The sequence below is a fragment of the Mchenga conophoros genome, linkage group LG18 (assembly GCF_057382185.1).
Source record: "Mchenga conophoros isolate Kocher_MC1m ecotype Shallow Benthic linkage group LG18, M_conophoros_male_GT1.1, whole genome shotgun sequence".
Classification (NCBI taxonomy): domain Eukaryota; kingdom Metazoa; phylum Chordata; class Actinopteri; order Cichliformes; family Cichlidae; genus Mchenga; species Mchenga conophoros.
This window is the reverse complement of record NC_140543.1, coordinates 10,098,072-10,167,919: the sequence shown is the minus strand read 5'-3', so window position 1 is coordinate 10,167,919 and position 69,848 is coordinate 10,098,072. Positions and strand designations below refer to the sequence as shown.

Sequence of the window (69,848 nt, the reverse complement as noted above, 5' to 3'; positions counted from 1 at the left end):
TCGTCAGGCACCTCGAGGAGATTTTCGCACGCCTTAAAGTTGAAGATATGGAGCACGAGTGTGTCCTGCTCACTGGGGACAATGACAAGAAAACCATAGCCAAAGGTAACAGTCCCCCCCCCTCCCACTCTCACATAAAACTTCAGCTTTACAGTCCATAAAGGCCACGTCGTTTTATTTACACGAAGATGCTTGTAAATTCCTGTGAGGGGAGGTGAAAGGAGGGGAAACTGTAAGCAAACAAGGCAACAGAAATTTCCCTCACCTCACCCTTGCCACTTACAACAGTACAGACTCTGCTTGTCTTATCTTCTCAGCCTGTCAACTATTTCACCATTTATCCAATGTCCAATCCAACTCTTCTTTTTCCTCCTAACACCACAGTGCTTCTCATCTCAAATTTCCCACGTGTGGGACTAATAAAGGTTATCTTATCTTATCTTATCTCAAAGCAAACGGTCACTTACAAAGGTGCTGTTTACACTGCCCTCACCCTAAACATACAGCCAGGCTTGCTCAGGCCAGATTTTGCTCCTTCCAAACAGCTTCAGCCATGTAATAGCCCTTATTTCACTGACGTCTGTATTCACTATTATCGCACTCAAGCGAGCTATTTAAAGTGCATCATGTTAACATTTATCTGAGTGTCCCTATCACTGACCCAGAGCTCTAACCGTGAATCACTTTGATTCCTGAAAATATAAACTTCATCCACGGTAGAAGAGGAAATTTGGTCAGAGATCAACATTCCTGCTTGAGACACTTAATCCATGCAGGCCCAGGTTTCACTTCTAATTTGGTCCCGCGTAGAGCCGCCTGCATGTCTGACACATCATGGAGTCACGAGGAGCCAGTAATGATTTTGTTTGGGCAAGCCCCAGAGCTTCACCCCCCCCCCCCCCCCACTACATGTTATGTCACAGCTGTGACATAAAACATTTATACAGCTGTCAAGATTATTGTTTTCTTTTTATCCGATGAAGGTGGCAGAACATATAAAACGCAGTCTTAGCCTGCTGGCATGAGGGTGATCCCTCATGTAGCTGTTACTGTGTGGAAAACAGGGCCTGACTGTGACACCTCTCATCAGCTGTTGGTTGTTACATCATAAACTTCCTTTTCGCCATTCCTCCTCCCCTCTATGTACCCATCATCCTCCTCCACCTCCTCCATCTCCCTCTCTCTGCTGATAACATCAATGTTTCCCGAGACCAGGATCGCCCTGACAGTAGGAAATGTTTCTGTTGCATAACGAAAACGTAAAAGCTAAATATTTTTCCAAAGGAGCCTTTTTTTAGTCCACATGAGTAAAAAGAGTTTCCTGGAATAAAGGAGACACCTGGGGGTCCACTACAAGCTTTGAGAGGAGCTCGTATTTTTAGATATATTTATGCTATGCTTGGAACCGTCTCAGTACTTAACTTTAAAAAATATTTATACGAGTAAACCCTTTGTTTTTGAACAATGTTTAACAACCACCGGCGAGACGGTTTCTTAATCCTGCCATGATTCCAGCGCTGCGAGAATTAAACCCGACCACACCACTGAAAACGTCTGTTTAAATAATCTCATGCAGCGCCTTGGGAAACTGTTAACATACATTTAGCCTATTCTGCCATCTAGTGGTTTTAAAATATTCCTGCTTCACCTTCTGTATGGCTATGTCAAAAAAAACCCTGAAATACACTTCTGTATTTTCTGTAGATTTTATGTAAGATGATCACAGAAAGCTCTTGTTCTCTTCATTTAAGGGGAGAAGATCCAAGGCTTCAAGCGAGGGAATCCTCTTGGTTTCCAGAACGATAAAATCCCTCCTAAATCACCCCGCCCCAGACGAAACATCTGGCTCAGCCGCAGCCAATCGGACGTCTTCTCCTGCAAGCCAGGAAGAAAAGTCAATGTCCAGGACCCTTACTATAACCCCCCTACTGCCAAGAGAGCCTCCAAAGCCCGCAAGATCAACCCTTTTACAGCCCGAGAAGATCTGTGCGGGGGGAAGATTAAGTTTTACGATGTGCCCAGCAAGTCTGTCTTCTCCCTGGTGTTTGACCTCCACTCGCCACCTGGAAGTGTGTTCAGTAACCAACCATGTGCTCTCGGGCCCGGAAGAGCCCAACAAGAGGCGTCTTATTACTGGCAGCAGCTGCCAGGAAGACAGTGTCACTCCTTACCGGTATCGCCCCAGCTTCCTCGCTCTGAGATCTTCCACCTCGCCGCTGCTGTTAGCACCAACAACGGTTCTGTTAACTGTAACTCCAGTCAGCTGTCCACAACTCTTCTAGGTGAGCTCAGCGAATGTTTGTGGAAAGATAAAAGATGAGCTTCAAGTAGAAAACAATCAACTAAAATTAGATTTTAGTTTAGTTTAGTGGCTAATGGTCCCTCTTTGAAGTGACATGTCAGGGACATTTGTGATTAACCAAGCAGTTTGCATGTAGCATGCAGCAAGCATTGTAAATAAATAACATTTTTAATTGCTGAGTGTGTAAGTAACTCTTTGCTTTGCGGTTTAAATTCTAAGCTAGAGGATTGTGAACTCATAATATGCTTCTTTTCAGCTAAGAGTGCACCATACATGAGGCGAGTAAGGTGATGATAACCAGAAATAAGGAACTCATGTTCAGTGCTGCTTTTGAGCAGGTTTTAAATAAGAGGATAACACGTTATCTTCTGTCAGTGATGACCACAGTAACGACCAAACCATATGTGTCATATTATTACATTACCTGTTCACTTTTAGGTTACTGTAACAGACATGAGTCATCATCTGTGAAGTCAGTTTCATTCCGTCTGTTTCATATAAATGAAACGGTGTGGGCCATCTCATTCTGCAGGAGCAGGAACAGAACAGTCTGTAATTATTAGGGCGAGTTTCCTCGTTCATCAGTTTTTGCTCCTTTAGTGTAGGTTGACAAGTTAATGCGATTATTTAAGTGTACATCTTTTGGGATGCATAAGAAAACTATTTGAGTTCCAGTGCAAAGAACACTGGAACAAGGACCATTACCATATCGCTATGGTAATGGTCCCACATAATTAGTAGCTAAAGTTTGGAAACTTGCATGGTTTAAATGATAAGCATGAGGGTGATGAATAACTGGCAATATTTGTCTGCAGACGCCGTGTGTGACCTTATTAAAGTCGTCCTTTATGATCTCAAAATAATAATGCACTTTGAATGTCGGACAGGAAATTCCAGTGGCAGTCAAATAGAGCAGCCATGTAATTGATAGTAGCTTTCCATGACTTAGTGTCACCGATTTACCCTATTTACACAAGTTTAAGTTTAGCCATAGATCAACACGTGTGTCCTACTCATAGTGTGAGAAATCTGTGTTCATCTGATCAACAACACTGCATCCAAACTACTTCAGATTTGGTTTGATGAATTATCAGGAGCCCGAGTTAAGTGCACTGCTGAGTTTGATGCTGCTTGGATGAAGGATGTGACAGACACACACACACAGACTATTTTTGTTGCTGTCCTTTTTACAAAACAGTAACTTTATGATTACCTATATATGATACATTAATGGACATCTGTAAATTGTAGCTACAAAGAGTTAAATTCAACATAATTTACAAGTACAGCAGTCTTTTTGTTGTAACCTTTTATCCTTACTCTTTCGGCTTTTTTTTTCTTTTTTCTCACAGGTACTAACTCACGGTCTGATGCAGGCCAAATGGGAAATGACATCCGGCAAAAGGTGGCGCTGAGCAGCTGGACGAAGAAATATGTCGTGGTTGAAATCCCACCCTACTGCGGGCAGAGAAGAGGGGAGGACGACGGGGAGGTAGAGGGAAGTAAGGAGGACTCGTTAAGGGAGAGCTGGTCTCCGATGATCCCCAGCAGTGAGAGAGACAGTGGAGAGGCCATGGACTGCTCGAGCAGCCCGGAGGACGAGCAGGAATGGGAACGGGGGACAAACACATGCCCAATGTAATGCACCCGCGCAAAATGCGTCAACACACTGAGGTGGTGGAAAAGAAAGCGGGGAGGACTCTGACTCCACAGAGGCAGCCGAAAACGGCTTTTAAAAGTAGACTGGACACATTTCAAATTTTTTTGGAGAATAAAAGATAAAAGGAAAAATCACTTGATTGTGATCTTTCAAGTGAATGTATCACCTGTTGACTCAATCAAGCACACTTGATTTGGATAAATAATTATTGTTCAAAGTTTCCACCCAGGTGTGAAAGTCAGCAATAGCACAAAAAGCTTTTTATCAACACAACGGACCCTCTGCATAGAGATTATTTTTCTGAAAAGGTTGTTTGTATTTAATATTGTGAGATGTAGATTTTTTTCTTTTTCCTCTAGTCAGTGTTTTGTCTATGAGGAGAGGTATTGAAGAGCCATTGTGTTGTGTTTAGGTTTTGATACTTTTTGTGTTCATTGAGAAACAAATGCTTATACTGAATCAAAAACCCCCGCATCAGATTTACAAGACCGTACGCTGATATTCAGATGAGAACGTGCCTAAAAGCACTCACGAGACCGATGTTTAATCTCTCCCCCAGGAGAAAAAGGGTGACAGAGTTAAGGGTTTGTCAGTGATTTCTCTGTGAAATTGGGAAAAGGGTGGTTCCTCACTGCTCATTCCTGCCAATTTAAAAAAACAACCTGGTGTCAGGCGACTGAAATCTTTCAGGAACATTTCTTGTTCTTTTGACATTTTTTAGCCCGCTAACTTTAAAGTACAGAAAAAAGAGGAGAGATAAACTAGTCAAACGAAAGCCAGCCAGTCTAAGCATTTTTTATTTCTACCCTCTGTAGGCAAACATAGATATTGTAATAAATGTCTTGTACATCTGTCAGGCCAGATTTCCAAAACAGTCCCTCCAAAAAAGAAGCAAGCCAAAACACAGGTTATTTACTTGGATGTGTTCCAACTCAAGACAAGTTTAAAGCCACACGATGCAAATTTTAAAGAGCAAAACTTAAATAAAAAGCCAAATCTGAGATCATACCACGACAAAGGCTGAAAATCCTTCCACGCTATGCACTGAATTATCCCTGGATTCAGAAGGATATCTGGATCTAGCTTCATATACATCTCAAAAATATATCACAACTCTGTCTCCCAGTTTTGATCATGTAAAGTTTTGATGCAAAGTTTCCAGTTTTTCGCCATCTCTCGCTGGTGATAAATCCTTCCAAAAATTCCCGCATCTAGATTTGTACGTACTCCAAAAATTTATCACTTCTGAGTTTGCCAAGTCTCACCACTGATTTAAAAAAAAAAAAAAGAAAAAAGAAGATAAAATAATAATATTAAATAATCCGTCCATAATATTTGAGTGCTTCTACTAGCAGACGAACCATCCAGTGTGTGATGGGTTTGAAGTAACAACCTGCTTCCCACTTTACTCTTCTGATTAAGTATTACAGGATGAAGCTACTGAAGCATAATTAAATCCACTTTAAGGTTGATAATTGTAGCAAATGTTGGTAAACTATAGAAAGACGGGTCTTACGTCAGACTTATAAAAAAAAAACAGGATTACTGTAAGTCATACAAACAGTGTTATCAAACAGTCCTTACAGATTTGTGCGTTGTCAGAAACTTTTCATGGTGGTATTGTTTTAACATTGCTGATACTGAAATCACTTTACTTAAAGGACTCAGTTGATGATTGGGTGTAAATATGTTTTCCAGTTTAACATCATAACCTGGAGTTTCAAAGTCTTTCATGGTGACTTTCTGCTCTAGTGGAGGGAAAACATTTAGGCAACAGGAAGTGCCGCAAATAAATGCAGTTGTTATTTGGTAAAACTGAATAATTACAGCGTACAGTACAGATTTTTTTTAAAGCTGCTAACATTTGGTTCGCTTTGTTTAATGAACTATGAGACCCTGTGACTTGTTGTACTTTACACTCCACTGAATGTCTGATTTGAATCAGTCGTCTTTAGTTTTTCCATCTCCACCTTAATGAGTATTAAAATCCTTGTAAATGTCTATCCGAACAGCTCTGTGTACAAACTAAATGGCTCATAAAGATTAGATTCATAGTGTTGAACATCAACGCCGATATTTTTTCCTTTGTGTGGCTTTTGTTGCGTTCTGCTGATCTCAGTCTGATCCCTCTAATAAGAACTAAAATGCACACATAGAGTGATATATAGAGTCCTGTCCTATCACTACTCCTCTATGCAACTTTTATCACAGTTTTACAGGATAAAAGATCTAATTTCATATTTATATTGAAAAAAGTAATGTCTTACCTTTGTATATTTGTGTAAAATGTTTGTGGTACTTGCCTTGTTGAATACAGATTAAGATGTTTTTTGTTTTTCTGATTGAATAACAAGTTTGCCTGAGTTTTTCTTGTCTTACTTCAGGATGACTCCCGTCACCCTCAGAACTCACACTTCAGATTCCAGAGCCTATTTTAGCTTTCAGAAAAGGTCAACCAGTCAGTCTTTAATCGGTTTATAATCACCAATAACCCTAACAAGCATCACTGAGTTGGAGGAGGAAGCTAGAGTACCTGAAGCTACACGGGCAGCATGGGAACATTGAAACTCTAGACAGATTCAAACCCAGGAACCTTCTTGTTGTGAGACATTCGTGCTGACCACTGCACCATCCTAAGCGAGATCTGTTTCTAAAATAAATGAAACTTCCCAATTTGATTTCCATGCCCGGAGACTGAAGACAAGCGATGCCAAAAGATGGTTAGTTTAATTCTCATGAGTCATATATTTAAATAAAGCAGTTCTGACACTTTCCAAAATCCTTCAAGTCTAATCTGGTTACATTTCTTTCAGTTTACTGAAATGTATTTATTGTAACAGCCGTCCATCTGCAGGTTATCCAGTTCAGGGTCATAGGCCGAGAGACTTATCCCAGCTTCACAGGGTGGGAGGCGGGGTACGGCCTGCAGAGGTCGCCTTTCTGTTTTATGACCAGTAACATTCAATAAAATTCAAATCAAACTTAATCCTCGATTGACTGTTTGTAAAAATGTAACCTAGAGGTTTAAACATACCACAGTTCCTACTTTAGTTTGCAGTTGTAAGAAGTTATTTAAAACATACCTAATTTATAATCAAATGATTTCCAGCTTATAAAAACACTGACATTGTGCTTGAAAATGTAAAAACAACAAAATGGGAGGGGAGGGGGGTGCAGGGATTACTGCTTTTGTTAGAGCCAGACAATCTCTTCTTCTACCCTCTGACGGCCCATCAGTTTTTTGGTACTTCTTTGATTTACCTCCAGCACAAGTAACTTTGATGTTTAATGGAAACACCAGACACCGATCTAATCTCTGATAGGGCTGAGATGTGTTCAAAGATGTGTTCAAGGACCAAGTTCAAATGCAGAGCAACTTTATTTACTTTTCAAATTTGCAGTTTGGGCTCCGCAGGGAAAAACTTATCAGGATTAAATTAACATAAGTTACATGTAATAACAAAGGCAATGAATATGAAATTGGTAATTTAGGAACAACAACACGGTTGAAGATGAAGAGAGAAGAATGGCAGGTAGAAAGCCTCTTTAGCTTTTCATTAGCCTCTCATTAAGGCTGATGGATTAACACATAAAGCTACGTTTCATGAGTCTTTAAGGTGATTTGAAACCAGTGATTAAAAGGACTGAAGCTAGCATTAGTTCTGCAGTCTGATCACAGACTGTATATGAAAGATTGACATATGCTTCAGGTCTGAATTTTAAGCCATTGGAGAAGTGCTTTAAACCTGCATTCTTTTTAAAAGCCAGTAGAGGGCGACTATAAAAAAAAGAACTCAGTTTTACTCGGTTTGTGACCTCAATAAACATTTCATAAACACTGAGTTTATGTCTCACTGAATAAATTTGTTCCTAGTTGGAGTAAAACAGATGTGTTATACGGGGCATGTTTGAGGAGTTGATGAGTTTATTTCCACCCTTTACTCACCACAGCTGGCTAAAAAAAAAAAAAAAAAACATAAAAAGATAAAACACTTAATAACAACTTTCCACAATCCATCTTTTCCATGCAGCCTGTGTGGCGCCTGATGGAAACACATTAGCCGGGCCATAAACTTGACTGTAGTTTTATAATTCTGTACCACTCAGTCTAAAATTATGTGTATATGTAACATCACAAAAACAAAACCAATTATTAAGTTCTCCACATGGGCAGCGGTTGTATAAAATAAACATTATAAGTGTGCTGTTTTCTGATGAGACTTGAGGCTAGAGCGCTGGGTGAAGCACTTCCCGCACAGCGAGCACTCGTAGGGCTTCTCCCCGCTGTGGACCACCGCGTGTCTGATGAGGTTGCACTGTTTGGTGAAGCTCCGGCCGCACTGCATGCAGCTGAACGGCTTCTCGCCCGTGTGACTCCTCAGGTGCTCTTTGAGCTGGCTGAACCTGGTGAAGCTTTTGTCGCAGTACGTGCAGTTGAACCGCTTCTCGCCGAGCCCGGACCTCCAGGGCGTCCTCATCCTCCTCGCCAGGCTCAAACTGCCTCCAACTCTGTGTGTGGCGAAGGGGCCTGCGGGGTTCGGCCCAGTCCGGCCCTCGTCTGGATTACTCGTTTGAGTACAGCTCTGTAACTGTTGAGGAATCAAGGTGGGATCTGTGGAGTTAATCTGAGATGCAGAGTTTTGTCCTTCCTCTGACTGTGGCCTCTTACATCCCAAACTTCTGCCTCGTCTTTTCACTCGTGCGGAACTCAGCACAACAGAATTAAATTTCCCAACAGAGTGAACTCTGGGTGCCACATCCTCCAAATGCAACAGGGCTGAAGATGCAAATGCAGCAGGAATCTGCTCAAACTGCTGCCCGGTGTACGGGACACCTGGGTCCCCCGTGTCTCTGCACACGCTGGATGGCCACAGCTGCCCCTCAGCTGTCTCTGTCACAAACGTGTGGGCTGAACCGAGTGGAGCTGCGTCCTCATCCGCCTCTTCCTCTTTCTCGTGTTTCACTACGAGTTCGATATCATTTTGGCCGCTGTTCAGCTGCTGTTCTGGGAAAATGCTGTAGCCGTCTACTTGGGAAACCAGATCTTCAGAGAGGGCCGGGTTTTCAGCCGAGTGGTAAAGCTCCGCAAAGCTGTCGCCTTGGGCAGGTTTTGTTGTGTCGAAATACGGCTGATGCTCGGCTCCAGAGACTAAAGAGAGCACATTACCAGAGAGATGCCTTTAATAAAACCTTTAATCGTTTAGAGCAAAGGTGTCAAACATAAGGCCAAGTCTCCAGAGTCACCCCACTGGACAGCTTTGGAAAATGTAAAGGAGGGTGTAAATTTTTCATATTTATTTTCATATATTTCTGTATTTTCATAAATTTGACAGCTTGCCCTACTATTAAAGCTCTTCCCTGTGGCTATCCATATTACACCAATGTAATTAAGTAATAATTAAACTATTAAATTAGAGAAAATCTCCTGTTTTTTTTCCACAGTAAAACACATAAATGTGGACAAAAACTTTCTGCTTTATAACTACAGGACAGTCTGAACAATGATAATTTTACACATTTATTTCTTGCAACTCAATCCCAGAGTCAAGCTGATAGATTTATTTTATTAAGCAGAGCAGCATTTCTTTATCATATATTGAAAGTAAAGGTAAAGTTGTGCTTCATTTTCCTCATATTGTGATATCTCAGGGATTAAATGGGCAGTTAAACCTCTTTGCACCAATAGAAAGGGAAGTTTCACTGGTCTGACCCACTTGGCCTCTGAGTTTGACATCCCTGATTTATAGTCGGCAAATAACAATTTGGCTCATTTGAAATTAATTTATAGTTGTAATTCTTATCAGATCATATCCTGGGCTTTGAATTCAGTGCAATGCTGTTAAACTGCAAACCTAGACAATAATTTGTCTGTAAACTGAACCATGTGTGTAGCATCAGCTCTGGTGCACATTAGCACACATACATATTAATTTGTACTCAGACTCAGGCTTCTCATCTTATGACCTGTATATAAACAGTGCATTTATTTACCTTTACAGCTTATCTGAGTAAAGTGAAGTATTCCTTGTGCTTGAACGAAAAGTCCCTCTTAAACATCACATTGTTTTATTTCTTCACTATTAAAGGTGTGGACTCACTCGGTCTGTCCTCTGCATCATTTTTCCACATATCCTCTTCTGCACACTCCTCTTTGATCCGTATGTGATCAGGCCCATTAGCAAGCTCCACGGCCTCAGCACACTGCAACAGCAGGCTCAGGGTTAGTGCTTAAATAAGATGACACATGCACTGCGTGGTCAAGCAAATGCATCAGTGCTTATATGCAAGTTGTGCTAGTAGAGCTCTAGCCCATCTACAATGAGGTTAAATAAGGTTAACATCACAAAGTTATAAAGTTTTGTACTTACGAGTCAATATAAAATAATTATTACATATATTCTAATTTACTTTCCCGTGTTTCTATCTTAAGGATATAGGTTTAAAAAAAAAAAACTCCCTTAAAGCAACTGGTTCCTCGCTGAGCCTGGTTCTGCCAGAGGTTTCTTCCTGTTAAAATTGAGTTTTTCCTTCCCACTGTTGCCATTCATAGGGGGTCATATGCTTGTTGGGTTTTTCTCTGTATATATTATTGTAGGGTCTACCTTATAATATAAAGCGCATTGAGGCAACGGTTGTTGTGATTTGGCGCTGTATAAATAAAACTGAATTGAATTGAATTGAACTGAACCCAGTCTGGGAGCTGGTTCCACAAGGGGATTGGGCTCTTCTAGTTAAAGGCTCTGTCTCTCACTCTCACTTCTGGAACTTCTATGAATGGGATAATATGGTGCACTGGTATAATAGCCGTATCCTACCTGCTGGGGTTGATCTGGAGCCTGAGCTTCCACCGGCGTGTCCCAATGTGAGCTCTGAGTTTCTTTGTTGAGAACTACTTTGACCAGAGGAGAGAATCTCCCCGCTGATGGATTGTTAAACACTAAGAGAGAAGATCACACAAAACTGTCAGTTATAAACAACAAAGACGTGACTCCTCAGCATCTCTCAGGCAGGTGTCCCCACCTTTTCTCCTGGCCCTCATCCGGCTCTTCCTCAGCTCTGCCTCCATCACCTCACACTTGCTCTTCAGCAGGTCGATGTCCCGCCGGCTCTGGCTCACCTCCAGCCTGAGCACCGTGCAGCTCTGGTCCACACGCCGGTTTATCTCAGCTACAGCCGCCTTGGCCAGGACTTCCATGACGGACAGCAGCTGACTCTGGAAGTCGCAGCTCTCCATCTCGCACTGGTTTCGGCTCCTTGTTACAGCACAAATAAACGTTTTAAGCTGCACACGTCTACGCGTGCTGTGTGTGAATCTGTGTGAAAGTATTAGAGCAGTGCATCCATCACCGAAGCACAGCGGCAGAAGTATCTGCAGGTTCTTCCGCGTATGCTAGAGGGACGCTTGTTTTTAGTACCTCTGTGATCCAGACAGAAGGTCACGACTGAATCCTCCTAGAAAATTCATGCAAAAAACAACAAGCTGATAAATGCGTCTGTGCGTGTTTAAAAATGTAGTTTCCACCATTACAGGAAGTACTTAAACGACACACCAAACTCACTTGCAGCCACAAGTGACGTTGTGCTATTACCGTAATTATTACATACAAGCGCACTGCGCGTGTAGCAGGTGTGATTGCGGGTGACTGATTATTATTTGTTTTAATAATAATCATTTATTATGATTATTTATTATTTATGTTTAACTCCAATTACAATATGCTGTAACCTAGCTACTACCTTTATAAACAGCCAGATATGGACTTAACTGTACGTACAACAACTGACTTTTTTGCGAGATACAGATGTCTGACATATTACATGTGTAATATGACTTTTACATTTTGGAGGGTTCGTTTTTAGGCATGGTTTAGGTTGTCATGCCCATTTTGTGCAAAGATTAAAGTGATTGGGCCGCAAAAGCCACAAGGAAAGAAGCTCCTCCTTTCTCTGTAGTTTCAGTGTGCGTAGCATGGCTGATATGGCCAAAGGAGCATTTTTCTGCTGTTTCAATACTATTATTCTAAGAAGAGACTTAACCTTCCTGTAGCATTTATGAACACATCTGAAAAGAAAGAAAGAAAGAAAGCCATAAGAAATGTAACAGACAATTTAAGCAGTGAAAAAATTATGATAACAAAAAAATAGAGAAAGAAAAACATCATTAACACTGGGTTACAGTTACTAATATAAACCACTCTCTGTCCAGGTTTTATCCCTAAGTTTTCGTCCAAACTTCGAGACACTCCACCTTAGATGAAACAGCTCACTGCAAATAAGCATTAAGTTGTTATGAGTGATCGGCTTCACCCTGTAATCAACTCTTATAGGATGGTGAGGATTATACTGGTCTTTATATACTATCTTTTGGAAGAATGGTGATTGTCCAGTAGAGTTCATGAGACTTGTACAGTCAATCAGTGGGCATGCGGGGGCCCAGCACCTTACTAACACACTTTTCCTTGTTTTTCCTTTAATTTGTCCTGTATGCTGGTTTTTCTCTATAGTCTAATCATCACATAAAATTATTCTGAAAAAAGTTATGCAATTAAGGTAAAAATAAATAAATAAATAAAAACTATCATGGCGTGAATGATGCAGGAACACACAAAGGCAGGCTAACAGAGACAAAGGAGGGGTTATGTAAACCCACATGAGTAGGTATAATAGAAACACCAGGGTAAACAAGATGCAACTGAAACTAATTAGAACAAAAACAAAACAAGTTTAACTAATGACTAAGAAAACAAAACAAAACAGAAAGTAACTAAATGGGGAATTCCACGACGAAGACAAAATCTTGAGGAGGCAAGAAGAAAAGAAACATAAGAAATCAAATTTAGATAATATTAATAGATTGTTTTTTAAATAAAACACACAGTCTTAAACTGAGGCTAAACCAGCAAATATACACTAACCCCCCCCCATAAAAATGACCAAGTTGCAAGAAAACAAAAAGCAAAAAGAAATAACAATCCATCCATTTTCTTCTGGTTATCAAGTTCAGGGTGGCAGTGGGGTTGGAGCCTGTCCCAGCTCTGATGGGTGAATCCAGGTCCTTCTTGTACTCCACCACTTTGTAATTTCTTAGTTACAGCCTTCATAAATTTTGGGAATGCCTTGCAGAGTACTGGCTCAATAACCTACTGGCAAATACAAAACCTTAAAATCCACAAGACTAACTAAAAGATTTTCCAACAATTACATGTGCAATATTAATCAAGTGCACAACCTGGCAAATTTAAGGTTATTGTTAAAACACTGCATAAAGCACTGATATAAAACCCATTACTTATGACCTAAGAGTGAATTATAAGTGGTGACTATGTTGTGCCAATTTGTTAGAGATGATACAACAAGAAAATTGCACGATAACAGCTGAAGAAGCAATGGAGCATATTAAAATACAGGAAGTTACAAAACTGTAGCTCAGAGATGCAAATAAGTAAAGGAAGGTAAACCATCTATAGAGAAAAACAGTCGGAGAACAATCAGGTGTGATAAGTATTCCACACTTATCTGCTTTAACAGGGATTCTTACAACTAAACCTTTTACAGTAGAAACCATCTGTGATGAACTGTAAAAGGGAAAAAGTCCAGCAGGTCCACAGAAACTCATCATAAACATAATGTTTTGAGGGCTTTATTTCAAATAACAGGATACTGCAAGAATAGCATCAACACAGTGTGTAATGTAGACACACACACACACACACACACACACACACACACACAAACAACTAGACTTTTTATGTTTCTCTGCAGTGCTTTGTGACTCTTTTGTTACTTTGTGGTGCATTCGTGTTCTTTGTGGCTCAAGAGTTGGGAGTTCGCCTTGTAATCGGAAGGTTGCCGGTTCGAGCCCCAGCTTGGACAGTCTCGGTCGTTGTGTTCTTGGGCAAGACACTTCACCCGTTGCCTACTGGTGGTGGTCAGAGGGCCCGGTGGCGCCAGTGTCCGGCAGCCTCGCCTCTGTCAGTGCGCCCCAGGGTGGCTGTGGCTACAATGTAGCTGCCATTACCAGTGTGTGAATGTGTGTGTGAATGGGTGGATGACTGGATATGTAAAGTGCTTTGGGGTCCTTAGGGACTAGTAAAGCGCTATATAAATACAGGCCATTTACCATTTCTGAACTACTTTTCTTGCTCATGTGTTTGTCTTCTCCTTCATTGGCACAGTGTGACTAGCTTTAGTTTATCTTATGATTTCACTGACATACTGAATCTATTTATATTTATATGTAGCAATGATGTAAAACTGTTAAAATGGAAGAAAATGTAATCAGATTTCATCCCTCATCTTTAAGGTACGTTCAGATCTACTTATTTCAGTCAGGGTGATGGAGGTCGGCCCACAGAGAGACAAATGCAGCGCATGTGAGGGAAATAGATGAACTGTACAGATACTATGAACTGATTTCCCTACTCAGCAGAGGCGGAGAAACAGAGGGCCAAATACAGAGAGAAAGCACAAGAGAAGGAGAGACACTCAGGAAGTTAAACAGGGGAAGTTTAGTGGTTTGTTGCGTCATCGTTTTATGCTGCTACTTGTGTGCCGATGCAGAGTGAAGGTAGGAACACTTGTGTTCGCTTTTTAATTTGTTTGTTTCCTCACATTTAAAGTCTTTCCAAAAACGTGGACCGATTGGGAGGGTGGTGGATGATAGGAGAGTAGCGGCAGGTGTCAGGAAGATGGAGAGAGTGGGGAGAGAGTTTGAACGTCTCTGTGAATCTATATGTTCAGTGCTCGACTTCCGCTGAAATGAGAACAGGGCCGCGATGGCCCTGACATGAGGGCAGGGAGGACAGACCGGGCTCTGTAGTGAGCGTAGTCCTCAGGCAGGAGCGGAGATTAGAAGCTTAAGTTGGTCCACCACCTCAGAGAAACCTTATAGCATGATTGGAGCGAAACGTTCAGGGGCTCTTTTCAGTGAATACGAGAAGTACAGATGCAAGGGTGTGGCCTTTCATTCGAAAATAAATTGAGTGCATCAGGGGGAAGTGAAGGCGTCATATGCAAGGCGAGCGTTCAGTGCAGTTTGTTTGATTTTAACTGTGAGATTGTTCATTGTTAAAAAGTGAAACTGCTATATCCACAACGAAACCGTTATCATTTCTGCTTTTGCAGGGAGGAAGACACAACAAAGTATGTCCTAACGCTCGATTTTACGTGACAGCCCCAATGCAGCGCAGCTCACAGAGGAAACAAGCTGCACCTAACAACATGCACTGAAGCAAAGGAAACAGAAGCAACAGCAGCACAGTCAAACCTCTGAAATGTGCAACGTTTTATCAGAGTCATCGTCACTTTAACCATTTTGGTCAACGCATCCAGAACAGACAGTCAGTGAACCTGACCGTCACCAGCAGGGTAGAGGGGACCAGTCTGAATGTGAGGTGAAAAGAGAAGACAGGAAGAGATGAGGAGAGTTCGAAGAAAAGGGGGCAACAAAGAGAAGGTGTTTGGATGTGATCTGTTGGAGCATCTAAATACCTCTGGTCAAGAGGGTAAGTGAGCAACCCTGACTAGAAAACATGTCCTGCTCTTATTGTTGTTTTCTCCACTTGTCATAGTTTTCTTCATTGCATTAAACACAATCCTGCAGAGATAAATCATTTACACATGGGTGTCAGACATCAGCAGAAGTACCGTTTATACCATGTAAATGAAACATGTCATAGAAGTGTTACTAAACTGAAGCAACCTGCTATTAAGCACATTTCATGGGATATTTCTCATGTTTCTCAACTCTTTAGCATCTCACTCTGCAGTAAAGTGCTTGCCTATGCTTTTTTTAAAAGCATAGGCAAGTCGTGAAGGCCAACGTTCAGATTATGACTTTGCTTGTCAAACCACACCAGGCTGAGTCAAACATTTGAAAAAGTCTTAATCATTTTATAATGTGACCCCGACTGACTCATTGTGGGCAAAGCGTGGGACATCGCAGGGCAAATTACTTTGGGGGTAAGTAAAAAAAAAAAAGGTAAAGACTTTTGGGAAAGTATTCTGGCACTGATGAGACAAAGGTTGACTTTTTTGGAAGAACATCAGACCAGCAGTCATAAGTGGGCATAGTGTGATGGTCTGGGGCTGCTTTGCTGCTTCAGCACGACGTTCTGTAACTGATGGAACCATCTCTTTACCAGAAATGCTCAAGGAGAACGTCTGGCCAACAGTTCATGCCCTAAACCTCAAACAGAGTTGAGCTGAAAAGAAGGACAGTGATCCAAAACACCAGCAAGTCCACCTCTGATTGGTTTAAAAAACTCCAAAATAATGGTGTTGGAGTGTCATAGTGAAATAATCTTTAGCATGACCTTAAACTGGCCATTCATGCTTGAAAACCCTCCAGTGTGGCTTTATTAATTCATCCTGCAAACATGAGTGAGCCAAAATTCCTCCAGAGCAAAGTGAAAAACTCATTGCAGTGATCACAAATGTTCATTGCAGTTGTTGTTGCCAAGGGTGGCAAAGCCAATTATGAGGCTTAGGGGACAATTGAACAATGAAATTACAATTTAAAAGCTGCATTTTGTATTTATTCAGGTTGTCTTTGTCTAATATTAGAATATGTTAGATAATCTGAAACATATAAAATATAACTGTGACAAATATGCAACAAACTAAGAAATCAGATGGGGGCAAACACTTTTTTGTGGTACTATAACTGGAGAAACAATGATTTTTGCACTTCAGCTTCTGTTTTATTTTCTGGTATTTTAAGATTTTAGCAGGGATGCAACACATTTCTTGTCAGTAATGTTTCCACTTACATGAAATAAACAAAAAAATATCGGACATAATGTCAATAAATGGGATGAAAGGACGAGGAAGGTATCTGCTGTGCACCTGGCCAACTTAACCGTGACCCTTAGAACAGAAATATTCCTCTCAGGGATCCATGTAGTCTTTGGCACTTCTGTGCTTCAAGCTAAATGCCCACATGTCAACAATGACAAAGGAAACATAACTATTTTAAGCAGACAGAATATTTGCTGTGTTCACAGTCATAGTTTGGTATGCTAATTTTTCTCACTATCAATAAGCAAAGACAAAACAACAACAAAGCTGTGGCTGAAATCAGTTTCATGTTTGTATTTGTCAAATCTCAGTATTACAGAAATGTACTTAAAAATAACCTGTTCAACTACCACAATATAAGTTTTATATATATAGTATAAATGGTGTGGTGACTTTGACCCTAAAATAAGTTTTTAAAAAGGTTTTTAACCCTGGAAATTATATTCATTACAACAGTCTTTCATAGGTTTTGATCGAGGAGTCTTTGAGTCATATGCCTGATGCTCTGCATGAACCTCTAGATGTCAGAGGATCATTATCAATAAGATCCGTGGACCAATTGAAACTGGGCAAATTTTCATAGTCAAAAGTCATCAGTATGCTTTAGTTATAAAATTATAGATTTGATAGACTTATTGACTGTATATGTACCGAATTTCCAGAATTTCCCTTAGGAAGCAACCCGAGGGATTAATAAAGTTTCATCTAAATATTTGTATCTAAAGATGACAGATTGAACATGTTCCATGCTTTTATTAGGCCAATATCCAGGTTATTCATTTGAGTCTTCTTTCACAGTTCCACTGGTGCTGCGATGCTGCAGTGAGTTTGTGGAGCATCATGGGATTGTTGATGGGATCTACAGGTTGTCTGGAGTGTCATCCAATATCCAGAAACTCAGGTAAAATGTCTGTGTGTGGTCAACCTTTACCTGTAAATAAACAATATAATCCACATATATTTGAATGGATATTCGATTATGTTATTATCATTCAAAACAGGGGTGAGTTTGAGAGTGATGGAAATCCTGAACTGAACAAGGATTTGTACCTGCAGGACATCCACTGTGTCAGCTCTTTGTGTAAAGCTTATTTCAGAGAGCTGCCCAACCCTCTGCTCACATATCAGCTGTATGACAAATTTGCTGTGAGTATCTCAGACATGCGAAAAAAACAAAATAAAATCCTTGACTGGTCTACAGGCATGAAAACAGAAAATAACACATATCCTAACAGGAAGCTGTGGCCATCCAGCTAGAGGAGGAGAGGCTAGTAAAGATCGGTGATGTCCTGAAAGAGCTACCAGCACCTCATTACAGGTACAACCCTCTGCATCCCAATGACAGCCACTTTTACTATATAATAACCTGTATTTCTGCACACAAGCAGAGGGCATCTCCTTTTATTTCTCTCCAGTAACTATCACAACAGATCAGCTCAATTTTATTACTTCATCAGAGATTAGTAGGCTTTAGTAAATTCTTCTATATGTAGATTTTAGTTCACTGCCACAAGGAAGACATGTAGGAAAATATTACAAAACTGTACATTTACAGATAATAACACTGGACCCCGTGAAGCTGCTTAATTACATATAAATGGGCTGAACTGGCAGACCAGAACCTAACTGCACGGTTTTGGTCCGCCATCATCCATCTATTATCGTGGGGTAGAAACATAAGCACAGATGCCGACACTCTTCTCTCCCTAACCACCTCGTCCTCCAGGGGCATGCAAGGCATTCCAAAGCCAGCCAAGAGAGCCCTGGGTCTACCCTGGGCTCTCATTACAGTTCAACATGGCTGAAATACTTCACTTAGTTGGATCACACAGTCCAAAAGTCCAGTACAGTTACCAATTAAAAAGTAAAGAACTGACCAATAACAGTATTTCCTTTACGAAAACCACCATTAATCCCACATTTACAGATGATAATACTGATTATTATGTGGTTGATGTGTAAAATAATACTGTTTCTAACAAGGCTGCAGATTTAAAAGCTGATCATGTATCATGTGTGTCCTACAGGACTCTGGAGTTTCTCATGCGTCATCTTGTCAGAATGGCCTCGTATTCGTCAGAAACCAACATGCACTCCAGGAACCTGGCCATTGTCTGGGCCCCCAACCTGCTCAGGTGTGTTAATGAAAAATCAGTGTGTCTCAGATATGTGCTCTTGTGAACTGAGGGATACACTACCTGCTTTCATTCTGAGGGAAAATACTATATATATAAACTGCTGAAAGTTACTGTAATTTTAATTTATATTGTATGCGATTCAATAACCTTGTATAGTGCACCGCTGCCTTTGCTTACCTGTTCCTTGTTCCTTTTCTGCTTCACTTTGTTCTTCTGTTGTTTTCATCCATTCCTTCTTCTCCTTTAGCACATAGTCATGTCTTGCAGTTGTGATAATCAATCAGTAAACCAATCTATCAATCTGTATGAAAAGGTCTAAAGACATTGAAGCGACAGGATTCAATGGCACTGCGGCCTTCATGGAGGTCAGGGTCCAGTCCATCGTGGTGGAGTTCATTCTCACACACGTCCCTCAGCTGTTTCCCGATGCAGGTCAGAACACAGATGTGCATCCACAGACACTCACGTGCAGAGAAAGGCGATAAACTTATGTACCACAGCTTAAAATCTTTCCTCTGACCTCTTCAGACATATCAAACGAGAGAAGGAAGTCCCTCCCATCCCCATCAGCATTCCCCAACACGGAGGAATGTTTATTCCGGCCTGTTCCCACCCCAGCTTGTAGCTATGGGAACATCAGTCCAGGAGATGGTCCACTTCCCATAAGACCTTACCATGCCATCATTGAAGGCACAGACAAGTGAGTAAACCATTTCTTTATCTGGGTCACCATTACTGTCCGTTATACACAAAATCTTAGTCGCTTACACTTTTTAGAGTATCAGGTGAATGAACAAGTGATGCTTGTATGTTAGAAAATAACATTTCTTTTCATATAAACTTCTTGCAAATGTGCGTGTCTTGCTCGCCTCAGGAGGAAAGGATCCCTTAAAGGCAGGAAGTGGATGTCCATCTTTAACATTGGAGGACGATTCCCGGATCCACGGCGAAAACACAAACCTTCAACCAAAGGTACAAAACCTTCACATAGAAATGAGTCACATCATTTATTCCTACTAAGTTAATTTCTCCTTTTCCATAAACAGGTTTGCGTGTTGACAACTTTATTCTCTTTGGTTTGTTTTCTAATTTCTTCTCACTTTTAGGAAATAGCAACATTTAAAATGACATTCAAACTCACATATTTTTAAATATTAATATTTAAAAATGTAAATATAATTTGTTTGTATTTTGGCACATTTTATTAATGTACTTTTAGAAAACTGTTGCTGCTGGCTGCTGTTTTGGACATCAGTTTTAAGTCTCCCATAGATCAGTTCCAACAGCTTCTCTCTATATATTATCTCACTTATCTTAGAAATAATTTTTATATTTTTTCAGCTCCAGAGAAAGAAAGGCCTGCTCTGAGACCTGCAAGAAGCATGGACTCCCTCAGCTCCCCATCCTATCCAAATGAAGGTATCGTCTTCTGAAACATTAAAATGATGAATTTGTTACTTAGAAAAATAATTAAATGCAGTAAAAATGTTAAGAAGTAAGTGAATTTCATATTTATTTAGATATAAACTCTTCTATAAAGAATTTGAAATGTTGATTTAATTTGTTTGATTTGATTAAGCTGTAAGACTCTGAGGTTTGTTAAAATGTGAACTCACAGTGCTTACGTATAAGAAGAAAACGAGTAGATAAAATTTCATTTAAATGCATCTGGTGATAGTGAACAGCTGACTGGGAACTTCTTCCACCATCACCACACAATAGAGTTGAATGGAGTTTGTTTTCTAATGTCTTGAAGAAAAAAGCACTTTTACATGCCATTTCGTAAAGTCCCGCTTTGAAGCAATTAAGCCATCCCCATTGCAGTTTTTGGACTGTGCTGGTATTTATATAGTGCTTTTAATTTTTCTAGTCTTACTGATGTCTCAGAGTACCTTAACAGCAGTGACTACAAGTCATATTTTGAAGTAAGAAGTGACCACATTTACTAGCGGTTTAACTACAACCACTAGCAAGAATGGCTAGCTAGAAACATTTATAGACTGCATCAGTGCAATGCAAAGAGTGACACATGCAAATTAATCTTAAGTAGCACAAAGTAAAATGCTAGAATTTAACCCAGTCTCGTGACAAAATGTAAAATCCATTAACGTTTATAGACACCAGCTGATTCGTTTTTTCCCATGAGAGCTAGCGTAAATTTGAAGCTAATGTACAGAGTGTATCAAAATGAATCATTCAGTTTGGAGAGGCTATGTTTTTTAAAGTAATGGACGTAGAAACTTGCGGTAAATCTTAAAATATTATTAAGGTTTTACATACAAAACAGCGCTTTGCACATCATGTTCTACCTACATTTTGCCTCCCCACCCATAACCTTCATTTAATTTTTAATTTATATTCTAACATCTGTAGGCATTTAGTATATATTCTTATTTAGTGTATTTATATAGAGAAATATAGATTATATATACTGTAAATACTACATATTCTGTTTCTGTATCAATGACACCAAGACAAATTCCCCGTTTGTGTAAAAGCTTTGCAAAAAACGTGATTCTGATTCTGAAAATTTACAGTGTTCAAAAGTGCTCCACTTTGAGCAGGCCATTTGTCCATGCGATAGTCAAACTTGTGCCATACTTTTATGAGCATGTCTGGAGTCACTGCTGTTGTTAATATTTAACCTACCGTACACCATGTGGAACTAACAAATCTCTAACAAACTCTTAATAGAGCAGTTAAAATAAATGTCCTAAAATACCCATTGGCACCTCCAATCCCTAAGTCTCCAAATGTGGACTTTTTCTCCACTTAAACAAGAGAAATGATTTTGTGTACCTGGAAAAAATCCCTACATATAAGATCGTTTGGAGTAAATGAAAACACAACAGAAAATACATGAATGAAGTTGGTATCAGACATACACAAACTCATGTTTGAAAAACAGAAGGTAGAAATGTAACACATCAAGACCTCCCCTCTAATATAAATACAAATAGAATGAATAAGTATGTGAACATAGAAATGGGATATTTGTGAACAGGAAAAACACGATTATTTTACAAACTGCTGTGAGAATATTTTGCCACACTGGTGAAAAGTATACTTTACTAGATTTTCACTTGTCAAACCTGGAGCACAGACCTTTTGTGGGTTTTTTTTAAAAATACAAGTAAGCAAAAAGAAAGCCACATCATTAGATAAGCTCAAAATACTCCAAAAAGCACCAAAAGCACAAATACAGTCAAGAGGTCATGGTTCAGTCCAGCCCAGTGAAATTAGTTGAGATCAAGTCAGTGCCCAAGGTGCACAGTCGGGTGTTTCAACATGGATAATCATGCATAAACTTGATTCTGTCAATCTTGGAGGATTCATTGTTGATTCAAATTATTGTTTGCAGATAATATCAAAATTTAGACTCAACTTTACCTTTCACTTAGGCTAAACTTATTTGTCATTATATTTTTAGGTACCAGGCGTCCTGGCCAGCGCCCTCCTTCCACCAGCATGTCTCCCCTTGTCACTACCACCCCTCAGGCTGTCTCTGAGCTCCCAGTATCTTCAGGTGGATTAGGTGCCAGTGAATATGCTGTGACCTACCGCAGGGGAACAGGGCTAGTAAGCGGTGGTGCAGGCGTACAGGGTACCTACACAGCTCTTGATCCAGAAGGTTTAGGATTAGCAGGCAATGATACTGTCCAGTCCAGATCTCCAGGAATATCCACTAAAGCTGGTCGGAGAGCAGCCATGCACATCACAGGACCCACCATGGTTACTGTGCCACTACATATCACCTCTAACCTGGCTTTAGGGGTTCTTCAAGGGGGCGGAGCTGACAGGATCATACAACGTAGAGACAAAAACGGGGGTGACAAGGCGGGAGCAGAAAAGGCAGCGAAAAAGGTAAGCAGAGTAATGGAATGGAATGTGGAAGAAACCAAGAAGGAGGAGGAGGAAGTGAAAAGTGAAAAGGAGAAAAGCAGTGCAGAAGACGTGGAGACGACAGAGGATTCGGTGGCAGCAGGTGGTGCTGAGGAGGAAACGGAAAAAGGAGCAGAAGAGAAAGGAGATGAACCTAAGAGACAACGAGCCAAAAGCCTCCTGTCCAACTCAGAAGAAGATAACAAAGGTGATGCCAAAAATGCTGAACAAAATGTTGAAGATGATGAATATATGGGTAATTTGAACTTTTTTATTACAATGACCACTTTTTCTTACAAGGACTGCAAATAATAACTGTTTTGCACATCAGTTATTGATTTTCTGGTTCAAACTTAAACGTCTTAGCTGCTACTACAAAGATTTCTTTAAAATTTGGTACAAATAGTCAAGACCTCCGGTGCACCTATCGAGGAAACACTCCCAGGGGGACTAGCGATTTTTCTCTTTGTTGACTTTTTGTAATGTAACCCTGAGTTTTAATGTGGTTTTATATAAAATTCCACAAACAGTTCTGCTAAGTTTCATAAACGGGTCAAACGTTTGACCTTCAACTTTTTCGATGGTGCCCTTTAACAGGAATACCAAATACTTGCCAATCTGACTTCTGTATGTGTTTTGTGCAAATTACCACATTAGGGTAATCTGAAGGATGACATCCATTCAACTGCTCTAAGTCTTTTTTGCCCCAACCTTTGACTATAGTCTTTTAAAATACTTGAGCATTTTTGTTTTTATTTATTTCCTCCAAGCACATTTTGAGAATCAGTCAAAAAATAAGCCCAATAATCTTACGCTTGTATTTTCCCCAGAAATTAGTTTTTTCTCTTTGTTTTTCTGCAGCTGTCTTAGAATTAAACTATTGCAAGTACAGTGCAACAAATGAATTTAACTCATGATCGTTGTTTCATTGACAGAAATGAAAGTTAGTGAGACGTCCGAGCTTCAGCCAGAGGACACTCAGCATGAAGATAATGGAGAGTTCAATGCTTCTGATGTTCTCAACTCAACAGAGGTGGCAGGCGACAACCAGAATATGTTTGGCTACATTCAAGACAACTTTGAATTCCTGGACCAAATGGACTGCAGTGGAATGGACCATATGGACTGCAGTGTCTCTTATCAGGTGTGTTTTTTATGGTTGCAAATCTTTCTTAGCACATAAGAAGTTGGAGGTTTGCAGAAGAAAATGGTTATTTGCACAGGAGCAGTATTACGCTGTATTTGTGAAAGCTTTTTAATGTGGTTCCTCTTTTTTCCCCAATAGGTGCAGGAGTTCTCTGTTGAACCTCCTTGTCACTCAGACGATGAGTATGAATCAATGGCTCAAGTTCAGACTTCTCCTTGTCCTCCAGAGCCACAGTCACGCCTGCGTCCAGGCCCTCAAAGTCCCAGCGAGTCAAACCCACACAGACCGCTCAGTCTCGACTTGCACAGTCGACACACAAAATCCCTCAGCCTGCCTTACATGACCTCGCCTGTCCACGGACCGGATGAGTCTTCATCTGAAGACGAGGCTATGGGGGATGACATTGGTGATAACGAGTACAGTAGCGAGGAAGACGAGAGCATGTTCGTTAAAAGCCTTCCACCGGATTTCTTTTTGAACACAATCTCTGGGTTGGAACCTGAAACTGATGGAGAGGAAAGTTCCCCTCATGATAGCGTTTCTGTGCATTACATAGAGAGCTCTGAAGAAAGAGACTGCCAGTCACTGAAAACTGAACATTCGGCATGTACAGAAACAACTACGGGAGAGCGGGAGCAGGTAGAAGTGAACGACAGAGAAGATAAAAATGGACTGGATGAAAAGGAGATGATAGAAAAACAAGAGGAAACTAAAGTTCATCAGGAAGGAGACCAGCTGGAAAACGACGTGCAAAGGTGACAACTGATTACAATCTCAGATTTTAGTATTTATCATTATAGTTACCATGCATGTGCATTTTTGTCTTAATCTTTCCTGACTGGCAGACAGAAAAAGCACAACAACAACTATTTTATCTGTTATTTTACACTAACAGTGAGTCAGAAAACCACAACAGTGTGTGTGATTGTAGCTTAAATGCTTGATGTTTAATTAGAATGTGACCAGGTTCTGCACCACCTGTCTGACATATGATGTTTGAGCATCTTTCAGTTCGTTATTTTGATTTTAAACTCGCCTTATTGTTTTCATCTTTCTCTGCAACTGGGTCCAGCAACCTAATAATCTGAATATACCCAGACAACAGTCAGCCGGTGAAACCTTTAGACTGTAATGACCCAGATATTTCCCTCAGGAGTTTGAGAAGGCCAAACAGAAATAGAATGGAGAGTGAACAGGCTATTTGACCTTACTTATGAGAAACGTTATTCCACATGAATGAGAAAGATGTAAATAGTGCTAGCATGCTTAACATATAAACTTGAAAAGGTTTACATGTCAGTTATGTTTTTGTGGCTGATTTTGGAGAAGAAACCGAACTGCACACTTTTCAAAAGACACTATAATCACTTCACTCTTGTTTTGCTGTGGTGATTTGTTTTCCAGTATCCTGTAGTTAAGTTGTGTGGTCACAGTGGCCACTACTTGGATGATTTGAAGGCTAATGCCTGAAACCTGTGTGCACCCCCTGGTGGAAAAAGATTAAAAGTACAGTGTGGCAGATAGCACCACATGTCCTTCCCGTCCCTCCATTAGAAAATCATAACAAACTGAGGGGAATTCTCTTTTGATACATTAAACTTTGTGTCATCAGCTTGAGAAATGCTACAAGAACAAACTGCTACAAGTTTAATTAAATCAGGAAGAAATATTAAAGAAGAAGCTCAAAATTAGAGCTCAAAAAATTCTATAAACAAACGTTAATATGTCTTAAAGTCTCACTTATATTGTACGCGTCTAAACTGTTTTTGTCTCTTAACTATCTGCAGCAGAGAAACAGAGGAACATCTGGATATTATGAAAGATACTGAAAGTGAAATATCCTCAACAACCTGCTGTACAGAGTTTCCACTGCCAGTCACCGAGGACGCTGACGAATCCAGCACTGTGGCTGGCACAAGCGTTGAGGAGGTGAAGGAAGTAGTTGAAATTGCTCACAGCGATTGTCCATCTCAGGAAATGATGAACCAGAAAGAAACTGAATCAACAAATCATACCAGAAGCTGTAATGGAGGGGGTACAACAGAGAGAGACAATAAGGAGGGGGAGAATGGTGTGATATGCAATGAAATGGAGGACATGTGTGAACAGTTTGTACTGAAAATAGAGGAAAGTGACGAGAGAATGAGGGAAGAAACCTCAGAGGGAAAAGCTGACAGAGAACACGACAGTAGCAATGAGCAGGATACCCAAATCTGTGGGACACACAATGACATTTGGGAAGAACTTGAGGACATTGTATCTGAAGTGATAGAAGATGAGGAAAAGGCGCAGTCTGAGAGGGAGGGTGATGTTGGGCAAGAACATTTGGTAAAAGATGAACAGGACGAAGAGCACGGATCAAAGGAAATGGTGGAAGACGACAAAGAGGAGGCGAAGAAGACGGAAGGTATGATAGAAATAGACGGTGAACCAGTTGAGACGGCTGAAGGAGCGCCAACAAGTTTAGAAATGCAACAAGAGTTTAACGAAGATGAGACCCAGAGAGAAACTCATGAGAAGATGGCCAGCAAGGAAGACTCTCAGGAACATGTCACAGCAGAAGCGTTTTCAGATCAGCCAGAGAATGAGAGCGATGGTAAACAGACAGCCGATGAGCAACTTGAAACTACGCCAAGTGAAGATAACCAATTTAAAGAGGTGGGCTCTGATATGAAAGAGGGAAGAGAGAGTGAGAAGAGTGACGGCCCCTTAGAGGGTGTCGGAAGCACGCTGGTCTCCTCACAGCCGAAGATCTACCAAGTTAAAGCCGTGCCGGTGGTGCCTCCGAAGCCGCAGCACTGCAGAATCACCGCCCTGACCATCCGACAGCAGCAGCAGCAAAGAGAGAGAAGAGACGGCGACAGAGGGAGAGACAACACGCTGAGAGTCCCAGGAGAGCAGGACAAGGACGGAGACCAGAGCGACGAGGGCTCTGAGAAGAAAGAGAGTCCAAAGCTCAGGGGAGATAGCCGGGAGAGAGAGGGGAGGAGGGACAGGGCCGAAGTCAGAAACAGTCCCCTCAGCATGTGCTTTGATGAGGCTGTGGCCATTGCAACCATGAGGAGAGAGAAAGAGAGGGTGAGAGAAGGAGAGGCGGAGGCAGACGCGCTGGGGAAGTGACGTAGAGGTTTGAATTGTACAAACTAGTTTTCCCCACACAGAGTTAAAGGCTGTATTTTCTTATATAGAGGGGTGAATTTATTCCATTATACATTACAGCAACAGCAGCCCTGCTTGTGTAAGGCAACTGATTTAGCCGTTTCTGTGTTTCTTTGTAGAATGCATAAACTCGACGTGCAGTCATAACCAATAGTTGTCTAATATAAATATTGTTCAAGGGAAGATTTGTTCTCCGTTCATTTACCAGAACAGAATAGACCGCTGAGATGATATAAAGGGAATCAGATGCTGGGGTTGGATTTACGCGGTCAGCATCTTGAATCCTGATATTAAGAGGAATAAACTGAAACAGATGACAAACACTGAAGTGCCGAAGTGCTGCTCCAGTGTGACAAACCATCTGGATGAACTGCTAGAGTCTGGGTTGCTAATCTAAAAGTAAAAAATATTCGCATTGAATACACTCCCTGTTACACTCGGTGTTTGCACGAGTAACGAGTTTTCTCTCTCGTTACAGAAAAGTGTACATAAAAATAGAGGTTTGATGCCAAATACAAATGTGTTTAAAAAGATGCATTGACTATATCATATCATTTAGCAGGAATATGATGTCAACAGATCCAAAGTTGTTTTGCATTGTGTGAATAAAACATGTTTTCAATATGCTGTGTCTTCTTCAATCCTTCTTTATTTAAACTTCATCAGAGCAAACAAAGTGTTGGTGCTGAAGTTATAAATAGCCTTTATTGTTACGTTATAAAAATGCTGCTGGTATTTGCTTACAAAATACAAAAAACCATTAAAATAACTTCTTCAAGCTTCAAAAATCACTTGAAAAATAACTCGACTTCACTGTTCATTGCTTTTGATGGTTGACCCCTTGCATTTATCCACCTTGCACTACCTTTTCTCCTTACATATTCACCTTTTTCTACCTGCCTCCCTCTCACTCACACACATGTATTCTGTTTTGCTTCTGTAACCTGAAGCTGACGGTCTTTAAAACAAAAGAACTCATAATAGACTTCATAAGGCACAGACAGGTTCATTCCCCTCTTATTATAAAGGGAGAATGGTTGGATTCTGTCTCCATCTTTAGGTTTCTGGGCACTCACATCTCCGTCGACCATAAGATAAAGAAGAAGGTCCAGCAGCGGCTGAAATAACTCCGCGTCGTAAGGAAGAATAACCTGAACCAGAAGCTCCTGCTAGCCTTCTACTGGTCCTCAGTGGAGAGCGTGGACTCCAACTATCTGGGTGTTTGGTACGCAGTGGCCACAACTGACAACAGGAAGGATGAGCAGAGGGTAATTAACACCCCCCCCCCCCCAAAAAAAAAACAACAACAAAAAAAAACATTGGCTGCCCTCTGCCTCTCTTCACAGGTGACCCCTTGAATCCCACTCACTACCTGTTTGGCCCACTGCCCTCTGGTCGACACCCCCAGACACAAACAGCTTCTTCCCGGGGCCATTCGGACTGCAAACAAACACTGTTCTCACACACCCCACCCCTGCCCACCAACCTCACCACCTGAGCCATAATGATTATAAATCCCTCATAATAAACGGAGCAGTGTTCTCTAATGTGTCTTTATATATACATACATATATACATCTATCTATCTATCTATCTATCTATCTATCTATCTATCTATCTATCTATCTATCTATCTATCTATACATAGAGAGAGATGTGTGTGTGTATATCTATCTATCTATCTGCATGTATATATATATATATATACAGTACATATACATATATATATATATATATATATATGTATATATATATACATATATGTATATATATATACTGTATATATATATATATACACATATATATATACAGTATATATACTGTATATATATATACAGTATATATACACAGTATATATATATACAGTATATATACACAGTATATATACACAGTATATATACACAGTATATATATATATATATATATATATATATATATATATATATATATATATATATATATATATATATATATATATATATATATCCACATATACACACATCCACATATATATACACACATCCACATATATATACATATATATATAAGACACATTAGAGAACACTGCTCCGTTTATTATGAGAGATTTATAATCATCATTATGTTTATTAGAAGTTTTACAGCCGTCGGTTTTACATCATATCCGCCTTTTCATTTTCCCGGAAGGGAACCAAAATAACAGCAGGGGAGTTGGATCTCACCACATGCATCAGCTGGTAGTTCAGCTTATAGCTGAGGTTTAATCTTCGGGTCATAGGATGTCTTTTCCCTCGTCGTTTCCTGCGCAGGTCGCAGCCATCATGGACGTCTTGGCGAAGGCGGCGGTGGCAGAAATCACGAAGCTGGTGGAAGACGGGAGTCTGGTCCTGCGCCTGGAGCTGAGTCGGAGGGAAGATGAGAATCAGGAGCTCCGAGCAAGTTTGAAGCTGATAGAGGCTGAGCTCAAGAAAGCTCAAGAAGCTGCCGCAAGCACAGCTACAGAAGCCAAACATACGCAGACTACAGCCGAGGAACTGGTGCTCCGAACGGGTAAGAAACGGCAACATCTGGAACCGACTAAACGAACCTTACTCAAAAAAATCTCAAATTTTAACTTCCTTTGCTTATAAAAAGGTTTACTGCACATTAGAACATAAATGATCATCCCTGTCATGTTGTGATGGTTCAAGTTTAGGTTCGGCTGAAGTATGAATCATTAGTAAGTGAAATGTATTCATAAAGCACACTGAAACGTTGCTTTGATTAATGGAGGACCACAAGAGCCACACGCATCAAAACAAAGAATTCTGTGCTTAAATAATGAATTCTGCATTTGTAAATTCATTTTTGAAATAATTGTATTTATTCAAACATTATTAAATAATACATTACTTCAGTAGTTTATTTTAAATAAAAACACTATTTTAAAATCTAGTTTTCAAAATTAATTAGTAATCCATCAATAAATACTTATATGAATTTCACAAAAAAAGAATTAAACTCTCAATAAAAACCTCATTTCAAAAACTATTTTCGAATTCCAAATTAAAAAACTAATTTTCAAAATCTTTTTTTTAAACTCAATATGAAAAAATAGAAATAAGTAAATGGTTTCAAAAACCCACGATTTACTAATAACATTTAAAATGGTGATTCCACTCCTCATTTGAAAATCCATTTCAAATGGAAAGAGTAAAGGGAAGTTAAAGTCCAGACTTAAAAGCACAGATGGAGGATGCCCTGCTTATGTCAAGCAGTAACAGTCTAAGGAGAAAGCTACTGGACTTTTTTTTTTGCGCCTGTCCCGTTTGGTTCTTTTGAGATCAGAATTATTGTCTAAAGGCCAAGAAAGTTGTCCAAAGGATTTACTTTACCAAATGGACCATCCCGGCCCTGCCGTATTGGTCTATTTGATTCACTTTGTTTTTAGTGTTAATTTTATTTTATTTTCACTTGTTACACATGGGACAGACGTCACTGGGGAAATGAAAGGGGAGAAACAGAGGTAGGGAAAGAAAAACAGTGGGGAAGAGAAACTGTGATAAAGGGCAAAAAACAAAAACCAACAAAACAAACAGACAAAAAATACATATATCAATGACCTGGATCACCTGTTGAGAAAGAAAAATAGAGAAAACAAGCAAAAAAAGAGAGCAATAGAATAAACAACATCACGATGATCTATGTGAATATAACAGTAAATACTAAATATTAAACATTATTGTGCAGCACGTAGGATCGACAGCACACAGTGTGCTTTGAGGTAGGAGCCAAAAAGGGTGTAGTTTGTGTGTGTGTGAGCACCCGTGTGTACACCTGTGAGCATGAACGCACTTGTTTTAAAAGGTCCCTTTTAAAGGTCCCTGCTAGAGGGTGTGGGGGGCCATAGCCTCGTCCTCCAGGGCATGAAGCAGGTATGGAGGAGATTCAGGCTCCAGACATCCAGAGGCCCTCAGAGCACAAGAGACTAAGGAAGACCAACAGAGGGGCAGCCGTGCCACTCTCCCGGAAAGAGCTGAGGAGAGCCCCAGATGAGGGGTCACTCAGCAGCCGCGGAGCAGAAGCCAGGGGGGGTTGCAGTGACGTGCCCGTGAGCTCCGCCGGCAGCCAGCTGTGCCAGAGTGACCGAGCCCCAAGCCCAGAGGCCGAGCGAGCCCCAGGCTCCAGGCCCCGACAAGCAGCCACCAGGAGTGAGCCAGTGCGTACCTGGACGCCCATCCCCGGACACAAAGAACCACCAATGCAGCAGCAGGGAGGCCCCACATTCCATTTCTTTTTGTTTCATTTAGTCCTTTCACCCCTCATCCAAGGGGCTTCTTCACTTCCTCATGACATGAGCCAAGGTCATTACCTCCAGATGTTTTAGGTGAAACCACGTTGAGACCTTGCCTAACCCTATCATCTGACCCACTGAGGTCATCTGATGTGAGGTTAAGGCTCAAGAGTGCATTAGAATAGAATAGAATAGAATAGAATAAATCTTTATTATCCCACCGATGGGAAATTTCGATGTTACAGAGCTCTTACAGCAAGGGAAAATAAAATATAAAAGGAAGACACAGGGTGGTCCTATAAACATAAACAACCGAAATTTGTATGTACAGGTATAGGTTATAGGTGACTGAATCCTTTACCAACAATTTATTTTAGTCTTTGTAGTTCATTTATAAAGATAGTTAAATATAAATTTCTGTACACTGTCTTTCTAACTGCTGGGATATTTTTTTTATTATGTCTTGGTCCAATTCGATGAATCAAAGAAATTCATTTTCTTTGACATTCATTTCATTTTCAGATTAAACTGACTGAATCTTTTTTAGCAATATATCAGTCAGATAAAACTCAAGAACTTATGAAGATAAAAACAGTTTATTGCAGTATATCAGGGACTTTCTAAACTTTGTAAAACCTGAGTTTATCAGGAAGCATCCTTTTGTGGCTGACATGTCTAACCATTTCCGGTAAACAGCAGCACTAAAACACTTCTACTGGTGAAACTGGTTAGATGCTCTGTTGACTTGCATTTGTTGGTTGAGAATTGAAATCGAGTGTTAACACGGTTGTCATCCTTTTAAATGCAGACAAAAAGGAAGCTCAGGACATGGTTGCAGTGTCTCTTCAACCAAAAACTGCCCAAAATGTGACAGAAGAGAGCCAAAACATTTGGCCAGTGGTGAAGCACGAGCCAGAGGATGAACCTGCTAACATCGAAACAGAAGACAACACGGCGAGAACAGGTGTTTGCTTCAAGGCAGAGCAGGATGACTTGATGTGGCCTGCTTGTAGCATGTTTGAGAGTAACCCTGTGGCGTTGCAGCAGCACATGCAGATCCTCCCCTCTGGCGCTGATCAGTATTCTCCTCAGAGCAACACAGAAAGTTCCTATAATTCTTTACTGTCTACCACAGAGGAAACTGCAGGCGCGCCAGTGAGAGCGGAGGTAGAGACGCACCCCGCGTGTATGGGAGGCATCGCTTTAGAGTCTGTTCATACTAAAGAGTTCAGATGTATTTCACCCCCTGCAGGCAGTCAGGGTGACTGCTTGCGAGCTGAGCCGTTACTCCCTCTGCCTCACGTGGAAACAGCCGCAGCAATCTCAGCAAGTTCAAATGCTGACGCTCCTAACCAGAGTAGAGATGTCTTTAAAGCCAAAAGGGTGATGAAGGTGTGCAGACCTAATCAGAAAGTCTACGTCTGCTCTTTGTGCAACAAGAGTTTCTCGTGCCTGTTTCAATTGGAGAAACACGTAGCCACCCACCAACCCTCCAAACGCTTCAGGTGCCTCGAGTGTGGGAAATCTTTCACCCAGAAGACCCGGCTGAGGACGCACCAAAGCGTGCACACCGGGGAGAGGCCGTTTAGTTGCAAAATCTGCGGTAAGATGTTTTCGAGGCAGGACAACTGCCTCAGACACGAGCGGTTCCACAGCGGGCTGGAGCCGTACAGCTGCAGGCAGTGCGGTAAAAGCTTCACGGCGCTTGGTAACCTCAAAATACATGAAGAGATCCACCTGCAAGGAAGATAGCGATCAGATACTGCAGCTCTCAGAGATGGACTGCGGTAGTTTGAACATTTGCATGAACCTTTTATTTTACAAGTGTGCTTTGACAGTTTTATTGGAGTGAATGAACAGAAACATAAAAAGCCCTCTGATTTGCATTACAGGGGGGCAGATGCATTAGAGTCATTACATTTATCGTTTGCTTTGTCTTGCTTTTCCATTGGACGCACACCTCTTTGTGAGATATTACACATAAAACTAATATAATTTGACATTTTGTCCCATTAATGTGACAAACTTCATCTCCTGGGAAATCTAAACATAAAAAACATCGTAACTGTTATTTTTGAAAAAAGTTTCTATGTCTTTTTTTCCTAATGGCATGATCACAATTAACCTAAAAAAAGAAGCACTGCTCTGGAGATTATTTACTTTTAAGGGAATATTATTGTGTTTTTGAAAAAAAAAAACATATAGTAGTGGGTAATATGTATTGATGGGTAACAGATAATAGGTATTGATTTGTAAATAACTGGACATGAATAATTTGAGTTTATTATCTAATTTTTCTGACTAGGCAGCTCATTCTCTTTTTCACGACCATATGTGATGTAGATGTGAAATGTAAAAGTGAGGTCAGAGGTATAATTAGATATTTAGAATCCCCCACAGCAGTAACAATTCCTAAATGTTGCAAAAAACAAAGGCAGCAGACTTTTAATCAGTTTTAAAGATTAAAGACATTTTATGAAAGTTTGACCTTATTTGACCACAACCACCACAACCTACACAGACAGAATAAATTAAATAAAACAGAAACTAAAAAATAACCACTAACTGATAAATAAAGGCATTCTGGTGTTGATGCAAGAGTTAACAGTTTAACTTCCATAAATGTCAACTATTGATTGATTCTCATGCCGCGAGTAGGAACTACTAGAGAGGTGGGGAAGATTTTCTTTTTCTGTGTTCTCATATAAATATTAGATGGCCTTTAAATGCAGTCTGAGTAGCAAACGATTCTCTCAGGCATTGAAACTGCAAGAGCGTGGTGACGTGTGAAGGGCTCAGAGGAATATATTTGGTCTTTGTTTTCAGTTTCCCCAAACATACCACCAGCAGACTGTGTAGTGTAGATGTTCCTGTCGTGTCAGGGGCTTCCTGGAGGGTGTCTGCACTCATTTCTCTGAGAACAGCTTCTGTGGTTAACTCCAACAACTTATATGAACCAGCACTCTTTAGATGGCACATTGAACTGAAAAGATTAGTAAGAAATGGTTTGTTTATTGATGTTAACCGTGATGCTGATTATGCTCCCACGTGGATGCGCACATGGACAGCTGTGGTCACTGGGGTGTGTCGTTGTTTTATACTACTTTTAAGTCCACGTGCAGGGAGGACATTGCACTGTAGTTGCAGGGCACATGGATGCCTGATGATACCCTGCAGGTCCCTTTCAAATTCACAGATGTGGAAACATTTTTTTTTCCATAAGCCATTTGTGTGTTACTGTTTAGTAGACATTTCTGTGTTTGGGACATTTTTATGCAGTTTTAGATTCTTGTTCAAGAAAATGTTTCATTTGGAAGTTTTAGCTACCTTATTTCTTCTTAATTTTTAATTCTTCAATGACTGTACAAATACTCAAAGAAAACTGTGATTGGTGTGTTTGTAACTTTGTCATACTTCTGTACTCAGAAGTATTACAGTGCCTTGAAAATATACTGGTATCTGTTGTTGAAACATGTCTGAAGAAATTAAATGGTTGGTCCTTTTCTAATATTTGCCCTTGTGATGTAGTTATTAGCAGGACAAACTGTATGTGACTGAAGATTACTTGTCAGATCTTAATTACACACATTTAATTAAAAAGTAAAAACTTTTAAGTGCGCGAGAGATTTTGATTGTGTGTGTGTGTGTGTGTGTGTGTGTGTGTATTCATTGTCTTTTGTGGGGGGTTTTTCCCAACAGTTTAATAAAGTGCAGACAACACAACAATGAGTTAATTGCATTTTTTTGAATTGAAAGTACATTTTTCATTTAAAGCTTCAACTCTGGGTTTCAAATGGTTAGATACATCTGTATAACTGCTCAAATATCTAATCAGATGACAGTAGTTCAATCCATTTAGGCCTTTAGACATGGTCAGCAGGATCGGTTCAAATCAAGCATCAGCATGGGGAAGAAATGTGATTTACGCGACTTTGAACGCAGCATGGTTGTTGGTGTTAGATAGGCTAATCTGAGTAGTTCAGAAACTGCTCATCTACTGATATTTTCGTCGATCTCACGGCCCATTGTTAGTCAGTGGTGCTAGATTCAGTCATGCAAATATACTATTTATAAGGTTGGGGAAACCTGCGGTCAGCAGAGAATGAAGACGTCACTTTGCCTTTCTGTCTCCAACCTGAGCTGTCTCTCTGATATATTCATTTCTAATCGTCTCCATTCTGGTTACTCGAAACAAAAATTTAAAAATCTTCAACTGAATATGTACACGTCCTGCACATATAAATTTTACTCTCAGGTGTTCCTAAAACTTAGCAGCTCTCCATTGTGTTGGTGCATAGAACTGGTGGGAATTTAAAATAATCCCTGACTCTGGTTACAACACTTTTAGATGAACATACTGTAATTAATCCAGATTCAAATGTTATGAAAGTGTATGATTTCTTTTGTCGTGTTGCACTTTATAGATGGTCCCTGCAACCTCCTCTCACAGCTGCTGTGTGTGTTGTATTGATGTGACTGGAAACATTGGAAACTTCTCATAAGTAAATGCTTGAAGAGTAAAGCGATATGGTCCCTTTAAGATAAAACCTGAAAATAGCATGTTTTCTCTAGATTCTCGTAAACTTCCTACTTTAGTCTTTTGAAGACTTTTTGTTTTTGGTTTAACAAAAAAAGGTCCAGCAGCCCCAGAAGTGCGGTGACAATATGCGTTGCGCTCTTCTTCGCGTTTTTACGGTATGTGTGTCATCACTTCCGTAAAACGAGAAAGTGTTTATCTCTTTGTACTCATTAAAAACCAACATCAGGCTAACCAAATGCCTGCAGGCTGGGAAGAGCCAGCGGCTCCCGCATCGGCCTGCTTCGCTTAGACGCAGCCGTTAACTCACCTCCCTGACGTGGGACCCACCGAGCCGCTTCTCTGGCTTTAAAGTTCAGCCCTCCTTCACTCCTTGGTCGGTTCACGATAATGTTGAGCAGCGTTGCTCTGCGCTCCCAGATCGCCTCCGTGATTGATGCCTTGTCCAAAGCAGCCGTGGCAGAAATCGCCAAAGTTGTGGAGGATGGCATGGTGGTGCTGCGGCTGGAAATGTGCCAGCGTGAAAACGAGATCAAGAAGCTGAAGAGCAACATCGAACTCCTGCACGGCGAGCTGAGAGTAACCCAGCAGGCGGTGACCCTGAGACCCGACCACCACGGGAGAGATGGTGAGCTGGACCCGAGCTAAACCACACCTCAACACCCTGTAGCTGCCGTGCTAACCTGGCACCTCTTTGCTGAGGGGTGCCAACTTACTGGTACACTGATGCAAGGTTTGTCAGGGACGAAAATGCACAAATCTCAGTTTTCAAACTTTTATAAAGGGGTTGTGTAAAGGTAGAGAAATACTTTATTAAATTCTAGAGAAAAAATAATAATTTAAGAACAAATGTTTATGTTGCCACGTTGTGAAAAATCCCCCAGCACAAGGCTTTGGCTTTTATTTGCTCTGCAATAATATGGGAAATCGTTCCAGTGGTCATTTTGGATCATTTATCTTTTGGCTGCAGGACATGAGGACCAAAATAGGTCTTTTTAATGAGCTGGCGTGTTTGCAGTTATATAGTGTAAAGAAAAGAATGTAAGCATTACAAAATTGTTTCTCTTCTTTGCGATAAGATATTAGCAGAAGTTACTTAGAAATAGATTTTTGTCCAGATGCCATGTGGACCTTTTCTGGGGACAGATATGAAACACACAAATCTATTTTCTCACTTTGTTGTAGCTCTTTGAGTGATTCGTTTCATTTTGAAGAACATTTGGTACAAATATTTGGTTTGTTTCATGAGTCTCTCCCGCCTGCTCACATAGGTCAGAATAAACAGTATTACTTACACGGGCATGAGTTCAGTGCACCAGTTGTGCTTACTGTATTTATTGCTTAACTGCCATTAAAAACAAGAAAGAACATATTTTAGAAATCTGTCAAAAACAAGTTTAAAACAAAAAATGACTGAATTCACATTTGATTACTCACACTGGAGCTGGCACACTGGACTCCTTTGAGAAGTCGGAAATTAATCAAACAGTTAACCAGTAAAATTAATATTATTTTTTGTTTGTGAATGCAAGTAAATAACAGTAATTTGTCATCTTACTTTAAAAAAGTAATAGTATTGTCTGTTTTTTTTTTTTTTGTAAAATCAAATTGAAAAGTTATTGGATGTCAACAATAGTTATATTAAAAGTATCACTTCAATAAAAGAGCTTGTGGATATGGTGGGTTAACCATTACAGATTGATTTTGGTAATTACTGTTAATTTAGGGCAGCTGTGGCATAAATCTTATATTGGATGGTCGTCTAAAAATGTATTAAGCGCTGTAGCTTTCCAAAATGTACAAGAAGTCGAGATAGTGGTGCTTTTACATATTACTAATATTCACATATTTAGTGAGCTGTACAGCTCATGGATTTGTGGCATAGGAGATAAAGCAGGTTGTCCGCTAATTGCAGGGTGGGTGGTTGAATCCTTGGCTCCTCCAATGAATCCATCAGAGTGAGGGATGGTTTGAAAGCTCTCAGTCAATGGGCAATATTAAACAAATATGTAGGGCTGCTGTCTTGCATTTGCGCAGTATCTCTAAAATTAGAAACATCCAGTCTCAGAGTGATGCTGAAAAACTAGTTCATGCATTTATTACTTCTAGGCTGGGCTATTGTAATTCATTATTATCAGGCTGTCCTAAAAACTCAGTTAATCCAAAAGGCTGCAGTGAGAGTACTGACAGGGACTAGAAAAAGAGAGCGTGTTCCTCTCACACTGGCCTCTCTTTGTTGGCTTCCTGTTAAATCCAGAATCTAATTTTACAATAATTCTCCTCACATACAACATCGGTTCAGTTCAATTTGATTTATATACTGCAAAACACAACAACAGTCAAAGTTGCTTTATATTGTAAGATAAAGACACTAATCAAACAACCTGCTTTGAGCGAGCACTTGGCGACAGTGGAAAGGAAAAACTCCCTTTTAAAGAGGAAAAAAACCTCCAGCAGAATGTCCTCAGGGAAGGTCGGCCATCTGCCAGGACCAGCAGGGGTTGTCTGAATAATCAGGCCCTGTCTTATCTTAAAGACCCCAATAGAGCAATTGTCTCTCGGATTCCTGGCTTACTTGTGATTCCTAGGATGTTTAAAAGTAAAATTGGAAGCATCCTCTGTGGAACCAGCTCTTATTTTTAAGATTACATTTCAACTTTTCCTTTATGGTAAACCGTAGAGTTAGGGCTGGATCAGTTAACCCCGAATCCTCCCTTAGTTATACTACAATAGGCCAAAGTTGAGTATTTGTTCTTCATCCATCCATCCATCCTCATCCGCTTTATTCGAGGCCGGGTCGCGGGGGCAGCAGCCTAAGCAAAGAGGCCCAGACCTCCCTCTCCCCAGCCACCTCCTCCAGCTTATCCGGGGGAACACCAAGACGTTCCCAGGCCAGCCGAGAGATATAATCTCTCCAGCGTGTCCTGGGTCTGCCCCGGGGCCTCCTCCCGGTGGGACATGCCTGGAACACCTCACCCAGGAGGCGCCCAGGGGGCATCCTTGTCAGATGCCCGAACCACCTTAGCTGGCTCCTTTCGATGTGGAGCAGCAGCGGCTCTACTCTGAGCCCCTCCCAGATGGCTGAACTTCTCACCCTATCTCTAAGGGAGAGGCCAGCCACCCTTCGGAGGAAGCTCATTTCTGCCGCTTGTATCCGCGATCTCGTTCTTTCGGTTACTACCCACAGCTCGTGGCCATAGGTGAGGGTAGGGACGTAGATCGACCGGTAAATTCAGAGCTTCGCTTTTACACTCAGCTCCCTCTTCACCACGATGGACCGGTGCAGCATCTGCATTACTGCAGCTGCAGCCCCAATCCGTCTGTCGATCTCCGGCTCCCTTCTCCCATCACTCGCGAACAAGACCCCGAGATACTTTAACTCCTCCACTTGGGGCAGGAACTCATCCCCGACCCGGAGTGGGCACTCCACCCTTTTCCGGCTGAGAACCATGGCCTCACATATGGAGGTGCTGATCCTCATTCCCGCTGCTTCACACTCGGCTGCGAACCGTTCCAGTGCGAGCTGGAGGCCCTCACCCGATGAAGCCAACAGAAGTATTTGTTCTTCACTCACCTATTTTCACTCACTATGTGTGGTTATGGGAGACTGCCCCGCCCCACCGAGCCTGTTTCTACCAGAAATTCTTCCTTACAGGGGATCATTTCATTGTTGGGTTTTCTGTCAATTGCTGTAGATTCTTTACCTTACAATATCAAGCGCCTTGAGGCGACTGTTGTTGTGATTTGGTACATAAATAGAATTAAATGAGGTTTGTAGTAAAAAGCATGTTTAATGCTCGTTTAGAGTATGAAAGCACTATGTAAGTACCTGCCAAATTTAGGTAGTGAAACACGATCATTAGAGGATTGATTAGATTCTTGAACAAAATCCGAAAGGGCATATTTACATTTACTCCAAGATCTCATTAGTTACACGTCATTCACAAGAATAACTTCTGGTTTGTTGAGGCAGATCACATAACACTTTTAGCTCTGCTATTTATGAGGTCCAAAATAAATCTGTGCACCTTGTGAAAAGTTTTAAACTCACGCATGGTGCATAGTGTTTGGAGATATTGCCATGTAACAGTTTTGCAAGTTTTACCAAGGACCTGATTTCAAAACTTGAATAATGTGAAACTAAAGTGGTGCGTGCAGAGTCCATACTCTGCCACGACCAATGTTCTGTTTTTCAAACTTTTAGAACGTAATAACAGACCAAAGTTTAACAAGTTCTTCCTTTGCCACTGCTTCACCTCTCCATTAAACTTCATGAAATGCAGATCAAAAGTTGTGTAAACACAAAATCAGATGAACAAATGGCATTCAACTAATGTCTATCTTGACTCTCATCTTGGGGAAGAATTAAAGTTACAACTCTTTAATGTATGTTATTGGTTTGTTTCTGTCATTTTACATATCTCACCATCATCCTGGGGAAATTACTTCCTCCGGCTTCTAATTGTTTTGGAATTAAGTTAGTGATGGTTTAATTCAGTTATAACATGCATGTTTATCTTTCTGCAGAAAGCCAGGGTGGTGCTGGTGATGTGAAGAACTCTCTTGAAAATGTGCATGCTGATGATGGACCCGCCACTCTGTCTGTACCTGAAGTGAAGGTCAAATGTGAACCTGTGGAGGAGGAAAATCAACAGGCCAGCAGACAGTCCGACAAACCAGGAGAAGAGCTGCCTCTGTATGAAAGTGGACAGTGGAGATCGACGACACAAAATGAGACTGGACATAACAGCTCTCATTATTTACGTTTAGGACAGAACTCCCTGTCGTGTCTTCCCGAATCGTCTTTGGACAGTGGGCTGGCCGTGTCCTGCAGCAGCTCTGGTGGATTTCAGCAGAACCACTTTGGTCGTGGGTTACTGGGTTATAGTCTGTACCGCAATGCGTACAACACGGCACGGAGGAGGACGGTAAAGAGGCTGATGTTTAAGAAAGGCTTTATCTGTCCGTACTGCGGCAAATGTTTCGAGCGCGCGGGGCATCTCGAGCGGCATAAAAGGATTCACACTGGTGAGAAGCCATACCGCTGCGAGATATGTGGGAGGCGGTTCAATCAGAAATGCAGCCTCAAGGAGCACACAAAGATTCACAGAAGATGTAAGTAAAATGCTTCCTACTATGAGGTTTTTGGTTTGTTGCTTTAAGTTGGATTGTAACCAGCTCTCATCAGTGAAACACTTGGTCAGTTAAAGCTTGTGGAAATGAAGGCAGTGTTCATCTTCAATGCTTTCAAGCACTCAACAACTGAACAAGCAAACTATTCTGAGGGTGCAAGTATAGACACATGACTCCTTTCTTTTTTTGCTGATATATGCCTATGCTCCTATGAGCAAGCTATTGCAGTATTAAAAAAAGGGAGGGTTCAGCAGCCCCAACTATATGCTTCATCAAAGAGGAAATATTTAAGAAGAGAAGAAGAGGGGCCTGAAAGCTGAAGGATCTGCCTCCTATTCTACTTTTTAATCCCTAAGAACCAGAAACGTGCTCTGTTGGGGTGATATCGTATTATAAGGTCTTTAAGATTATATTGGGCCTGATTCTTCAAGACCTTGCATGTGAGAAGAGTATGTATAATGTTAAATGGTGATTATGAGACAGAGTTTTTCAGCTATTTTACAGAGTAACATGAAAGTATTGTAAGTAGGATAACAAATAACTTTTTCCTGAGAGTAATGAGGTAATGTTTTAGGAAAGCCTGTAAATGAATTACTATAGTTGAGCACAGAAGTTTTTCAGCATCATTTTGAGACAGGGTGTTTCTAATTTTAGAGATATTTCTTGAATGCAGGAACACAGTCCAATCATGATAGGTGTCGTAGATAAATAAATACTAAAAATTGATCATTTTAGCCTATTGCTAGGTGGTTCCTAAGCAACAGGACATGCCCGAATAAGTCTTTGTGGATCTAAATGAGATGTTATTGTGAACTTAAAACTTTTAAAAGGTGTTATAGGTGCATAGATGAGAATAATTGATCATTTATACCTACCTAACTATTGTTTGGTGGTTGCTAGGCAACATGATGGCATGATATACTTGATAGAGAGATAAACTTTGTTCATGCTGAAAGCACTTTGCTTGTTGCACTTTGCTGTGAAGCTGACAGCTGCTCACCTGCTGACATTCCAGGTTCTGGTTGCCTTGGTAACTCTCTAAGATTGTATGCCAGTCAACAGTTTCCTGTACTCTCATTGGTCCTGTACTCTCATTGGTCCCGTACTCTCATGTTGGAGTCCTGCCCCACTCATAGTCACTTGAAGTCACCAAATGTCATTCATGTTTTCTCCTCACTTTTATCTTCCATGTTGCTTCCATCTTTAGATGTACCTGTCCTCCACGTTTGGTTGCTCAACTCACGATTGTTTAAGCATAGTTGGAGACAAAGAAACAAACAGATTTTGTATAAGAACAATATGTCGACCAATTAGCTTTTCAGAAGCGACCAAAATGGTTAGTGCAGAAAGCTCGTTTAGATGATTTGAGACACAAAGACAAACACAAAAGCTTCTTATTATAGTTTTTCAGGAGCATCAACCACAGTCACAAACTCTGTCCTAGGCAACGGCTCTGTCAGATTAAGCCATTGTTCTGAAGAACTACAAACTGATTGACAGCTCTCCCTACTGGTGGCAGGTTTGGCAAAACAAAAAAGAAATAAATATGACCCTTACATTTAGCGCCATATTTATCATAAAGGTTTGAGCTATTTTCACACAGGAACTTCATACAACGCTAAAAGGGAACCTGTCACAAAATGGTTCGAAGCTGCCTGTTCTCACTTCTAACGCAACAGGAAATCTGCTTCAGAAGGTTTCTTACTAGCAGAAGTACTGTTGATTTTTAGGTGATAATGCCATTCAGGTATGGGACCAAAACTAACTCGAGTGTGACTTCACGTTGACAGATGAAAGACCGTTTGTCTACATCCTCGCATGCAGCTCGTTTTGTACAAAGACTAAAAAGGTTCAGGGTGAAAGCAGCCCTGGACCCAGTTAACTCATTCACTGCCAGCCATTGGCAGTGAATGAGTTAAACCCATTGACTCATTCACTGCAATTGACGGCTATAGACGTCAATGGCAGTGAATGAGTTAAGCTGCTCCTCTGCTTTTCTAACAGTCTGAACATGAGCAGAGAAAAAGTTGTGAAAACATCTGTCGTACATGCTCAAATATTTCAGTAACTGCACAATCATTGTCACTCTCAGAAGGGCCAAAAGACTTTGTGTTACACTTGGCAGTTTTGAGGTCTCCAGTACTTTGGAGGTACATGTAAATCAGGGTGTTGCTGCATAATGGTGTGTGCACTCAGGCAGTATCCTCCTCTGTTATCGTACTGAAGGAGGTCAGGACCGGTGGCTGTTTGGTTGGTGGGGAATTACTACATTGCTCAACGATTCTTCAGCAGGGCAGGATTAGGGAGGTTCACGGATTTGTGGAGGATCAAACTTGGATGCCTGGGGTCATTGGCTCTCTGCCAGCGTACAGTATTATAGATTTTACTTATAAGAATGAATGAAAGATTAAAGACACATTTAAAATTATATGTAATTTATATGAAACATATAGAAGCAGTAATTTTATCTTTTAATTTGAAGGTTCATGTCACTCACATGACACGTTAGTAGCTAGTTGTACGCTGTGGTGTGTTATTTTTATCTTCTGTCTCTGAGTCTTGGTTCACAGTTTGAAGTCAGTAAGCACAGGAAAAATTATGTGGGTTAGGTGTGACGACAGTGAGTGAGTGGAGGGGAAGGTGACTTAAAAGGGTCTCAGTGAACAGCAGAGTCCCCCTTCCTGCCTTGTAGAGCCAATTTTTAGCTTTGTGCTACCCAGAGCAAGACCACCGGGCTCTGTACAAGATCCACCGGATATTAGTTACCGAGGTTGAAACCCAGTTCATGCATGTAACGTGACACTATTGAGATGTTCAGTGCCCTTCGAACCTTTAGGCAATTAACCAATTTTCAGCTTATTTTCTGCTGATCTTAGCAGAGCATAGCAAGCAACACCGAGGACAAAAATGACCCTCTGTGTTTGCAGACAGATGAAACAATAAATCATTTCAGGGGTTCCCTCAAAGTATTTAGCATAGTTGGTAAGCCACCATAACTTTGTGTTCGAGTGTGGCGTCAAATCCAAACCGTTTCCAGATGTCTTCATAGACGACATCATGATTATTGTCAAGCAGGGGTCGCAAGTTTCCTTCCCTGCGGGTGTTTAAAGGAAAGAATTTCTAAAGCTTAAACTACTTGTGTTTTAAACAGCTTAAAGCTTTAACTGCTGATGGTAAAGAAGCAGGAGCATTATTTTCCATACCAACTGATCACTTTTGGTCTCAAATGTTGTTATTATTAACAATAAAAAATGAGTTTTTTGACATTTAACTTAGGGGTGAGCAGAATATTCCTTTCATCCAATAAATAAACAAATTCAAAATGATTCATTTTAATTGCAGTTTCTACACTCAGTTTCCCTGTGGCTGCCAGTGGGGCTCGCGCTGCAGTTTTATACCATTTCTGTAGTGTGAGGTTGAAACCTGCTAACCCCGTGAATATACCAAACATGGCTGCATGTTCTGGCTCTGAAGCCTCTGGAGCTAATTGCACCCACTCAAAATGATGATTACAGTTCCACCAGATGTGCTGCTGTGTGATTCAGAAGCATTGTAGGAGTGACTTGAGGTCTCAGTGCTGCTTAAAATGGAGCCGGGTCTATTTTTGATGAAGACGCCTCAAGTTGCACAGAGCAGATTAGGGAGGCGAGAATCTGGTCAGTTTTCAATATCAACGAACCCCCACCCACAAGACTAAACACTTCATTTCTGGTGTGAACTGACACCCTGAGAAGCGCTGAACAAAAAACTGGAGGTCACAAAACTCCACAGACATACACCTGACTCAAGTTTGAGAACATGTACCAGTTTAATCTTTGGTTTTGTTTGTTTTTTTTGTTTGTTTTTTTGCCTCAATAATGACTAAAATGACTTTTGAATAATGAAATTTGCTTATTTTTGATGAACTTATCCATTAATTAAATAACTGGAACACTACAGTAGACTTCATAGCAGACCTTAGTCCAACCACCAGAACTGAAGAAGCTTCTCGGATGAGAGGTGAAACGTCTTCAAGCAACTTAAAGAAGTCCAGACGCTTTTCTTTCCAAGCTCCTTAGACCACCATTTTCATCCACACCTCTGAAATTGCAGCGATAGTGAGCTGAGTGTTTTCAGGCGTCATTTTCCCAGCAATGTTTTCTCCAGTTCCTCCTGGAGGTCCTGAGGTGTCCACAGGCCAAATTCTGGCCAAAAACATCTGTGTCATTTATATTCAGTCTGGACAGGAAACCTATATTTAATATTAATTTTTCCACATTCTTGGAGGGTCTTTAAGTGTGCTTTAAATGAAATCTAGTCTTTAATTCAGATGAGGCTGGCACCATTAAAAAAATATTTCCTCCACTTAGTGTTTCCAATTAACCTATCCCCACTAACTGCATGTCTTTGGACTGTGGGAGGAAGCCGGAGAACCCACGCAAACACAGGGAGAATATGCAAACTCCACATAGAAAGACCCTGGCCTGATGGTGGAATTGAACTCAGGACCTTCTTGCTGTGAGGCAACAGTGCTAACCACGGTGCCACCCAATTTAAATCATATTTTAAAACAAATTAGTTATAGTTAAAAGCAATTTGGCATAAAGCCCACCACTGAAAATGCTGAAACAATGGGGAAGGTACTGACTGGAACTTGGAGCAGTGGCACTGATGATTTGACAGATGGGTCGTAGTTGGTTTGTGGAGGTCTTGGGGAGATGGTGGACTGACTGACTTGTAAATTGTAAATGGTCTGGCACTTTAATATAGTGCTTCTCTAGTCTATTTAAGAACTCAGTGTGGTTTCTTGTTACAAGCCTCATTCACCTATTCGCATATATTCATGCAAGAGCCTTTTTTTTTTTTTTTTTTTTTTTTTTGTCTAAGCACCTTTTTACCCAACATTGAATCAACAGGGTCAAATATCTATGGATACTTTGACATCTGGATTGGAGGAGTAGTGATTGAATATAAGATGATCCATTCTGAAACCAGAATAAACTCTAAATCGTCAATGTTTAAAAGGTGAATTACCTTATTTTTCCTCCTCTCTCTGCTTAAACAGGTATTCAGTCAGGACCTGTTGAGATCCAAGTGGCTGAGCAGAAACTGATTCCTGAGGTGAATCCACCTATTGATGCGCATCGCCCTGAAGAAGCGATCGTTGAAGATGCTCTACCTAAGAGTGAGGACATTCTGCCAACACCTGTACAGGTTAAATCTGAGCCTGCAGAGAAGACTATCACACCGCCACCACTCTTTCACGGGGGAAACGAGCAGACAAGAGAAGGAGTTGAAACCCTCGGCGACACCTTCGCAGCGTTTGAGAGAGACAGCCAGCAGTGGATGCCCAGACTACAAAACAACCCTGAGATGGGCAGTACAGAATTTCTTAGCAGCTCGGAGAAAAACATGCCATCGTTCCCCGGGATGGCTCAGTTACTCTCTCCACCAGCTGAAGCTTCTTGTAGCACCTTCTCTTTCCCAGGAAAACCGTACGGTGAACTCAAAAACACCATGATCTCCCAAACGCCCTTTGGATCCTCAGACCCTCTTATGATCTCACAAGAAGGAGGCTTACACGGTATGACAGAGACCTTGATGAATCATGTGCATCAGAGGAGAAGCAGATCTTTTCAGGTAATCAAACCAAAGAAGTGCTTCATCTGCTCGTACTGCGGCAAGATCTTCGAGCGAGCCGGACACCTTGAAAGGCATTTGCGAATTCATACCGGCGAGAAGCCGTACGGCTGCCACATCTGTGGGAGGTGCTTCAATCAGAAGAGTAGCCTCAAAGGCCACATGAAGACACACAGAAATGGTAAGGAAGGGGCAAAAGTATCGAAATTCTCTATAACATTATAGATGATTGGAAAAAAGCAGGTACACGTTTTGGTAGCTGGAATAGTGCATTTTTGTTAAAGCTTAAAAACTCGTACTTTTTTCCTAATGAGACACACAGGTTTCACAACATGGTAAGAAATTTATTTCTGAAGAAATTCATTAGGAAAAACAGCAAATTAACAGTATAATTCATTTAGTTTTGGTCATGATAAATATTATAAGTTTATCAATGCTGAAACCAGGAGTCAACTGTGATACAGCTTCCTGTGGAGCGGTTCGTGGCAGCCCGGCGAAAGCCGTGAATAGTTTTTTTTGGTTTGCTGATCATATTTCTATATCCCCATTAAATGTGTATTTTCCACTTTATGGGATCCATATGTGAAAACAACCAGCACTATTGTGTATAAAATTTGTTGGCTAACACTATCTGCTAATTAACGTCTGTTCTTGTTTTTTCTGGAAAGGAGAAAACCCAGATGTGCTGGAGCCCCAGCACATGATGTTTACACTTCCTGATAACCAACTGTTGCAGAACTTGGCAGAATCTAAGAATGGACTACCACCTTTTGAGGAACCCTTACCAGGCCCCACATACGGTGAGACGGCCAGGGAGGAAACTGTTATGGTAAAGCTGGAGCCTAATGGAGAGAATTTTCAGGCTGTAGGTCAGGTAGGGACTGATAATGGCACGGCAGCACCAGATCAAAGTCAGCTGTGGACGTCTGGGCTTGAGAAGAGCAGCGATGCCCCTGAACAAACTGTCTGTGTACTTCTACAAGATGTCAAGTATCACCTCAGTCCTGCTGCCGGAGCCGCGAGTGAGCAGCAGGGATATACGTCGCCGATCAAGGATCTGCCTTTTCTAGACAAAGAAAATGAAGAAATGATGCTCAGTGACCAGTATTCTGTCTTAGGCATGCAACCCAGCAGCTCTGATATAACTCTCACACCTGAGCCACACAATCAGCATATCATACACAAGGTGGCTGTGAGTGATTACAACACAGCGAATGACCGGACTCCTGAAGTGAGTGTTTTTGGATTTAACATGAACTCGTCAACTGACCGTGAGGGAAACTGCGGCGAGGAGTCTGCCACGCAAAACTGCTTCATATGCTCGAACTGTGGCCAAAGCTTTGATAGCTTCGATATATTTCAGAGACACCAGTGTGAGAAAATCACAGAGCAGCCTTTCAGCTGTGAGATCTGTGGAAAGAGTTTTAACCAGATGAGCATCCTGAAACTGCATCTTAAACTGCATGTGGACTGAAATATACAAAAATATGTAAGCATAGCACACAAGTACAGTTATTCATATTATTTATTTAAACACTTGTAGTAAAACTCTCAAAGGCTGAATCTGAAGAACAAAATCTTGAGGTAGGTTTTTTTTTTTTTTCTCAAGCACAAAAATGACTGATCCATCTGACTTCTGTGATATTTTTAAGTGCTCACAGAAATGTTTTCCTGGTGCTTCGAACCACTTCATCTGTTTTTGAATTGATTGAGGAGTGTAATTGCTCTGCAACACAACTGCTCTTTACTTGCTCTGTATTGTTCTGTGCTGGGCTCTTGAGTGCCTTTCACAATAGTGTAATTAATATGAGGAGAGAAACAAAGTTGAGAGTATGGAAGTGTGATGCATTCACTTGACAAGAACAAAAATACACCTGTTTTTTTTTCTGAATTACAATAATTATCTTGGAAATCCAAAGAAAAACTTGAGATCTTAAAATCGTAAAAGAGGAGAGAGTCTTTGAGTCATATAGTTGATAACAGTACAAACTGTTTGCTGTATATTCAAGTGTTTTTCTGGGATCTCTTAAACATCAACATACAAAAATAGCAGTATCTCCCAAAGTTTTCAATGTGAGCAAAAGTAAATCCATCCATCCATCTTCTTCTGCTTATCAGCTGCCGGATCATGGGGGCGGCAGCCTAAGCAGAGAAGCCCAGACCTCCCTCTCCCCAGCTATCTCCTCCAGCTTGTCTGGGGGAACACCAAGGCGTTCCCAGGCCAGCCGAGAGATATATTCTCTCCAGCGTGTCCTGGGTCTGCCCCGGGGCCTCCTCCCGGTGGGACATGCCCTGAACACCTCGCCCAGGAGGCGCCCAGGAGGCATCCTTGTCAGATGCCCGAATCACCTCAACTGGCTCCTTTCCATGTGGAGGAGCAGCGGCTCTACTCTGAGCCCCTCCCAGATGGCTGAAATTCTCACCCGAGAGGACAGCCACCCTTCATAGGAAGCTCATTTCTAACTGTGTAACACTAAGTGGGGAATCAGGAATTATCATTACTACTCAAGAAATCAAGCTTTCGTGTTCTTTTGAGATCTTACGTGAAATATGTTTCTTTGGTTGGCACAAACAACTCATTTTTAGCATTTATGCACCTGCAACACTTATTTTCATAAAGGTGAATTATATAAGCCTAGAAAACCACCTTTTAATGGGCTAAAATTACCGATTTTAGCATCTAAACAAAATCTGGTGCCTGAGTTAACCAGCAGCACAGACAGAACAAACAGTGCTGCATGTGCATGGACTGGTCTCACTGATTCAGAAAAACAGGAGCGTTTTTGCACAAATGAATCCATTATGTCTCTGTAGGTGAGAAACATTAGAAGCTGTCAGATGTTCTTGTCTGTAAACGGAGCATTTACTCAGACTTGTCATTCGTTTATGTGTTACTAACTTTTTTTTTTTTTTTTAAGTAACAGGCCAAAAACAAATGTTTGATATTTGCAAGCTACTAACTAAAAGCTTTTTCTGTTATTTAAGTGCAGAACTTCAATTTTTTAAAAAAATCTAAACTACTCAAAGACATTTATTTTGTGTCAAAAGTACTTTATTTTATTATAGTAGCCAGTACAGTCCTGTAATCAACCATTACCTCAACCCATATGACATATTAATAGAATTTTAAAGGGCACTGCTTCTTATGTGTCCTTTTACATTTGAATTACATTTTTAAAAGATAGAGAAAATAGTTACAAACATAGATTTAATTTCTCATTATCACATATCAATTCGAAAATATTTGATTGTTTTTATTGGTACAAGTGTATGCATTATTTTAACACATTACATTGAAATTTAGCGTTCTGCTTTTTTATTTGCTGTTCCATACTATAGCATATATAACGAAGCAAGTATACTGGACCAGTTTTTCTAAACTTTGGTTGAGACATCATGCCAATGCTGTTAAAGTAAAATAATTTAATTTTGCATCAGTAAAATAGATTTTAAGATATGGGCTGGTGTGTAGTTCACCCACACAGAGTTTAACTGTTGTAGAAGTTACTGTAAGGTAAGTTTTAAATTTAGTCGAAGACATTCAAATAGTTGCTTTGCAGCATTTTATTTCTGTCCTCTTATGGGCTGCGCACTGAACCTCAAATCACAGTATCTTCTAAAGTTACATGAAATTTGCGCTTGCACTGTAGTGCCACATTCTGCAAGTTTGGTCTTAAACAAGACAAATTACAGCTGGATAGTCTTTAACTTTCCAGTCGAGCCAAGATTTCAATTATGTGACATTTTCCACTAACCAAAAAAAATTTCCTTGAAGAAATTAAAGGATGAGTGTTAATGATGAAGAATCAAAGAGAAGGTTGTGCATTAAATACCTCATTTACATCTATGGTGACTATCAAGAATTTCAAATGGTCAAAGACTTTGAAGTTTCTCTTTGTTTGTTTGACTACCTATACCTACCCACGATGATATTTATTGTGTGAAATGTATTTTTATTTATGACCTGGGTCAAAGACATAATCCAGAAACTAGTTACTAAAGCAGTGTTGAGTATTTTATATAGACAACAGTGTCCTGAATTGTCAGATGGACTTAAAGAGGCCATTAAAATAGCACCGACCAAGCCAACAGAGAGACTGTCTGAGGCAGGTGTCACAAAACTATTTCTTGTATCATATGAGTGCTTCTGGTTGTTTTTTTTTTTCCATGGAAATGAAATTCCTAACCTGCCACTGCAGTGTCGATGCCTCTCAAAAGTGCATCACAAAGTAAACCTCTTATAATTTCCCCCCTTCCTTATATGAAGTGTTTTCTGTTTACTTTAGTACAGAGGTTTATTACACAAGGCTGCTGATCAACAATTGCTGAAACCCAAGGCCGTTGTGGAAAGATTTAAATTCACTTTGTACATGAAGTTGGATTACATATTCAAGGATACGTAATATGTGAATAACAAAATATAATTTTCTTTATTTGTATTTTCTAATAAATGGAAAATTCTGTGTTTGAGTTGTGGATTCTTTTCGTATTGATCAGTCTAAGTAATTGCTAAATGTTAAATCTTTCAAATGCTGATTTCTTCCTTCTCTCCATTCTGTTACATCTCCTACCTTCCTCCTAGTCTTCCAGTTTTTCCATATTCTTGGAAAAAATGTAAAACTGGGACCCTGTAGGGATCCTTGAAGGAGCCTAACTTACACAAAATGTATAAGTTCTAAAATCACAGATGGGACCTTTGACATTACGTTTTTTTTCTTTTCTTTTTTTTTTCAGTTACTAAGATGCTAACTCACTAGTTTATAATTTTTAGGATCCCTGGATACGTCTGTTACAGTAACTGCATATTCTAAAGTGGGCCAGTGTGTGACTTGGGAAGATGAATGGCTGATGAGCAAAGCCTGTGAGTTAGTTGAGGCAGACATCACATCGCACCAAGTCTATTTAAGTGTAAAGAATCTTTCTCTCTGACATCTCATGCCAGCATCCACCCTTAGTTCTGGAGGACATTTGACTCATCCCAATGCAGTTTCTATGTGTAGCATGTTTGTGGGGAGTAATAAGCTTAGTAATAAGTAATAAGAGAGTAATTAAATTCAGTTGTGTATTTGAGATTAAAATGAGAAGATTTAAAACATGGGCGATGTTACCGTGACTACCATGATCTGTTTGTAAAACCCTGATCTTGAACCCCAATAACGGCATTTTGGTTGTTGCCATGTTGTGTTTCTTAAGATCCTGCCGTGGGCACATTTGGATGAATAGGTGGAGTTTTTAGTTATCACATTAAGGCTTGTGAGATACTGTTATGAAGGGAGTTATTACTTCTAGAGACAATCAACTGTGGCACCAAGCCATAAACATTTTAAATTTTGCTTGCCACAAATGCCCTGTGACAATGCGCACGTGTTTCTTTTGGTTCTTCGAAGTTGGTGTCTGCTTCATTCTGAGTCGAGGGCAGTGGTAAAGGCACAATTCCACAATGTCTTTAAACTGACAGTGAAAGATGGTCTCAATGAAAGTTGGTATTAATTGTGACGCACCACGAGTGGCTGGATTTAGCTTTCTCAAATCTGTTTTGTGTGTTTCAAACTTTTTTGTAAACAGCACACTGGGTGCTGGCAGCTAAGAACAAGAAACTGAGGATACAGTTCACACAGGCTCACCAAAACTGTACAATATGAGGGATGAGTCTTGATTTCTGTTGCAACAATCAGATTTTAGGGTCACAATCTGAGGAAAAATCGGGGTTCGGAGTGCTGCTGGTGGTGTAGCAGTGTGGTCGATCTTTCCTTGGCACAGTTCGGGCACCTTGGTACCAATTGAACTTTCTTTAAACACCACAGTCTATCTGAGTGTTGTTGCTTGCTCATCCCTTTTTGACCACAGTGCACCCATCTACCGATGGCTGCTTCCAGAAGGATAACACACCCGTCAAAAATATGTTAAGGGTTTAGTCTAGAGGTATGATTGGTCTGGTACTCATTTGTACCAAGAGATCTATTTCACAGGTTCTTCTTACACAGAAAAAAGGTCTCCAAACAAATTCATATAAAAGCAAATGAACTAGATTAAGGTATCCACGTATGTTTTCTTGTATTTTCTAAATTTTTTACTGATGTCCTGGAGTCCCAAAGAGAAGGTCTGTTGTTCCATTTGCACACATTTCCTGAACTTTCTTTATTCAAACATTTTTTCTATCTTTCTTTAGTTTTTACTACTACTGCAATTAGTATTTGTAAGTACAATCTGACTTGTTTTTTGAGACCATGTGGCATATTTCCCAATAAAATACAACAAGAATCTAAACTAATCTTTGAGCTGGTTATTGACCTTTATCTCATTTCCTAACCCACAATTTCCTTTCTACGTGCAGTTTTAGCTCAAATTTAACACCCATGGGTGATGACTCAGAAGGATGAAGGCCTCGTACCTGTTATTCCACCGCGCCTCTATTCGTGTATTTATGGTAAAGCCCTCCGCCACACGGAAGAAAGGTTTCAGCTAGCATGATGCTCACAGGGATGTAAAAATTTTCTACTGCGTCGCTTCTTTTCACATTTTTTAAACCACTACTTGGAAGCACTTACTAATTCTTCTAATTTACCTGGCATATATTACTTTGAATGAGTCAACATGGCGACGTGCATTCCCTTTCAAACACAGTTATCCTCAATAATGGAGGTTCTGGTGAAGGCAGCAGTGGCAGAGATATCCAAACTAGTCGATGACAAATGTGCGTTTCTGCATCTTGAAATATCCCGAAAGCAGAGCGAGAACGAGATGCTGAAGAGGAAACTGCTGGTGATGGAGAGCAAAAATGCGCAGCTGCAGCGAGGATTCGGTAAGATTTCCATCACTGTTTGTGCCAACTGACAACTCAGTGTGTTGTGCATCTAAATGTAGAAGTAGAACCAAACGCAGGAAGAATTTGATTTAAAAAGCCACCGCTGGTGTGTTTTATGTTAACCTCTGCTTATTTTTGTAAATGAATTTCGAGGTATTTTACTCCCCCTCCAAATAATATCTACTTTTCCTCTGCCCGAGCTTTCAAATTGAGATTTTTCTTCCCTTCTGCAACCAGAAAACTACATGGACAGAGGAACTGATGTGGGGAGCAACTGTCCGCACCCTGCAAGAGATATGAAGGTCTGTGTTTACTACATGCTCTAATAATTGTTGCCTTTTGGACAACATTTGCTCTTTTAAAAAAAAACCCCAAACAAAACAAACTTTTTTGTTTTTAGAGAAGTCATACATAAAATGAATATGTTGCTGCAAGTTTCAATGTTTACACAGTTTAAAAACATACCAGCTACATGGAAAAAGTAACTCCGCTTAATTTAGATGTTTTAAAAGGGAGACCTGGCCTTTAAACAACCATGAAGTGACATCTAAGGGATAACTTTGTAACAGCAAGAATGGTGATTGAAGGATAAAAAATGTTTTGAAGAAAAGTCAACAAACTGTTAATTTTATTCCTTGTTAAATTAAAGTTATTTCAATAATCCTTCAAAATAGCACCTGTAGGTCTTTCATGGTGGTTACGATGGGGTAAGATTTGCATCTCGAGTTATTTTGTTACCCCCTCTGTGTCACACACCTAGACTTAAAATCAGGTCCAGGTTAGGCGTCTGCGATTTGAGCTTCCTTTAACAGTGACAGCTGAAAGCTGTGAGGTTTGTGCTCTGCTGTTCTCTTTGCTGTTGAAGTTTGTGGTTGTCATCAAGACAATATCTGAAGATTGTGTTCATTTAAAAATAAATAAATAAACAAATAAAACAAGAAAACGTGTATTGCCTGTGAGCATGGGAATTCAAACATATCCCCAAATGATATGAGATAAAATCCCCCACACGTGGAAGGTCAGTTCAACCCAGGGGCAGATTGACTGATGCAACAAGAAGTCTTGCAAAAAACTTGAGCATTTGTTCATTTATTCTTTAGCTGTTAGTGTCAAAGTGTTAGCATCAGAAAAATAAAGAAACAGTAGAGCTGTATGGCTGGAGTAACAGTAGACATGTTTGGTGCAGACAAAAGATGGCTTTTCATGAGAAAAACTGTTCACCATCTGTGAAGTTTAGTGGTGGAAGTGTTGTGGTTTTGCGCTGTTTCGCTGCCTCTGCAGAAGGTCCCTTATAGTCATTTATTTACTTGTGAGTTCTACTTCATATTAAAAACTGCTTAGATATAATGTGAGGTCATCTGTTGAGTTTGCATTGAGGGGATTCTCAAAAATCTTTCATGTTAGAGTGATCAGAAATTTTCACACCCAGACTGATGAACACTTCCGAAAAGCCTACAAAAAGTTACAGTGTTTGGACGTGGATATAAGATGTGTAGTTTTGTACACCAGTACAGTGGATTTTAGATCAAACAATCGAGATGTGGTGAAAGCGCAGACTTTCAGCCTTTAATTGAAGGGGTTTAACAAAACTGTTACATTAACCTTTCAGGAATTATGGGCATTTTTATGCACAGTTCCCCATAATCAGAGGCTCAGAAGGACCTCACTGTATTTCTGCTAGGCCTTCACACACCAGTTAAAGTAATTGCTGTTGCTGTTTTTGTACTGTAAATGATTGAAATGGTAACTTTATCTTAAAGCGTCATCTTTATTTTGTTTTCCAAAAGAATTAAAAGTTTGCCTTTCTAAACAAAAAAAATCCAGAAACTTTTAGTGGTTGTATATATTTTTTCACAAATTGTAAAAGAAAAATGGGGGGAAAAATGGGCAGCTGACACTGGTGATAAACTAGTTCAAAAAGTGGATCAAAAACCTGTGTGTTAATCTAATAGTGTCAGTTATATGATAAATGTCACCTCGCTGCGGAAATGTCACCTCTTAATCTTATAGTTTTGGTTTCATTGCTGAGGCTTTGTTTGTGTGACACCACTCCCATAGGTGTTTCTATTTATGGCAGGTAGCTGTGTTATGAAAAGGGTGGATTAATAATTAGTAAGTTGTTTGTAGAGGGGAAAACAAAGCTAAAAGAAGTGAAATATAAAACTTAATTTGGCAGATTCTGGTGTTGCAATCTCTATATTATTAACATATATCTTAGAAGTTCTCAAGTTGAAAAACAAATAAGGTAATCCATGCCCTTTTTGTGTAGTTTCCTGAGATTGAAGATGCAACTGTTTCCTTCACAATTAAAGAAGAAAGTCCAGATGAGGCTCTATGGATCAGTGATTCTGCTGGACCAATTGGTGAGTTGAAGACCTAGGTTTTGTGCAAGAATTAAACCTTAATTGAACTTCACACCCTTACCTGAAGTCTCCTAACACCTGTCACCTGCAGGTTCTGCTGTTCAGTACCCTAACGCTGCTAGTGCTCCAGAGAACCAGCAGTTTGAAGAGGGCCACCAGTTAACCCATCCAGAGGTTGCCAGACAGAAGCCATCAGAGTTCAGTGACTCGTTTAACTCTGCCCAGCGTGCAGTAGACATCAGTAGCCTTCAGTTCACAGTGAAGACAGAGAAGGAAGAAGATCGACTGGCATTCAGACAGGATGGGTGCCAGCACAATGTGGGGAAGCAGACGCAACTTGCTGCTGAATTTTCATTGGATGAAAGGGAGAATCAAATTTGGTCGTCCATAATTGAAGGTAATGACATTGACACTGGGTTCCCTGACTTCTCTAGTGTAGTAGAGGAGTATTCCAACACGTACCCGGACCATTCAGATCCAAATGTAGCTTCTAACCTGAGCAAGTCGACTAACGTCCAGCAGTTGCCTTCTCAGAGGCTTTGCAATGGGATTTACAACAGCGAATATCAGAAGGACGTTCCACAGTCGTCAGATTTCCAGCCTAGGTCGCAGGCTCCGTTATTGCAGCAAGACAAGCAGAAGGAACTAATTTACCCGCAGAGAAACGCGTCACACTCCACTCACCTGAGCCAGCTAGAGGAAGACCCTGAGAGGGAGACCGCAACTCGAGACGGACCAGTTGTAACTCAGTCGCACAACACGTTCACACCGAGCAGCTTTAACCCTCACAGCCTACACAAACCCCTCTCTGGGACGGCCCGATGCTACGGGTGCTCGCAGTGCGGAAAGTCGTTCAGCCGCCTCCACCAGTTCAAGCTGCACCAGCAGAGCCACAAGAGAAAGCGAGCGTTTTGGTGCACGGTGTGCGGGAAGAGTTTCCAGTGCTCGTCGCACCTCAGCATACACCACCGGACTCACACGGGAGAGAAGCCGTACGGTTGCGGACAGTGCGGGAAGAGGTTCACGCAGCAGAGCAGCCTGAGGGTTCACCAGCGGACGCACAGCGGGGAACGACCATACAGCTGCTCACAGTGCGGGAAAACCTTCATCCTCATGCATCATTTAAAGCGACACCGAATCATTCACACCTACAGCTGAGGTGGTGCGAGTGGTCGAGGTGAAAGACGACGGTCTGAGAATCAAATATTCAGTGGACGGCAGCTTTTTTTTCCAGTGGGATTTTTTTTTAACCATATGGCATTACTGAACAACTTTGTATATTAATGCATATTTTACTATGCAAAATCCATCTGGATATCAACATGTTTGCTTCTTTTTAAGTACTTAAAATGATCAAAATGTGAAACTGAACTGCACCCTCGTTCACACGTTTGTGAAACCCTTCCAAAGCTAGAAATCCAAAAAAATGGAAAAGGAAAACCAAGCTCTTAAATGGTAAATGGCCTGTATTTGTATAGCGCTTTACTAGTCCCTAAGGATCCCAAAGCGCTTTACACAACCAGTCATCCACCCATCCAATCACACACTGGTGATGGCAAGCTACATTGTAGCCACAGCCACCCTGGGGCGCACTGACAGAGGCGAGGCTGCCGAACACTGGTGCCACCGGGCCCTCTGACCACCACCAAGCAACGGGTGAAGTGTCTTGCCCAAGGACACAACGACCGAGACTGTCCAAGCTGGGGCTCGAATCGGCAACCTTCCGATTACAAGGCGAACTCCCAACTGTTGAGCCACGATCGCCACCAAGCTCTTAAATGGCTGAGTCATCATCTAAAACCACGTGGCTTTGCTCTTACAGTTACCTGCATAAGTGCAGATCTGCTCTGACTTCCTGTTTGTTTTTGCTTCTCATGTCGAACTGGGGTTCGTGTCATCTCAGTACTGAAACCTTACAAGCACAAGATGCTCATTACCCCCATTCACTCTGACAAAGGTTTTTCATTCAAATTCATTCAAACTTTTCTCAGGTTTGTGCTTTAATGTCAGACGTTCGAAGCCTGCCTGACTCGTCCTCTCTGTTAGATTTTCCATGAAACTCTTCCCATAAACCCTTTGCTCTTTGTTATGCTTTATATTAAAACTGTTATCAAAACCAACAGATGCATTTTTTTGCTGTTATACTCACATGAAAGAATTAAATTCAGACCTTTAGATGGATGAAGGGATAGAGGGTTTTGTCAGTGTTTCTGGTTTTGGACGTCACACTTTTTCAACGACAAACTTCGAGCTCTTGGGTGCAGCTACTCGCGTAGTAAAAATGAATGTCATGTTGTGGTTTGTACTCACAGTTATGTGACTATAACTCACAGGTACACACTTCTGTTTGCTCCACTTCACGTGCCCGGCCGTGGAGCGCTGGCTGTTCTGAAAACTCTGACTGCGAGGTTAATTAGCTATGCGAGACAGCTGTGCCTCTCCTCAGCTGGCAGTGCTCCCATCACACCGCTCCAGCTCTCCTTCATACACCTGAACCAGGAAACCACTCCCTGCTGACACAGAGTTCCTCAAACTACTTGCCTGAGTTCACTATCATTCAAAATTAGGCTGCAAATATTATTTTAATCCATTAACTTTCAAAAGATATATGACTGATTAATGTTATTTAACTCTTGTCACGTTGACCATTAAGTAATTCACCATTTTGTGAGTCATTAACAATAGAAACGGATACAAGCTGAATTTTAGCATTAGTAAAACCTTTGGGGATTTTTCCCTTAAAACAAAAAGGTTAAAACCACAGCTTTAACTTTTTGTCTTGAACAACAATGGTCCAAAAACCAATTACGTGAAAGACACAAAAAAAAAACAAGCCTTTGATTTTAAGATTTGATTTTGTAACACAAACAAGATATTTAATAGGAACATTTTATAATTAATTTACTCGGTCAGCAATCAGATGATGCTCAGATTATAGCATCCTACTGTAATCCACCAAATTTCTGTCTGCTTCTCTGCAAACTACAAGACTTCAGCAATAGTCATGGCAACTAATTTTAAACCTTATCTAGATTAAATTTTATTTTACCTAACAAACACCCACCGACATGTGAAAATGACCCTTTTTTTTAGCATTTATACACTTATCATTTTATATAAGCATCATAGCATTTTAATTGCACAACAATTAAACGTCTCTATTATTGTGGCCTCTTTAACTTAGGCATAAAGCGCCTTGAGGCGACTGTTGGGATCTGGCGTTACATAAATCAATAACCTGATTTATATCTACAAAACTCGCCTGCCGACCACCGAACAACAGACTGAAATTGCAGACAGACACTACTGCAGCATGCCATGCACTCATCAGATTTGCAGTCAGTCCATTAGATGAGATGTCAGCAGAGGGCGTTGTAACTCATCCAGGGTGACTGTGCAAAAAGGGAACTATGCTGCTGCCTGAACAGGAACAGGGAGTTCACAATTTGATGTTTATTACAGGAACTAACAGCAACCACCTGCCTGTGAACTTCATGTATTTTACAGCCTCTTACATAAACTGCTCTCAGGACAGTCCTGCGACAGGCACATCAGCCTCTAGAGCACTTGTCTCTGTCTCTTTGCGTTATTCCACCTCTTCATGCTTTGTGTTCTTCACTCGCTGTTTTCTCTTGGACTGTCAGGCTCTCAAAGAGGAGAAACCCTGTAACACTGAGACAGTAGATTGAGTCGTACATAGGCTGTAACAGGCCTGAGATCATTTGGATAAAACTGCTTCCTGTAGTTTATAAGATAAGCCTTTTGGATTGTAATGCCAGCTCACTTGGTTTATACTGAAATCTCTAAACAGCAGTGGATTACTGCGAAATTTACTTCTATGGTTTCCAGACAACAGATCCATGAAATAACACATTCATTCTTAGAAAAATAATGCTGGCATACCTGAAATACTATTTTATTTTTTTATTTGCTTTCATCGAGTCAATATCCCAATTTTACTACCAAATATGGCCTTACTCTGGGTTTGTTCTATTAATAAATGTTGGAAATATAACATGCTAAAGAATGATTATTATGCTATAATGTTAAATATTAACCTTGGTTAACATGGACTTTTCAATATCATCATCATCAACAGATCAACACTGTGACGTCAGTCTTCTGTGTAAGGTGACCTTGAGTGTTTTGAAAGGCGCCTAAAATAAAATGTATTATCATTATTGTTATTACTTCTCTATCCCGTTTTCAAGGCTCCAGACTCTTGGCCTTGTTCAAAACCTGTCAGAGTTTTTGGTAAGAGCACGTGCACAGAACTAATATGGAAAATCTTGTTGGTTAAATTTAAAGTTTATCTTTGTGGGCAGGATTAAATACACAGTTTTAATGTGGCTTTTTATTGGGAGGTTGTAAAGTACAACAAAAAACTGCCCGGGTGCAGTGTGCCCCGGTAGATGGCGTGTGAAAAACACTTCCTTTTCCTTCTACATTATCTTTCGAGAACAGCTGTCATATTTGTGAGACTTTTTTGATGTAAGTGGAGGAAGTTTTCAAAGGCTTATTTGTCCAATAATGGGCCATTTTAATACAACCCCTCAGTTTATCCTCTGTGTAAAACATCCTGTTTTAGCTCACTTCACCTACCTTTGAGCCAACTTTCTGTCAGCTGGATGCCTCTCACAAGGATTAAACAGTAGGTGGGCGGGGCTTCTGTGTTCTTAGTTTTATAGCTGCGATGACAGTAATCGTGTCCCCTCTAAATAATAACACACAGAGCTGAAGCGGAAATGTCTAAACCTTTGTCTCTTAACTAATAACTTGCACACATGCGGACACTTTATTTGTGTGTGCGTTTTCGACTATTGTTCAGCTGTTTGTCTTGTGTAAATATCTGATCATGACTGCAACTCAATGCATTTCAACATCTAAGTTAAACTGGTGACAGAGTTTACAGAAAATAGGTCTGAAAAAGAGAACAAATCTAGTGAACTTCACTTCTCTAGGTTAAAATGCTTTGTTGAGGCCAGAGGTCAGAGGAGAATGGCCAGACTGCTTCGAGTACATTTAGAGATCAGAGGTGCGATCTATTCCTATGGCCTTATTAGTAATCCTGTATATATTTCCACTCACATTTCAGCAGAATCTGTCTTCTGTCTTTTACCTCAGCTGCAAGTTGTAGAACGTGTTATCTGTGGCGATTCAAAGCTTATATATAAAGTGTGTTCAAGTCAAATAGTGCAGATCAGTACCTTTAACTTTCTTGTTCGAAGGAGGAACCAGAAGTGAAAATATGTCAACCGCTTTCATATTCATATTCATATTTTTATGAACAGCAAGCAAATTACTCACAGTACACTGAGGACTCACAAAGGTTTATGTGCGTACTTTTCCATAAATCTAGCCTTCACACCCACAGGATGATTCTTTGTTTCTGTGTATTTATTCAGCACATTTTGTGCAGACACCTGATCGCCCTCTTTTGGATGCTGGATTACAGACAGCTTGTAAAATTCTCACAACCTTGTTTGGCTATAAACAGCAGTGCCTGAGCGTCATGGAATTTTTTTTCTTTTCATGGGAGGAGGAAGGGAGCAAATGGCAGTGGGTGATATTTGGGTAAGAAAGTGACCAGAGGTGGCATGCAGAGTAGAAAATGCATGGGAAAGTTAGGGGAGGCTGTCAGTGATAAGAAAGGAGGATAAGGACTGCAGATAAAATGAGAAACAAACTGAGTACCTACTAAATTCTTACTCAGGGAAGCTTACACTGAGCTAGCAGGTTGTGCTTTAATTGAAGGTTTTCTTCTAACAGGCTCCTTTATGTGTGGACACAGTTTGGATTTCTTCACCTTTTTTGGTCCAACAGTATTTTTCTTTGTCCTTTAGGTGAAGCCGAATATTAAAAATAACATTAAAAATTTAGGAGTTATTTAAATTAAGCTGATCAGATTGTCTTTGCTTTAGTGGCACGTTTACAAGGTAATAAATAAACCAAAGGGGTACAAAAATACTTGAATGAAAGACACTAACTTCACAAATAAAAAGGTGAGAACAGTCAGGAAATGTTTGCACACGAATAACAAAAGAACATTACTTTAATTTTGAGTCTCTTAATGCTTTAGCATGAAAATGAAGATTGATTTAAATCATTTCAAGATGACTGGAGAGAGACATCCTGTGATTGATCACAGAAACATTCAGCCCCACAGTTTCAAACGCAGCACACAAAAACCACTTTAGTTTTCCAACAGAGTAATTTATTGTAAAAGCTGAGCTATAGTTGTTACAGATCTTAGTAAAGTACCACTAAAAGCACAGGCTGACGCACAGCCGGCCTGTTAGTTTACACAGTGACAGGAAATGGCAAGACATTTTTAATGTAATCTACTTTCTTTCATAACTGTGCCATGTCTCTTTCTTCAATGTAGTCTATACATTAAAAAAAACAAATACAAAAAACCTACTTAAAAACATTTTCTATAAATAGTTTATAATTTACATTTTCTCTACAAAAAAAAAAGGAACATTATTACCACTTTAGTCAAATTGACAGGAACGTATGCTGAATGAGTTGGTCCTCTTAAATAAAAAAAAATGTGAACATCATTTGTTTTTCATATTAGCGAATAGTTGATGTGAGGGAATGTAAGAGAATGAGAAATAAATAGGTTAATAATTTAGGTTTTATAACACGATACTGTTTCACTGAATCCCTTTGCAGCTGGACACAGTACAGTATACTACAGCAGGAAATAGTCAAGAGAACGTTTGTCCTAACACAGTATCTGTGCAGTGTAAATGTAAACAAAGCTTATTATGTGGACTAGTTTCCAAGCTCATAAGACTAAAATGTTTCGCTAAGAAAGTAGTTCATCATTCTACAAGCATTGTGCTTTAAAAATTGCTTTCAGCTAAGCGTTTTGATAGAAATCCTCTAGCTGTGATGCAGAGATCAAGTGCAGTGACGGTGGCCACCAGGTCATCTATCAGTTATTGATGTTATGCTCCAGCTGAGCCACAATGGTGGACACGAGCTTCTCCATCTGCTCGGCCCTCAGCCTGCCCGTCTCCAGGACCTCTTCGTGGTTGGCCTTCTCGTGGCTGTCGTAGTCCATCACTGCGCGGTTGCTGATCAGAGACAAGGCGAAGCAGCGCATCCCAGCGTGGCGGGCGACGATCACCTCGTGTACCGTGCTCATCCCTGCATTAAAAATTGAAAAGGTAAGTTATAACACTGACGTTCTCAATATACTTCCTTAATTAAATGGCATAAAGCTTATTCTTAAACTAGAAGAACAAATATGAAATTATTTAACTGTCAGATTTTATTTAGTATTGTACATATGGATGTAGTTTTGGGTATATTAGTGTATTTGGGCAATCTTTTTCTATAGAGGGATGACACGTTTCGTCTGTGTGAGGTATGCTGATATGTTGATTATTATTTTATCCATTAAATGCCTTGTTTGTGTTTTGCAGTCCCTAACAAGAATTTTCCTTTGCCTTACATCTGAAAAAGGCCTATTCTGCATATCATATTATAAAAGAGACTGCTTGATCGATTAAAGCAGCTCCTTTAAGAAGTAAATTAATCTGATAAGACTTTCAACAGGCCTCCTAAAAGCCCAAGCACCGATCCTGAGCTCCCCATGAGTAACAGAGCTCTTCACCTTATCTCTCAGGGTAAACATGGATCTGTGATTTTATTCTTTCAGCCACGACACACAGTTTGCAGAGACAGATGAGAGTAGGAACCTCGATCAACCAGTAAACTGACTGCTTTACTTTTGAACTCTACTTCACCCTCCATCCTGAACAAGACTATTATCTGAATTCTTCTCCTAAATAAGCAACTAATATCCATCCTAGAGCAAGAAATCCATTTTGGATCAGATCAGATCTCCATTCATTCAAAAAGATATCTGCTTGTAGTTGTGATGATTCGGGATTGGGACAATGTGAGGCGCGTAGGAATATTAAAACAGAAGTCGATGTGTTTTTGTGTGAGAGAGCAACATTTAAAACTCACCGACAGCATCAGCGCCTAGCATGTGCAGCATGCGGCACTCGGCAATGGTTTCGAAGGAGGGGCCTCCGAGAACGCAGTACACGCCTTCACGCACAAATTCACTAAAGCCCAGGTCTGCGGCCACATCGTGCGCCAGCTGCCGGAGCTTGCGATCGTAGGCATCAGACATGCAGGGGAAACGCAAGCCAAACCTGAAGGGAGAACAGGAGTGTTGACGCAAAAGAATCTACACAACAAAAGACAGGAATCTACACAGCTATGACTCAATACTGAAGTTACCCAACAAATAGATACTCAGAGTTTTTTAATGTGATCATGAGAAGATAAAAAGCTCACAAAGGATATTTTTCATCAGCCAAATTGTCTTATCTTTCAGCATCTCTTACAGAGATAAGAATGTGCTATGTTCATTATAACAGACCAACATAAGCTGGTCATAATTTTAAATAAACCACAACATCCCCACTTGGCAGTTGTTAATGTCTCAACCTGGCTCTGTGGCCAGCATTAAATAAGTGTCATGCAAAGCCTCCAGTGTGAAGCCACCCTAAACAACAGGCATACTTGCTGACCCTAAAAATCAAATGCCTATTATTGTTAAAGGTCTGAAGAGTCACAGTTTTGTGTAGGAGGGCCCAACAATGCACATTTGTCATGGTGGAGGAGGGAACTTAGAACAGCTCAATTGTTTGCACAGTGACGGTGTAGCCCTCGCTTGAAATATTTAACCAAATGATTTGGGGACCACGAGTTGCTTACAAACATAAAATTTGCGATCTTTAGGAGGACAGCAGTCAGTTATGATAAAATAAGTAGCAGAATGAGCAAATTCTGTTACTGCAGCGCATCCTTTCTAACATTCATGTAAATGTGTTTGTACCAAGGTTAAACCTGAACAAACTTAAGTCCGAAAGGTGCCTCTCTTGTGGCCCCAGGGCTACTTTAACTGTGAGTAAAATTCAACCATGTGTACGCTGAGAGTGTAGCATCGGGTGGCACCAGGGTGAGGCATTTTCCAAGGTCTTGTTAATGATTTTAGCGGTCGGTCTGTCTAAATGTTTATACTGAGCGAAACAACGGCTCATTCATAACAGTTTGTTTTTAATTCAGAGGAAATCTTCTCCAACGCTTCTTGTTACACAGGTTCACATTCAGCCTGCTTTATTTATAACAACAGAAGCCCTTAGACTGATAGTGGACTGGTCGACTTTCATAGCTACAGGGAAATGTTAACAATGACTGGAACAGCAAAATTTAATGCTTAATGTACTGAGAAAAAAATTAGCTAGAAAAGCTTCAAACCAAAAAATGCTATCTTCAATATCTGCTTCTACCCCTCCCTCACCTCCACCTACCTGTCATCATTGGGTCCAGACAGCGGGTTGACCCCAGCAAACCCTGGCATGTTGATGTGGTCCTTGATGACCATGATGTCCCCCACTTTGTAGTCCTGGTTGAGGCCTCCGGCTGCGTTGGTCATTATCATCGTCTCTACGCCCATCAGCTTGAAGACGCGCATGGGCAATGTGATCTAGTATAAATAAGTGAATATAAAACACACACAAAAAAAACGTGTGTTAACGTTATAAGACAAACAAGCAAAACTCATGCAAAGCGAACATTGAATAACACAAGAGACATGAAATGTGTGGAAGAAAACTGCTCTCAGTTATCGATTTAGGAAATTCACCTTTATTTATTAACACACTGATGTAACAATAGACACAAAGAAATTCCCTACACTGATAACCTGAATACAGTTGTCTTCTCCCGAGAGCAGTCGACATAACAAGCTTAGATCAACGTTACATTTAAGGAGCCATCCAAGTCAGAGAGAACGCTAATTTTCTCATTGTTTAGTCTCCATGCGCTCCACAGCAAAAGTCTGGGAGTGAGTAATCTTCCAGAAGCCTTAGAAACCTGAGATTTACATTTGAGATGCTCAGCAGCTGTTTGTGTCTTCAAAGCTCCGAGCTGGCACTTTTTGTGGGAATAACTTTCTACTAGATAAACTATTCCACTGTAAACACTGGACAGAAAAGCCTGTGGATAACCCTGCATAATCCTGACCAGTGTCTGAGGGGAAAAAGTTCCTGCTGAGTTTTTAAAATGTTTTTATTAAAAGCTTTTTAGCTTTTATTCATCCACATTTTGTATCTCTATGATTGGAAGTATATTATGAGTAAATCTCTCTAAAATCTTCTGTATTGTTCAATTAGGTAAAACATACATTCGAATAAACATCTGCTGTGTTGTCTGAGGGATACAATCCTTTAATTTAGCATTTTATGATACGGACTACAGGGGTTTAAAGTACTGGGACTTATGTGCTGCTAACACTCACAAACCACAAAGCTAAAATCGGGTGTATAGTATCGATACAGAACATTTACAATGTTCAGACTGTGTACTTCCTCTCCCCACCACTGCCTCAGGTTTCCTTTTGTCCTCTGACTGAATACAACTTATTGACCCTGTGAGAATCTATGGAATGTCCTCTAAATGGAAGAACCTGCTCTAGTCCAGAAGACTCTGATAGCAAAAAAACGACAAGCTTTTATTGCCTGTGTTAGCTTTTTGTCTCTACTCACCTTCTGGATGGGGTAGCCCTCGTACAGGTGGAACCTGCCCTGCATGCATACACATGGCTTCCCTTTTAGTGTTCCAAACACGAGCCGGCCAGCATGACCATGCACTGCAACACACACAAACACACACTGTTAGACCCCAGTGCAATTCACAACACAGCCCAATCTTATGGCAAAGTGTGAAGTAGTCATGAGTCAGCACAGTTGAAAAGCTGGATTTGACAATGAAGAAGATGAAGCTCTAAAAGTAGGAAAAGTGGCAACTATTATATTTTAACCCAAAACATGATCTTTTTCTACACCTAAGACAGTATTTGTACTTCCTAATTCTAACTGAACAGTTTATATGGTTCAACTCACCCTTTTTAAGAGCAGTGTAATGACAATTCATGTCCAAGAATAAAAAAATCAGCAGATTAAATCTTAAGACTGTTTCATAAAGTGCCGTGGGACTGTGTCGAATCAAGGTCACAAGCATGCGCGTGCACGCGCGCGCGCGCGCGCACACACACACACACACACACACACACACACACACACACAAACAAACAAACAAACAAACAAACAAACAAACAGTTGTGTTTCCCAAACTGCTGGAGGTTGTGGATACCTGTACTCCGGGGGAAATTGGGAATATCGCTGTATTTGAAAATCTGCGGGTCCTTGATCATTTCAGCCAGACCTCCCAGGCCTGAACCGCACACGATTCCCACAATCGGCCGCACCTGTGTGTTCGACAGCAGCCAATCAGCTGTGGTCTTGCATTCTTCATAGCTGACGCTGGAAAGCAAGAGAAACATATATGAAAACATGAAGTTATGCAGTGTTTCAAAGCAGAACGTGGCCTAACATGTGAGGACACACAAACAAAGTCAGTTTTTATTTATAGTATTTATCTCAAAGGTCTGACATAGAGGCTTTAGTCTTCTTACACACAAATTCATACTGCATACAGCATTCCTTTACCAGGAAATAACAGTGATTTGCCATTTCAGCCGATGCAATTTGTAAGGAGGAGTATCCTGTACAGTTCCTGAGCTGAAATGAATGTCTTGAACAGACATGTACAAACACACTTAATATCCTGTTATTGTGCAAACATACAGTGTGTCACGGTCAGGTGGTTGAGTGAAATGCCTGTGTGATGTAAACAGAATGAAATGTTTCTCAACCAAACATCGACGCACCTTTTATTGTTCAGTTTTGTTTGTCTGTACATTTGAGGAGTCAATTCTCACATCAACACTGACGGTTTTCTGCCTTCTGTGCTCTGATCACCACCAGCACGGCTCTTTAACTTTACTTATAACCCTGTTAATTTCCTGAGGATGGCTACGTTTTTTTAAACTATATAAATAATAAAATGTTGTAAAGCCACTTGATTACAGCCACTAGGTTGTTCCACATGAAATAGAACCAATGAGATAACATAAAACCTTAAAAACAACCCCAAAAGCAAATAGTTTAATCAAAAGCAAACTAAATATTGTTTAACCTGTCTGTGCTCTTTTCTACAAACACTTTATCTTTAACCGGATCAAAGTGAGCTGTTAACAGGCTCATCCGATATATAAGCCATTAACAAAGACTGGGGAAGTGTCTTATTAAAGCTGAATATTAGCATAAAAAGGGGCTCAGCAAGATAGCATCAGAGAACTTGTTTATTCTGCTTGTTACACACCACGTATTGCCAAATTAGCTTCACTGCATGCTTGCCCTCTGGCCACCCCCCTCATCCTATGCAGTAGATGCAGAGGCCTTAACCACATATGGTAAGGCACTGATTTGTAGAGTGGATGCCTATCACCAATGGAAATATCACATGTAGTTTTAAATATCACATGTGTTTTAAATCATTTCATTAGTGGTACAAAACATCCCAACCCTTCCCCCACTCACCCACCCAAGTGGAGCTATTGTAATTAAAATCACCACAGTGTAATTACCACAAGAATAACTGAAGACTCTGGAGGAGTTTGGGAGTTAATCCCGCCCTTTGAACCCCCTAAAGCCCCTTTAAAGACCTTCTTTTTCGTTCAGAAAGAAGCTTCACGGTAGTTGGAAAAATCCAGGTGGTAGAATGGGTCTATTAATGATGCTACTTCAATCAGGTGTTTTAAGCAGGACAAGATTCAAGATCCAAGATCCTTTATTTGTCACATACATAGTTCTGAGTACAGTGAAATGTGTACTAAAAAAGCACTATAATAATGGCAGTATATGCTTATTTTATATAAGGATAAAAAAAAACGATAATAAATCGAGGGAAAGTGAAGATCTGTTCTTTTTTACGCGCTCAACATTTAAAAAACAGAATAAAACAAACAAAAATCATGTTCTAATCTTTCTGTTCAATCGTTTCCAATGTTTTCATTCTTTTCCTCTTTCAAAGTGGTACGTGCGCTCCGTCACTAACCCAGCCCACACTTTTATGTGATGGTGGTGCAGGCTGTAGCTGACTCACGGACACCTCATTGGGCCCACATGTGGTCAAATGAAACAAACTGCGACATGAAGGAAGCATTACGGCAACGAGGAGATTACAGTGTGTGTTCACTGTGAATAAACCACCTTCCTGTGCCAGTAATGGGACAGCGGGTTCAGTGACGTCACGGAGGATCTCGTGTGGGGTTTTTCCGCCCCATCCATCAGTGCCGGTGGGCACGTTGTAGCTCTTCCGCGCGTAATTGCGCGTTCAAAGACTGCGGAAGAACTCAGGAAAACTGCCAGCGGAGCGGAGAGATGTTAAAGCCCCAGGCAGTTTATTTATTTATCTATTTTTTTTATTCTTTAAATCAGGACCACCGTAATTAAGCAGTTTGAGGATATTTGTTTCCTTATTGATGTTCGACAGAAGCAGCTATACACATTCAACAGAATAGAAACCCGGTGATGGACTACACAAAGTTAATCCAGCCTCCACACAGAAAACGTATGCTAGAGGTGCGAGTATTTGGTATTTGAGGGATTAATACATCATAAATAGAGTCTGCCTACACGAGTAGTTCTAATCACACACAGATGTCTTTAGTCTTTAATACGAATACAAAAGGAAGGTATGAATAGTTCACTCACCCAGAGATAAACTCAGACATGATGGAATGTGATTCAGATGGAGTCAGCAGGTTGTTCTGTGTTAGAGTGAGTCCTGTCGGTATTATTCGGGTTTCCTGATGTGGGACCGGTTTTAGATTCACACCCCCACCCTTCTATGTCACTGCTGGCATAGCATGACATCGGAGGCTCTGATTGGTCCACCCACAGGCGTGTGCCTCTGATGCACTGGTTAACACAAGTAGTCATAGCAATCGGTGCTGCGTTCAGGATACAGCGCGTCGACATAAGGAAGGATGTGTGTGGAATTAAGACAAAAATCCACACGAGGCAGCCTCTTGAGGAGCCGGGATCCGTCCTCTGTTTTTGTTACAAAAGGAAATTAGTGAGACTGCTCCCACTTTGACTGAAATACACCTCTAATA

General features: G+C 40.6%; 7 protein-coding genes across 13 annotated transcripts in view; 5 read left to right on the top strand and 2 right to left on the bottom strand.

The window, feature by feature from the left end:
* The window catches only part of tesk2 (testis associated actin remodelling kinase 2), a 36,612-nt gene extending 30,300 nt beyond the window's left edge, over positions 1–6,312 (top strand). For all 4 annotated transcript variants that reach the window (XM_085253436.1, XM_085253435.1, XM_085253434.1 and 1 more), the window contains exons 12-14: positions 1–105; positions 1,752–2,282; positions 3,655–6,312. The exon at positions 1–105 is cut by the window's left edge and continues 34 nt beyond it. In XM_085253436.1, coding sequence (XP_085109562.1) covers positions 1–105; positions 1,752–2,282; positions 3,655–3,944 — 926 coding nt within the window. In that variant the 3' untranslated portion in view covers positions 3,945–6,312. The remainder of the gene's footprint in view (positions 106–1,751; positions 2,283–3,654) is intronic.
* Positions 6,313–7,353: 1,041 nt separating this feature from the next.
* On the bottom strand, positions 7,354–11,487 carry LOC146553229 (uncharacterized). Its single transcript, XM_085253439.1, has 5 exons — positions 11,378–11,487; positions 10,983–11,215; positions 10,778–10,899; positions 10,061–10,163; positions 7,354–9,111 (listed from the first exon to the last, which is right to left on the bottom strand). The coding sequence occupies exons 1-5, from the start codon at positions 11,485–11,487 to the stop codon at positions 8,156–8,158; spliced, it is 1,524 nt and encodes a 507-aa protein (XP_085109565.1). The 3' UTR covers positions 7,354–8,155.
* Positions 11,488–14,468: 2,981 nt separating this feature from the next.
* On the top strand, positions 14,469–27,710 carry arhgap30 (Rho GTPase activating protein 30). 3 transcript variants are annotated; one of them, XM_085255092.1, is made up of 14 exons: positions 14,469–14,529; positions 15,087–15,466; positions 17,559–17,661; positions 17,762–17,906; positions 17,996–18,078; positions 18,788–18,895; positions 19,212–19,330; positions 19,427–19,598; positions 19,773–19,870; positions 20,240–20,317; positions 22,329–22,988; positions 23,812–23,924; positions 24,066–24,682; positions 25,715–27,710. In XM_085255092.1, the coding sequence occupies exons 2-14, from the start codon at positions 15,379–15,381 to the stop codon at positions 27,045–27,047; spliced, it is 3,717 nt and encodes a 1,238-aa protein (XP_085111218.1). In that variant the 5' UTR covers positions 14,469–14,529; positions 15,087–15,378; the 3' UTR covers positions 27,048–27,710. The 3 variants fall into 3 exon arrangements, with proteins under 3 accessions (XP_085111218.1, XP_085111217.1, XP_085111215.1); XM_085255091.1 differs by having other exon boundaries at positions 23,716–23,924; XM_085255089.1 differs by having other exon boundaries at positions 22,329–23,036; positions 23,716–23,924.
* Positions 27,711–29,255: 1,545 nt separating this feature from the next.
* Positions 29,256–35,044, top strand: LOC146553227 (uncharacterized). Its single transcript, XM_085253909.1, has 2 exons — positions 29,256–29,615; positions 32,147–35,044. The coding sequence occupies exons 1-2, from the start codon at positions 29,345–29,347 to the stop codon at positions 33,088–33,090; spliced, it is 1,215 nt and encodes a 404-aa protein (XP_085110035.1). The 5' UTR covers positions 29,256–29,344; the 3' UTR covers positions 33,091–35,044.
* A 1,022-nt stretch (positions 35,045–36,066) lies between these two features.
* On the top strand, positions 36,067–51,090 carry LOC146553226 (uncharacterized). Of its 2 annotated transcripts, none has more exons than XM_085253906.1 (4): positions 36,067–36,503; positions 40,403–40,990; positions 46,053–46,808; positions 47,296–51,090. In XM_085253906.1, exons 1-4 carry the CDS (start codon positions 36,266–36,268, stop codon positions 48,099–48,101), a joined length of 2,388 nt encoding a protein of 795 aa, XP_085110032.1. In that variant the 5' UTR covers positions 36,067–36,265; the 3' UTR covers positions 48,102–51,090. The 2 variants fall into 2 exon arrangements, with proteins under 2 accessions (XP_085110032.1, XP_085110033.1); XM_085253907.1 differs by having other exon boundaries at positions 36,502–36,608.
* Positions 51,091–53,076: 1,986 nt separating this feature from the next.
* Positions 53,077–57,976, top strand: LOC146553225 (uncharacterized). Its single transcript, XM_085253908.1, has 4 exons — positions 53,077–53,429; positions 53,670–53,734; positions 55,702–55,795; positions 55,887–57,976. Exons 1-4 carry the CDS (start codon positions 53,222–53,224, stop codon positions 56,951–56,953), a joined length of 1,434 nt encoding a protein of 477 aa, XP_085110034.1. The 5' UTR covers positions 53,077–53,221; the 3' UTR covers positions 56,954–57,976.
* A 4,011-nt stretch (positions 57,977–61,987) lies between these two features.
* On the bottom strand, positions 61,988–69,600 carry pnp5b (purine nucleoside phosphorylase 5b). The gene is made up of 6 exons (XM_085254894.1): positions 69,445–69,600; positions 66,980–67,149; positions 66,373–66,476; positions 65,137–65,312; positions 63,782–63,972; positions 61,988–62,953 (listed from the first exon to the last, which is right to left on the bottom strand). Exons 1-6 carry the CDS (start codon positions 69,462–69,464, stop codon positions 62,739–62,741), a joined length of 876 nt encoding a protein of 291 aa, XP_085111020.1. The 5' UTR covers positions 69,465–69,600; the 3' UTR covers positions 61,988–62,738.
* Positions 69,601–69,848: the final 248 nt, after the last annotated feature.

Excerpts from the sequence above, each read along its gene's own strand:
- LOC146553229 (XM_085253439.1), bottom strand. The coding sequence starts at position 11,487 with ATGGTGGAAACTACATTTTTAAACACGCACAGACGCATTTATCAGCTT. Across the intron at positions 11,216-11,377 it reads CTTCTGTCTGGATCACAGAG|GAGCCGAAACCAGTGCGAGA; the intron begins GTACTAAAAACA and ends TGCTGTAACAAG. Across the intron at positions 9,112-10,060 it reads TGATGCAGAGGACAGACCGA|TCTCTGGAGCCGAGCATCAG; the intron begins GTGAGTCCACAC and ends TGCTCTCTTTAG.
- arhgap30 (XM_085255089.1), top strand. The coding sequence starts at position 15,379 with ATGAGGAGAGTTCGAAGAAAAGGGGGCAACAAAGAGAAGGTGTTTGGA. Across the intron at positions 15,467-17,558 it reads AAATACCTCTGGTCAAGAGG|TTCCACTGGTGCTGCGATGC; the intron begins GTAAGTGAGCAA and ends CTTCTTTCACAG. Across the intron at positions 19,599-19,772 it reads ATCATTGAAGGCACAGACAA|GAGGAAAGGATCCCTTAAAG; the intron begins GTGAGTAAACCA and ends TGCTCGCCTCAG.
- LOC146553227 (XM_085253909.1), top strand. The coding sequence starts at position 29,345 with ATGTCTTTTCCCTCGTCGTTTCCTGCGCAGGTCGCAGCCATCATGGAC. Across the intron at positions 29,616-32,146 it reads GGAACTGGTGCTCCGAACGG|ACAAAAAGGAAGCTCAGGAC; the intron begins GTAAGAAACGGC and ends TTTTAAATGCAG.
- LOC146553226 (XM_085253906.1), top strand. The coding sequence starts at position 36,266 with ATGTTGAGCAGCGTTGCTCTGCGCTCCCAGATCGCCTCCGTGATTGAT. Across the intron at positions 36,504-40,402 it reads CGACCACCACGGGAGAGATG|AAAGCCAGGGTGGTGCTGGT; the intron begins GTGAGCTGGACC and ends ATCTTTCTGCAG. Across the intron at positions 46,809-47,295 it reads CATGAAGACACACAGAAATG|GAGAAAACCCAGATGTGCTG; the intron begins GTAAGGAAGGGG and ends TTTTCTGGAAAG.
- LOC146553225 (XM_085253908.1), top strand. The coding sequence starts at position 53,222 with ATGGCGACGTGCATTCCCTTTCAAACACAGTTATCCTCAATAATGGAG. Across the intron at positions 53,430-53,669 it reads GCAGCTGCAGCGAGGATTCG|AAAACTACATGGACAGAGGA; the intron begins GTAAGATTTCCA and ends TTCTGCAACCAG. Across the intron at positions 53,735-55,701 it reads ACCCTGCAAGAGATATGAAG|TTTCCTGAGATTGAAGATGC; the intron begins GTCTGTGTTTAC and ends CTTTTTGTGTAG.
- pnp5b (XM_085254894.1), bottom strand. The coding sequence starts at position 69,464 with ATGTCTGAGTTTATCTCTGG. Across the intron at positions 67,150-69,444 it reads ATGTCTGAGTTTATCTCTGG|CGTCAGCTATGAAGAATGCA; the intron begins GTGAGTGAACTA and ends CTTGCTTTCCAG. Across the intron at positions 63,973-65,136 it reads TCTGGACCCAATGATGACAG|GTTTGGCTTGCGTTTCCCCT; the intron begins GTAGGTGGAGGT and ends TTCTCCCTTCAG.